The following is a 72,089-nucleotide window of genomic DNA, read 5'->3' on the forward strand; positions in this document are numbered from 1 at the left end:
GAGCCCAATACTTTATAAACCATATTGAAGGATTTGGTCCTTGTCCCAGAGGCTCATAGATTAAACTAAACAAGCAAGGACAATTATATTAGCCAAGCAGGCAGTTAACTCTAAAATAAAAGATTTTTGTAAACATTTTTTAAAAATTTGTCTATTTTTTGTCATTCTATACTTTTGTTTCTCATATTTCAGTCTTTTCAGAATCAAAAAAAAAAAGGTTAGGCCTTGCCTCTGACAAGAGTCATAGAAAATTTGATTTTGTGAAGGGACTTTTTTTCATGTGAATGTAAAAATAGACCGGATGTAGAAGAGAGGAAGATGAATTGTTACCAGCATGACTAGAAAAATAGAAAGCAATACAAAGTTGGGCTTGAGAGGTGAAACGTATAACAAATGAGTCCACATAGATAGAAGGAGTATTGAGAGCTAAGAAGCTGAGAACTGATTTAGCGATACATACAAGGCTGGTTTACTCCAAAACGAAAACGATGGTTTGCCAAACTGAATTTGTATCTGTCTGAGGGTTGTCCAGCTCTGCCTATTATGCCCTTTTAACAAATAACAATCGTGACTTTTTGAAAAGCATTTAATAAAATATATTTCTAGGACATTTTGTTTAATCTTTTCTAAAATTTCATTTGCCTGAAAAATAGCTTCCACTACAAATTAGGTAATTTTTTACTATTTACTATAATTTATAAATGTTTCATACTTAGTAAGAACATGAACAAGTTGCATATCAAAATTAAAAGAATATCTTCCACTTGAATTATACTTTCAAATTATGGGGGTTTTTTTTGGCTTACAGACTGTAAAATACACAGGCATTTTCTCTGTTATGTATGACATCCGGCCTTGCTAAAAATATTAGTTTTGCAATTTCTCTTACATTTAAAATATTTTCTTTTGCCTTACTTAAGGTTTTGAAATCACTGTTCCTCAATTCCACTTCTCAAATTATGACAAACCAGAATATGTAACAGGGATTATACTAAATGTTATTATAAGAGTAAAGAATTCAGCGAGGCAAGACTAAGCATCATTTAGATTATCAGTAGAAGATGATTAATAAACAATGGATTGCATAACAATCTGTTGATGCTGTGTTTGGGTAGTCAAATGTTTGAGCTTTACAAATGAAAAAAATCCTTAAGCAGCTTATGAGAGAAAGTAATCATTCAAATTACAAACTTAAGAATTTCAAATTACATACTTCATCAAGTTGAGCCTATTGTAACTTACTGAGTAGATTTGGTATAACAGAATGAAATAATTGCTTAGTGATTCAAGTAAATGGAAAACAGTGTTCCTATGCTTATCATTTTTTTTCTATACAATTGCTACAGTAGACAATTTGTAGGGAGGTGTGAAAATTTGCAACAGTTTGAGGAAAATTGCTGACAATGGATGTCTAAAAGATGGTGGTCAGAAAGATTCAAAAGTATGCTGAGAATAAGCGTTTATACAGATATTTTTTCTTAGGAATTTCTTTTGCCAAGATACAATTTTTGAAGAACTTCTAGTTTTTGGAAATCTGATTTTGAAAAACAAATCTGGAGAGATGTTAGGGAAAATATAAGGATGACATTTTTTCCCAGTAGGTTCTCTGAATTAAAACTGAAAATTTAACTCAGTAGAGTTTTTCAACAAATGATGTGCATTTGTGTATCTGAACTTAATATCCTACAATTATACTATATTATGTATGCTAAATACTTATTAATTTCTCAAGGATAATTAAGAGTAAAAACTTTGGAGTTGGACAACCTGGGTTCGAATCCTAGTTCACCACTTAAATAATGATGCTGGATAATTTATTAAGTTTTCCATGGCACAGTTTTTTTGTCTGTAAAATGATGGTAGTAGCAACATCATCTTATTATTGCTATTCTGGTAGCAATGAAGGAAGGGGTGTAAAACATTTAGAATGGTGCTGTGGGAGATCAAGATTTGGCCACCCTGAAATATATCTCTTTACTTCGATTGTTTTCTCTGATGGACATTTGACCTCCCCCACTAACTGCCTAAAGAATTTGACATAGTAACTCCTTCCTGGAACAGATCGTCTATCTGATGGCTGTAATATAATGTAAAATAGATGTTACAATAGGAAAGGCACCAACAAGCCCATCTTATGGGAAGTTCTGTCTCTCTGGCCACATTCTCTGCATGGCCCTACGAGGAGTTGTCAGACAAATATTTACATTTATAAGGGAAACCTCCATTTGTAAAAGTATCTCCCTCTCTGTATTGGGAAGAGGGGGGATGACCTCATTTCTAGAAACTTATCAGTGTGGAAAGTGAGGCCTTAAATCTGCATAATAACCTTACTCTTGTTTACTGTGCTTTAGTGGTAATCTCCTGTAACTGACTCCCCCCACCCCCAACATCCTCCTTTGTCTTTAGCTGAACATGGTATTTAAGACGAGAATTTCTGCTATTGTGTTGAGAAACACAGTGTCCCTGGTTTCTCCCATGTATACATGTTATTAAACTTGGTATTATTTTCTCCTGCTAACCTGTCTTGTTAATTATTTGGCCAGCCGTAAGAACCTTAAGGAAAGGGGCAGAGGGGGATTCTCCCTCTTCCCCCACAGTGCTTAAGATATTTAATGCACGTAGCTCACGGTAAATATGTTTTTCTTATTATTATCGTTATTACCAGAGTATTTTTTTCAGTTAATGTGTTATAATTTTAAGTTATATTCAACTGTCTCAGCCCCTCAAAAGAGGGCAGAAACTGTCCTGGTTCGTGTTTTGTTTTTGTTTTGTTTTTAATTCCGTAAAACAAGGCAAGAGAAATCAATACCATGAGACTCAAAAATATTTCTGAGTGAGTGTGCCCCAGATATCTTCCCTCAGTTTCTACAAATATTTTACTAAACTATAGGCTTCAAAGTATTTTTTTATGGAGATTTGAAAAAGTTAGCTGGTTGGGTTATTCTGAAATTTTAATGTTAGCCTCACTGGCATCAGGTTCTTTCTATGGCTCTTATGAGAATACCGAATTTTTTTGGTAGTCCATTACACTCTATAATATTATGAAACAGTATTGAGATTCGCACGTTATTGAAAGAAATCAAGAAATCATTATCTCTCAAGTCTAGACTTTGAAATAAGTGACACATTGTCAGTCATCCTTATCTTTCACAGATTTATTATGGCTTGAACTTTACTTATGTGATAATATTAATACTATTACCCTAGCAATAACCTGCTACCACAGGATAAATATTACTAGTATACCAGATGTAAAATCTAGCTCTCTGGGAGGGGACAGTATTAAAACATTAATGTCACAAATTGCAGCGGGGACTGAATAATGAAAAGGAGCTCTTATTGTTCTTAATGTTGAATCTATGAAATTAAATGAAAGTAAACCCATTCAAATTCAGAGCAGCTGATTCTGAGCTCTGTAGCTGTGTGTTGGGCAAAAAGAATTACAGATTAATCTTGATAATTTATTTCTTTTTGATATTTTTAAGTTTATATCATGTTGTCTTCCAATGCACTCTCTTCCTGCTGGTTATTAAGGCCTCAGATGCCTTTACACTCAAATAGTTTCTTTGTTTTACCTGAAAGAGAACTAGCGATTCAAACTATTGTTTTAAGTGGGTCTTTATAGGAGAGAGTGAGAGCCAATTCTTACCTGTATTCTTTTGACACTTTTCCTCTGGCTGACAGTTTCATAAAGGAATGATGGGAGATTAGGGGAGATAGGCTAAAAGAGACTTTGTGATTTGATACTGCTATATTTTACACAACATTTATGGCACAAAACTTTTTAATAGATATAGCTTTGAACATATCTTCTGCGATCTATCGCAGATATATATTGTCACCTCGCAACTTATGAGAAGTTAATAACTAATAATTCACGGGGTTTTTTTAAACTACTTCTATATAAACAAGAGAAAGAAGTACAGACAGACAGGGATACGAAACAAGCCTACAAAATCATACAGGATATGGATGGGTAAGCATATTCTTATTGTTCAAATCTTGGAGTTGACCTCTTTTAGAAGCCTATACTCTTCATGTTTCTATTTAAATCTTCTTTAACTGTCTTAACTATCCACCAATTACAGGTACCACGTATAGAAAGCAATTCATAAATACGTTTAATGAAGGTAAGTATTGCTGAATAAATTGGTAGTGGGAAATTATCATTCATTCATTTAAAATAGTTATGAAATTCTAGTGGTATTCTAGACACTAAAATATAAAGATTAATAACAACCAACATATGTCCTTGACAATTTAAGTTACTTGGTATTAATATCAAAATTAAGTGCTTACTTTCTTACTGTATGCTGAGTTATAGTACCTTCAGCAAACTTATGCGATTGAAAATTTTGTAACTATTTTATCACTTTGCCCAAGCTCACACATTGAATAAATGGGATGGTTGTAATTTGAAGCCAGGATAGTCTGTCATCAAGTCCGTGGTCTTCAAAACTATGCTAAACAATTTCCTACATAGATAGCCCTGTACTAGGTACTTGAGATACATAATTTTATTTAATTCTCCCTAAAACTTTTGAGGTGATTAGAGTAGCATTATTAACTCCATTTTATGGGTGAAAATATAGAAGATGAGAAATGACTAAAGATACCAGACACTTTCCTTTATCCTACCCCATCTTCTCTTTTCAGCTCCAGCTGTATCCAGTTGGAGAACCATTTAACTATGAGTCATCAGCCACTGACTTTTCCAGCATCTGTGGGAATTAGTGCCTTAGTCTGGAAAGACTGGTCTGGGCAGGGCCCTAGAGCATCCACTACATCATTTAATGCCTATACATCCTCCAAGTTCAGCTTAATTATCATTTTCATATGGAATTCTTCCATAGTCCCCATACCTGGGCCCAAATTCTCTTTTATATGCTCTCAGGGCACTATGCATCTTCACTTTGCAGCATTTGTCAGAGTTGCAGTTCGATTTATTTGTGAGTTAATTGAATTGTCTGTCTTCCACACTAGTTCTCACACTCCATAAGAGCTTGATCAGTAACTGTTTTTGCTCAGCATTAGATCCTGCAGCAAGTACACTATCACGTACATGATAAAGGGAATATGAGTAGAAAGGACCTAGCAAGAACTCCACAGAACACTCAGGATCTCTTACTACTGATTAATCAGGATTACTGGTCATAACAAAGTGGGGAACTTTTTCCTACTTTTCTGATTTGACCAAGATAGAAGAGACCAGAATGAGGACTCTTGCAAAAAGAAGCATAGAAGTGGGGTAGGCAGAGTCCTATATTTTACCTCTTTTGGGATTGGCTCAGTTACTGGGTCCTAGTAATGGATCCAGCTAGGCAGGAGAAAGAGGCAAGACCTGCCATTTGAGTTGGCTCTCTCTATGGGCATAGGCCAGTGCATGGAAACTCAGATGACAGTGGCTCCACATGGGGGTGACCATCACCTCTTAGCATCTTCGGGGACAATGTCTCAGATTACTTACCTCTACAAGTAAATCTCAGTCATGGGAAAACCTCATAGTGGCTTCTTCTTACTCTCATTTTTAGGGCTCACGATAAGTAAGCTGAGGCTTTCCCCAAATTTCCCAGGTTCTTCTGCTGTTTGCAACTGAAAGTTAATGTCAACAACAAAAGTAGAGGACAATCCCTCTAGTGGCAATTCCAGGCTGTGCTATTTTTTTTTTGAGAAAATATTTGAGGCTTTCTAGAGTCGTATTACTACATAATAGTTGTATTATTGCACTTGTGTAATAATTCAGTGTCCCATAACCAGCTATTCATTTGATTCATTTTCCTTTGTCTTCAGGCAGAACACCGTTCTGTTCATACTCCACTAGTTAAGATTGAGTCACCCTATTATTTCACCCTTACTATTCTGAAACAAAACTTATTTCTATTTTCACTTAACCAATACACATGAATTAAACAAAAAAGAGCTAGTCTACTATTGTTACTGCCCAACGTGGGGCCTCCTGCTCGCGGCAAGACATGCCAATAGTCAAGAGGCAAGGTGGTAGGAGAAAAAGGACTTCATTATTACAGCTTGCTAGCAAGAGGGAAAATGGCTGACTAATGTCTAAAAAAAATACATCTTAAGGGAGCACAAATCTTACAGCACTTATATAGGCCGGTGGGTTATAGGGGTGGGAGTTAGCAACGTTGACCTTCTGGTCTTACAGCCTGGGAGTCGCCACACCAGATCTTTCAGTTTTCATTGATGATGGCTATTAGCATAGATTCTCTGTTCTGGGGTCATCACATCACATTCCTAAGGAACTCAAAAGAACAAAGTTATCATCTTATCACAGCTGGGAGGTACGTGCACAACCAGGGGTCATAAAATCTACATAGCGGTTAGAGATCCTGGAGGGTGCATATCCAGCTGGGTTAGTTTGTCAGAGATCATTCAAAGTTACAACAGAGGTTTTCTTTTCTACAATATGGCTTCCCTTATGTCAACCTTGTCTTGAGCCAGTATCACTATCTTAACTGTAAATGAGAAAAATAAAAGAAAATAATCTTTAATAAAGTAGTATATTTTTAACTTGCAAAAGCTTTCGCATGACTATGATGAGAGACAAATAAGTAGTCAGAGGCTAGCACCTATATGTAGAAATACTATGAATATGACACTTACAGACCAAGAGTAGACAGGTATGTTTATCGACAACTCAAATACCATATGCAACCTTGCTTTTAGTCATCTGTTATTCAAAATGGTGATTAACTCTTGGTAAAATTTCAAATAAGACAAAATCTAATCTTCCTTTGATTTACATGGTAGAAGCATTTTTGGAAATTTCAACATATGTTAAAAACCTGCCCCAAATACTTTGAATTTATATATAAAGTGGCCCTTGTTTCTAAGCTAAGATCAGTTTAAATAGGTTCTTCATATATATAAATGTCTGGTAGAACATTTAAAATTTGTGTGGAACTATCTATTGCATTGGATATCTCAGACTCCCATGACCTAAGTGGCATAGCATCTCCCATCATTGTGACAAACCAAAATATCTCTGTAGATTTCCAACCTGCTTCTTGAGAATAGTGGTTGAGAATCACTATTTTAGATCCTCTGAGATCCTTATTAGTTTAATGCATGTACCCATATTGTCTCCTGAGGACCCAGAGGGGAACAGATTTATTAGTTGAAAAAGATCCTTGAACCCAGAGTCTCAACAAATTCCTTTATAAATACAAATATGTGTGCATGAGTGTGTGTTATACAGTATAAAAATTATTGGATAATTTTCAAATGTATATAGTAGATACTGTTATATTTTATAAAATAATATTAAATTTAAAACCACTTTAAGATCTGTGGCCAACTGTTTTGATTACACATTGTGTTAGCTCAGAAATAGTCAAAAATGTCTATTATCCAGTAGAAGACCATGAAATTTCTTGAGGTATAAAGGGGTCCCCAAAATAAGAAATGTAGTTTTGATGTGCAAGTAATAATTAAGAAGGAAAAGTTGATTTATTGTCCACAATATTATAAAGATAATAATATCAAGGGCCAGAATCAAAGGTAAGGAATCATGCTATAATGGCCACAGTTTGTCGCTGATAAATGGAGGCCATGCGGTAGCAGCTGACAAGTTAGTTAGGAGGTAGATCAGCAGCCATTGTGCCCTAGAGGCTGTCAGAAATGCTATTGATTAGTCAATGATTGGTTTTATCAATGTTAGTAGGGTCGAGAGGGCAAATTGCCTTCTTCCTTTTCTCTCTTTTTTCTTCTTGTGAGGAAGATTAGCCCTGAGCTAACATCTGTTACCAATGCTCCTCTTTTTCTCTGAGGAAGATTGGCCCTGGGCTAACATCCACACCTATCTTCCTCTACTTTGTATGGGACGTTGCCACAGCATGGCTTTATGAGCCATGCGTAGGCCCACGCCCGGGATCCGAACCTGCGAACCCTGGGCCGCCGAAACAGAGCTCACGAACTTAACAGCTCCACCACCTGGCCGGCCTCCTTCCTTCTCTTTTTTAATGTTTTGTTGCCCCCACAACTTATGGATACACTTAAGCTTTTTATAAACTACTTTAAACAAGTCATCAGTTCTAATAAAATCAGTACATTTGCTACCAAATATATGAAGCTGTTTGGTTGGTATTGCATCGAAAAAGTGAGAGTTGATTAACAGCAGCTTTACCTGTTACTGGTTTTACTTACTATTGAGTATTTATTTTGTAGCAGGTACTGTTCTGTATTTAGTTTATTTTAGCTGCAAATTATTTCATCATAGAAGTGTTATCATGCCCATTTACAGATAAGAAAACCAAAGACTCAAAGAACTTGTGTCTAACTCAAGGTCACACTAAAGTGTGCCAAAAATTATACTGATCTTAACACTAGATCAAAGTGGCTCAATTTGGGGCAACCTCAAACAGTAAATGGGAAGTTCTGAGGCGTCTCATCTATAAAAGAGAAATACTGATTGAAGCCTGTCTTACAAGCTGATCAAGTTTGTCAGTAATTCAATTGCTAAGACTTTTGTTTTAAAGTTCCTCTGTTTCTTTCTTCTGCTTTTCAGGTACACCCCAAAGAAGAAGACAGAATGCACAAAAGGTGAACCACGTGCATATTTCATAATAGACATGTTTAGTGATCATTTTAAATCTAGGTTGTGCAATAAGAGGTATGAGTAAATAATAATAAAAATAAAACAATAGAAGTTGTCAGAGTTGATGTCAATTAAATCATGTCAAACCAAAGAAATGGAGAATTCTACATTAGCGAATGGTCATTTTCTTAAAGGAGATGGTCATTTCTGTAAATCGACAACAGTTGAGTCAGTATGAAAATAAAATGTGGAGGGGTCGCCGGGTTTACTTTACAGACATGCTGAATGTTGAATTCTGCTAAAGTAATTTTTTAGACTTTATTTCTGTAGAAAACAGTGGATCCAATTTTCAGTCCTCTCAGCTTCCTAAATTGACAAATAGAAGCACTTCTACAGCCAGAATCATGCAGAGAATACATTTATAGTCAGTGCTGGAGTCTTTCAAAGATTTTGGGATGTGTGAGGCAGAAAACAAATAGAGATGTGAGAGTTGGGGTCAGAGTTGAGAAGGAAGTAATTTTTTTCCAGAATCTTGTCCCTAAGCAATTACATTTGAACTTGAGTGTATGTGTCAAGAGTCGTGGGTTTTAGATTAATTCCTAAAGTGCCAAGTTTATGTTATTTTTGTGAATATTAGATTTAGTCTAATGCCTATATCACACTCTTTTCATTTCAATTTTAGAGTATTTTTTGTGAATATTTTTGAACTTTCTTTTTTTTCCCTCAAAGAATTTTGTCTTCATCTCTCAACCAGATCATGTAGATAGAATGTTATTTAATAACATTTTAAGGTTACATTTATTTTTATAATTTAGAGGATCATTAATTTAGTTGGTACTGAATAGAAATAGCTATTGGACAATTTTTGTCAATAATGTAAGATCATGACAGAATGTACATTTCTCCCTGTTATATTTGGTCATCACCTCCAATTCAGCATTTTAAAATCAGGCCTATTATTTATTCCCCTGTTCCTCTTCATAGTAGTCTTATTTGTATGAATGGTATCATTCTATTTAGAGGTAATTTTCAACTCCTCTATTTAACGTCTCCTTGCCTTTCATCTAATCACGTCCTGTGTCCTGTGGCTTCTTCTTTCACAATGACTCCCCAGCCAGTCAATCTCTCTCCATTCCTGAGTACACTACCTGAAATTAGGCCCTATAATAGCTTCATCAATCCTGCATATCATCCAAAGTTAATTTTACTAGAACATAATGCCCACTTAACACGCAACGTTTAAGAATTTCCTATTGAATAAATTCTGAAGAATTTAACTTGGTAAGACATTCCTGCTATAAATTATTCTCCAATAATTTCTGTCTTGTCATCTCTTTCATTTAGTTATCCTTTTAGTTCAGAACGTTGTCCTGAACGTCTAGAGTTTTCCCAATTTCTGTGATTTAATTCATGTGATCTACCTGGAACTTTGTCTAGCTTTCCAACTTCACTTCTAATTTTGGTCTATCCTTAAGTCTCATCTACAATGTCAACAATTTCCTGATTATTCCAGCCAGATGTGAACTCTATTTTTTTCACAAATTCTAAAATACTTATTCTCTGTACCCCTTTTGGGATACTTGGGACTAGAAACATTTCAGAGATTTTCCTAATGTTGTTTGTCTACTTAGTGGCAGAATTCAGAAGTTAGGTCTCTTGAGTCTGTGCATATCACTTACACTGAGCCACCCTAATTTACCATTTTAATTACCTAAACTTTTACTACCTAGATAAACACAGGTTTAGTCACCTTGTGCCTTTGAGAGAAGTCAGATTCATATCGTATGAGAAACGAGACCTTCACAGCAGTGGAGTTCCACGGGGATGCCCATCACAGACAGCTGAAACAAGCTTTCGGTGCAGCTAATTCCCAGGCCACCTTGCGTTCTCCTGTAAAGCCAAACTCATCAATGCTGAGACCAGTTCCTTCTTCAGCACTTTATGAGATTTTCAGAGGTGGAGATTTTTCACAGGGTTTTCGGAGATCAAATCATGCAAAATTTTAACAAAAATCTTGCTAGAAGTTCTTTTAGTTGACACAGATGATGTTCTGATTTCATGCCCATTCATGAATCACTTGGATGTACACCGCTTAGGATGGGGAAAGTATGATTTTTATCTGAATTCCCCATCGGGGTATGCATAAGCATGAAGCTCTGGCTGGGATAATTTGACGTGAGGCTTTTGGCTTCGTCCAACTGCTAGGCAGCACGAAGCAGTGCTGGCTACAGCATACTCTGTGCTCCATTGCTTGTCTCTGTGTGTGTTTTCATCATTTACACAGTGGGGGGTCTATGAATGACTGCCTTAAGGAATTCCATGAGTGCTTATACTCTGTGGAGGTAAAGAAGCTGGAAGAGAAAAGTTCTACCCTCCCGTGGCACAGTCAAATGGAGTTAAAATTAATATGTATGTGTATGTGTATTCACATCAAAATTCTATCAGAGAAAGCCAATCAAGCTTTCAGTAATTGACTAAATTCATATACATAGCTGCCAAAGTATTATGTTTTCAAGAATTATTTCAGACTATAGGTGTGAAAATAAGTGAATATAGAAATCTTGGCTATTTTTTTCAGCTCCTTGAATTCTATAAAGTTTTAAAAGGTACCTGATAAAGGGTCTCCTTTTTTATTAACACCACTTTCTGAAATCCAAGTTGATTTTCCATTTTTTTTATAGTTTGCCAGAAATTAATAGTTTAATAACTTAATCATTACTCTAGCTTGATATTTATTTCATCCTCCTTCCCTGAGATATGCAAATATATGTCTCTTTGCTAATATCTTTTCTCCATTCTCTAGCCTGAAAGCTGATGCAAAGAAGTCATTAAAATTGATAGCAGTATCTACCACTTCAGTGAATAAATTACACTTTCCATTTCATGGCGGTCCCATTATCCCAGCCCTGACCCCTTCTTATTTCTCTGCTTGAAAGGATCCTGATTTATCTCAGTCTTTTTCAGTCTTCCCTTCATTTTCCACCCTTAATTTTCTTATCATATATTTTACACTTTTAACTTCATTCAGTCATCTCTACCTCACGTTTTATCATGTACACTTTCTTCTTTCTTGGCTTTGATTAGTTTTTGGACTCTTTTCCTTTTCCACATTGACTTTTTATTCTAACTAAAACCATATTTATTTCTAGATGATATACACAGTCCCTGAACATACTTTAGTTCACTTTCTGTTATATTTCGTTTACTCTTTCTCAAAGTCCTTTAACTTTCTCCCTTTCTTTTTCATTTGGTTAGCATGTATGTCTCTACTCAAAATTTACTTTGCTTTTTGTCTATTAAAAATCATACTTTTGCCTTTTTTTGTATTCCTTTGCTTGCTCTGTTGGCCTAACCCAAATCCAATTTTATACTTTGATTTCACTGTCATATTTTTTTTATCTGTAATAATATCTCCTCTTACTTAAACTATTCTTGGAATTACAAAGAAAGAACATTTCCTTGGCTTTTGAAAAATGTAAGAAAGTATTGTAAGCAGAAAAGTGGTAAGTGCAGGAAACATTGCATTGGTGGAATCTTTGTTGAAACTTTGAGCTTTGAACTTCATACAGAGAAAACCATTAAATGCTGGGATAATAGAACCAGTTTTATTGTATCCCCTTTGTTTGGCTATCTCTGTGGTTTATCAGTCCCCATAGAATGTAGGACTGGAGGGGGTCTTGAGAGGTCATTTAATCTATTGCTCTATGGTCTGAAGGTTCTAAGGCCTCATATTCTCTGCAAGATACCTTTTCGCCTTAGTTCTTACCAGTTTAAATGGTATTTGGAATTCTCTGTAAATATTTGGGAAGGCCACAAATGTCATAGGAAAGAAAGAACTTGTATAGACAGAAATTATAGAAATGTCACCTACTGAAAATTTTGAACAAGAGGTTGTTAGAATAATCAAAGCACTTAGCAATTGAAAAGTAAGGTCTCTGTCTTACTGCAGATTTTTTTGGTACCAACCAAGACAATAGATTTTAGTGATTTGGCCCATAAGGATGAATATCCTCAGAACTACTGATAATATGAGCTTTTACAACATATAGGCAGCAAGGAGTCAAATGTATTGAGAGTAATAAGTCTATCTACTTTCTGTACAGCACTGCCATTTATTTCAAAAGTGATGACCTAGTCTTTCCATCAGATTGATATTCTGAGAGGAAACAGGAATGATTTTGGAAGTTCTGGTAAGAATGTAAATACTGGATCATTATAGATTCAACTAAACAATGATAATTTAAAAATGAGTCATTTTCATACTAACAGTACTTCTGACTCAGTCTCTAATTCATATTATTAAAAGGCTATGAGTTTCCAAGACCGACTTTCCAATTGATATTTAGAGAGGTAGGCTGGGGGCCGATCGAATACCATGAAATTGGTTTTATGAATGAAATAGCTGCCAAATTCAGATCTCTATATACTAGATAGTTCTAATTTTAGGGAGAGTTAGTCAGTCTTTAGTGATTCTTTAAGGCTACTGATCCATTGACAAAAATAACAACCAAAAATAAATTGAAACTAGACTGAATCACAATGACCATTACTTTCAACCAAAATATCAAAATAAGCCTCATATTATTCACATTATATACATAGATAATTTAAACTCATAGAATTTTTTTTTTAAGTATTCATCACTTCAAGAGTTATTAAGAATTTCAGGAGTAGTAGAAAATGATTGGAATGAATGAACTCACATCAGTACAATGTTAAACAGATAATTTACTGTGATAGATATGTTCACTTAGTGGCAATCAAATTATTAAAATTGAAGGAATAGCAATAAATATCCAGTAGTTGAGAGTGATTAACAAACAGCAATTAAAGAAAAACTCGAGAAAACATTAAATCATCATGTGGAGGCAATATTAAAACATTTTAGATAGAAACAAAATTTAGGCATTCAATATGTTTGATATCCATGTTACCATTCTTTTGGCTTTATAAAAGCTTCTAGTATAGGCCTTGAAGATATTACCTTAACATGAGCATATTTGTAACAAAATATTTCATTTATCACAGAAGAAGTTGATTTAAAGAATAATCCAATCTACAGAGAAAATAGGTTAAAAAGTTTATGGTAATTTTGAATAGTATCTATGTTCCACTAAATAAAAAAACTATCATTAAACCAAAAAAAAAAAATGTTTTCCAGTATTAACATTTAGAGAAATTACTAGCTTGGTAACTAACATATGCCAACTTTGGTACCAAGCTTTGTGTTCATAAATACATTGATTTTAGATATTCCAAAATAATTCCATCTATTTCATTTCATTACCAGTAGTTTAGATCATGCCCTATCACTTACTCACTACATAACTGTGGGACTCTCACTTAAATTGTCTGTATAGTCAGATAATGATATTCACCTTGAAGAATTGTCAGGAGAATCAGCTGGAATAATGCTTATATATAAATTATGTAGAACAGTAGCTGGCACATATTAGATGAACAATAAATTACAGCTCTTCACTACATTTTCATTATCATTTATGCCTAAACAATTGTAATTGCTTCCTTCCTAGGCAATGTTCTCCAGTCTTCTCAGTAGCATTCTACATGCAACTTTCAAATTAATATTCTCCAAACAACATGCCAATTGTATCATATCCCTGGTCCAAATTGTCTTCTCATTAAGTTAAATTTTAACAACTTAGGCTGGCCCTCATATTTCCCTATGCTGTTGCATTACCCTACTTTTCCTAATGTTTCTACACATTCCATATGCAGCAACCAAACTGCACTACTTGTTATTCCAGAATATACTTCATATTTTCTCACCTATATGCCTTGTTTACCCTGCCTACTCTAGTGTGCCATGTAGCATTTGCCTTTTTGTTTTCAAATCAATTTGCTGCCCTTCCTCTCTTCTGCACTGCATCACAGAAAACATTTCCCAGATTTCCTGAGCAACTCGTTCCATTTAATCAACGGGAGGCACTGAAAGAAAACTGGAAAGTGGAAGGAAGGAAAAAGCAAGAGTATTTCTCCCTTTTTTCTTTCTATCCCTCAGGGAGAGTCTGTAGCAACACCTGCACTTCCTTCGTGTCCCCATGTTCAGCCGGTTAACCCCTTTCTCTATGGTCTTAGATTCTCCTGGAGGCTCTGTATTTCAACTCTAGTTAAGTTATCTATTTTGATTTCCCTCCAACCTTAAGGTGGTGTTAACTTATAGACAAAGGCTGTTTGGAGCTGTTGATTTGGCTCCTGAGCATTTCCATCACCTGTGTATCCATTTTTCTGTATTAAGTTCCCTTGGGTTGAAAAGTTCAGAGCTGTTTCTGTTTGCTTGCTGGACCATGACTGCTCAGAGTGCCATGGATTTGGACTTAAATACTGGCTTTGTGATGCTGGGAAAGCCACTTTTCTGAGTCTCAGTTTCTTCACCAATAACCTGAAAGTGTCCTGTGGGAATTAAATAAAGAACATGTATGAAAACACATATGGCCTGGAAGTCATTAATTATTCGAGTGTAAGGGAACAAAGAAAAGTCTTTGATAATGTTTTTGTTTCAGATACATCTTATTATCCATATCATTTATGCTCTGAAGTTGTCTTATTATTAATTGGAATCTCAAGGTGTTTTAGTTACAAGCATATATTAGATAGATTTAATAGATTATTAAACAACCATTATATAACAAATGTCATTTTCTAGGTAAATGTAGAAGGTCCTATACTACGAAAATATTATGTGGCTCAGGAGATGTGTGCCAGGTGAATATGGATGAACTGAGGGCAAAGCAATCCCAAAAGTCCTGAGGGAGACAAGTAACGGAGCAGTAAGGGATTTGTTGGATAAACATTAAGGTCAGGGGATTAGAATAAGGAAAGGGAAGGAATCTTCCAATTACTGAGGATTTTCTCTTTCTGCCCTCAGTCTGAAGGAACTAAAACAATCTGAGACTGTTTGCCACCTATGGAGACCAACAAGTTGGGGACCAGAGGCATGCTCTCTTCTCCTATGACAGCTCATGAGGGCGAGGCCCTTCTATTTTGTGCCTCATGATTATTCTGGGGACACCTCTTCAGACTTCGAAGTATTTTTCTATTATTTCTCCCAGAACCATGACTACGGTGGTCCAGTGTTGCTCATAGCCAGGCATTTACATTTTGTTCCAGAAGAGTACTTGCTGGCACATCCTTTGTCTTCTGTATTTCAGGTATAACAAGCCTGTGTGCCCTGACTGTATGAAGCATCCGATTACAGGAATGATGTTTGCAAAAGAGAACACAGGTTGATTCCATGTTCCCCAGATAAACAGACTTCTGCTTTGAGAACCTGGCATCTAGAGAACTTCATCTAAACATTTCACTTGCTGCGTTAGAAAGGATAAATATAAGCCTTCTTTAAAACTAGCACATGTCAACTCTACCAAAAACCATTGCATGTATTTGGGATAAATTTTTGTTAGATGTACTAGGAGAGGAAAGAACTCAACCTGGATTGGAGATTGTTGGTGTAGGAGTAACCCAATTTCCCCAGACTTTTTCAGCTGTGGATTAGAAGCAGTGGCCAGAACAGGATGAGATCTGGGATAAGCGAAGCTCTTCTTAATTTGTTGTGACTCAGCAGCTGTATACCTCAAGAGAAACTTTGTTTCCTACCATCCAAGGAGTTACTGGCTCCATTACCTCTTTTAACCACTTAATCCACAGAACATTCTGGAACATTGAACATGATATATTAAATATTTGAATTTACTGCATTTGATTTATTGAATTGATTAAACCAACACAAGTTATTTGGTGTGATGGTCTTAAATGATCTCTATCAAACATAATCTTGCTTGTCTAAATGTAGAGGCAGCTAAGCTATTTAAAAAATGTTCATTGTTCTTTGAAAATACTTAGGATTTGGAGTTTTTTCCCCTAACTAACTGTAGTTGTTACCATTGTAATGGAAGTTAACTCAGATTCTTGATATAGGATTGAACCAGGTTACTTGACACCATAGAAATAGTTTCTCATGAATAGCTTTACTCTATTTGTTGTGCTCCTAGTGGGAATGATAAAAGATAAAGGCATTAGCCACCAAGATTGAAAGATATAATGAACTGTGTATAATATGATGCAGAATTAAATAATATGATGCAGAATTAAATAAGTGCTAAGTGAGAGATGCTGGGCGAGTAAAGCAGAAGGAACAATTACTTCTGATTAAAGCATTGGGGAAGATCTAATTGGAATCATATTTAAGGAAGGGCTTAAAACATGGGGAATGTTTAGCTAGGTTGAAAACCATGGGAAGAGTATATCAGGTTGAGGAAATAACACAGCAAAGTCACAGAAGCTGGAGAATAGAGAGGATATTCGGGGAACTACTGGGTGTGACTGGAGTTTATAATTCCTGGGTGAGGGAATTGAGAGATAAGGTTGGGAAGATAATTTGGGACAAATCATAGGATTTGGACCTTGAAGCTACAGGATTTTATTACTTTGGTAAAGAGACATCATTTCAGGGTGTTGAATAGGTACACAATGCTATTCAACCTCTATTTTGGAAAGGTAAACTTGTATCTTGGAAGGTATATTGGTGGACAGACTAGGAATAGATGAGACAAGAGATTTTGAGTGCCAGGACTAAGTCAATGGCAGTGAGAATGGAAAGTATAGATGAACAAGAAAAACATTCTTGAAGTTGAATCAGTAAAACCTAGTAACGAATTGGAGTTGTGCGAGTCCCAAGTAGACAGAGAAAAATAATTTTCAAGGTTTTGGAAATTCATAACTGAAAAATTGATAGCAATATTAATAGATGTATAGAACATAATAAGTGAAATAAATTTTCAACAAGGGCAAGTAGTTTAAGATATTGAATTGGAAATATATGTGGGTATTTGTATATATAACGTTTTTGTGAGTCTGCAGCTCAGGAGAGAAGTTGGAACTGTGACTTAATCTTGCAAATTTTTAGCAATTTTTAGGTTTTTGTCTTCAGTCATTTTATCTACCTATCTGAAACAATCTGCCAAAAGGATTCCCATTCAAGCCCACACAAGTGACTCCCCTGTAAGTATCTCCTAAGTCTCAGACCCAAATTTTCAATTACCTATTTGTTGCCCCTACCCAGACATAAAAAAGTATGTCAAACTCAGCATGTCCAAAACTGCTGTCATCATTTCTATTCCTCCAGCCAGACCTGCTCTAACTCCTGTAGATCATGCCAGCAAATGCCATTACTATCAACCTGGACATCAACAACTTAAACTACAGCAACACAAAGCAAAACACCCATACACAAACTTGTGAATCACCCTAGACTCCTCTCCATTCTGATATCACTAGTCTATGCCCTAATTCTTTCTTTTTAGGATTAATGAAATAAATTTCTACCAGAAGCCCCTGCCTCTAGACTGTCTGTCAAATCCACTTCCCACAAAACTACAGAAAATCACCAATATGATCATTTCACATTTAATCACATTGCAATCTATTTGCTTGTGTATCTATTACTCTTTCCATACATTGAACTCTACGAAAGAAGGGGCAAGTATATTGTTGCTTTTCATGATTACTTTCCGGAGTAGTAATCCTTAAAGATTTTTGAATGAATAAAAATATTTCTATTTAGGAATAGTTAATATGAAATGGTAGTTGAAGTTATGGCAGTGGAGAATGTTCAAATTTAAAGTAAAGAAAAAAGATAAAAGGTAAAACCTTGAAAAAAGGAGATAAAAGAAAATGAAACTGTGGAGAGTATTAAGAAATGCATAATCATAAAAGAATCCCAAGAAAGTAACATTTAAGAGAAGAATGTTTTGAGAAGGAAGGCTTTATTGCCTTAACTTCTGTAAGCATTAAACTATCACCACTCTCTGCCTCAACAGAATTTGCTTCTTCCTTCTACTTGTAAGCCTGAAGTATTCTCTTCTTTCTCTACCAGCCACATACATACTGCTGCTGTCCACAGATCCATCCCATGCCTGCTTCTCTTGCCACTCTACAATTTCCCTTCTAAATTATTTCCAATTCTAGGATATAAACTATCATTTATCGCGCAATGACTCCCACGTCTATATTTCCAGCCCTCTTTGTTACTATGCCCCAATCCTATAATCCGGCTCCTACTGACCATATCTGCAAGATTATACCACGTCCATATTTCCAAAATGAAGATAGCCTTCCTCCCAGATGTGTTCATCTTATTCCCCTGTGTGTTACAGATCTTGTCAAAGGTAATTATTCTTTTTATTTCACAGGCTTGAAATGTGCTTCATCCTTGACTCCTTTCTTATACTTCTCCTTATGTCAGTCAATAAGTTCCATCAACTTTTCTTTCTAAATGTCTTACGTTTTCTTCCTGACCCTCTCTACTTCCACTGTGTTCATTCAGTTCTTCAAAGTGTGTTGTATGGATTATTGCAGTAGACCCAAACAGATACATTTAAGACGGGAGCCAGCCTAACGAGACAGGGCCATCTGCAAGGCCCCTGGCCTAACAAGATAAGGCCCCTAACCAATCCGCAAGCTAGGAGAATTGGATAAAGACCACCAAGATCCACATTCCACAGTTTGGGGAGTTTCCTGGGCTTACACATGCCTCCTAGCACCCAGGATTTGTCTGAAGGTGACCCTAGCCCCATTACCATACTAAAAATCAACACCCAGGGGTGGAAAGCTAGCACGCTAACAATACATGTGTCACACGTAGCAGCATGCTACACGACAGTGCAGGAGCAAGCACAACCCCACCTCTCCATGCCTTGACAAGGCACTCCTCCCCAGCCTCTGCCTAATGAAACGCCCCACAATCCCGCTCCCTAACGGGCCAGTCACCTGCCCCTTTCCTTTCTGCACCAGCTTCCTTGTGCCTCTCCTGTGCATGAGCTAATAAACTTGTACATTTCTCCTCCCGTTTGTTGTCTCCCTTGATTTCCATTCTGGGGGACAGCAAGGACCCAACATGCCAGTAACAGGCTCACCACAATCTCTCCTAATCCAAAGTATCCTTCGTACGATTGTCAGAGAGAACTTTCTAAGGTATAATGTTGAATATACTCATCTGTTTAAAAAAAGCAACAAACCAATAAAAACATTTTAACTCCCTAATGAGCAGGCAGAGAAGAATTTCCAAACTCATTAATATCTTACATGTGGGCCTTTAAAATATGACTGCAGTTATATTTTTTAGTATCATCTTCTCTAAATGTTTTTTTCACATCACAAAAACAAACAAAAATTCTTTCTTTTTTTTTTACTCAACATGCCTTGTTACATTTCCACACTTTTGTAGAATTTTTATTTTGGAATTTTTTCTCCTGTCCAGTAATAATTACTTTTTGGAGAATATCTGCTTATCCTTGAAGAATTATTTTAAATGTCAGCCCTTTTGTGGAAATCTTTTCAGATTTAAAGTGTTAAATCCAGCTCTTCAAAGATGAAAGCCCCTGGTCTGTAGTTACAATCTATGCATTCTTACAAATTTATTCCTGACAACCATTTAAATTGTGATCTTAATAAATGTTGTCTGTTCAAAAGAAAATCACCTCTAGTTACTTTTTCTGCCCTCTGAATTATCTCATTGATATAGAGTTCACCTTTAACTTCATTAATTTTTCAATGAGTGTTTGCTTTGGTTTCACTGGTAATATTAAATGAAACCCATAACTTTGGAAAATTCAAATATATACATTTGTACCATAATGCATTGCTTGGAGCTAATTTGTATCAGATGCTCAGCCATTAGATAAAAAGGCATTTCTTGACTGGAAAGAAAACTATGAAATTATCAAGAAATTGATCCCATTTTTTTCTTTATTTTCTTTTGTTAAAAAAATAAAAGACATAGGCTTTACCTCATATCAGTGCTGTATTGATATTTTTTTCCCACCTGAGAGCTATGACACATATTTAACAACAAGCAAATAATCAAGAAGTACATCAAGTAGAGACCAACCCAGTCTACAGATGACAATCCCTGCCAAAATGCCATCTGAGCCATAATCCTTCAAATTTTGGCCTGAGTAACCAGAAAGAGAGAAAGCTGTGCGATGCAGAGGAGGAACCGAATGAAATCCTATGATGCTAAGCATCACAGTTGTAAAGTCAGGATGAATAATAAGGAACGAACAGCTATGCATCGAAGCTGCCTCCACATGGGACAAATGATTCTTATGCTTGAAGTAGATTTAACTGTCCCCAAACGGCAATCTCACTCTCGCGCAGGAAATGAAAATAAAAGCAAGCAGCCAGTCAGAAACAGTCACCACCTTCTGGGTGCAGCCGCTCGAGTGCCGTTAGAATGCGTAGCGCTGTAGGATCTTCGCAATTATAAAAACATCTGAACGGGAATAGTTGACAATGATCTTGAACTCTAGTGGGATGTTGAAATGACTTTTTTGAACTTTTCTCGTTTTTCTCAGGTTTCCTTTTCCCTGACTCTCTAAGGTAAATTATGACTTAAATGCTTCATGCTAGGCTTTCTGTGTTGGATTTGGGGGCTTATCATAATTTTATTTTGTATATGTTGAGAGGTTTTAATAAATTGTGTCAACCAGAAAAACAGTGGGAATCATTGTTTCAGATGTGAAGTGACAACCTGCAGAACTAAGCTGTTATTACTTGAAATTCCATTGAATTCTAAATTTCAGCACTCTCTCTTTTTTTTTTTTTTGATTTAGTTGTTCATGCTTCATATGTGTTTGCCAATTACAGAATTTAATTCTTGATGCTCAAGCGTTATATAACAATCAACGCCATGTTGTAAATGGGAAAGCCAGTGGATTTGGAATCAGATGACTAAACCTTTTTATTAATTATGTTTGTCTGTTTTCATGTGTGTGTCTTTGTTCCTTTGGGCTGCTTAACAAAATACCACAGACAGAGTAGCTTATAAACAACAGGAATTTATTTCTCATGGTTCTGGATGCTGGAAGTTTGAGATCAGAATGCCAGCAGGGCCTGGTGAGGGCTCTCTTCCAGGTCGCAGACTTCTTGTATTCTCACGTAGTGGAAGGGGCAAGAAAGCTTTCTCGGGCCTCTTTTACAAGGACATTAATCTCGTTCATGAGGGCCCTGCCCTCATAACCCAATCACCTCCCAAAGTTCCCACGTCCAAATATGATCACATCGGATTTCAACACATGAATTTTGAGGGGACACAAACATTCAAACCATAGCACTATGTGTGTGTCACTGTAATTTAAACTGCATCTGTCACTCACTATGTCACTTACTAGCTATGGTAACATGGATGGGTCCTGGGAGTCTCTCTTCCTGAACTTTCAAAATATGTATATACAGATGACCAATAGGCACATGAAAAGATGTTCAACATCACTAATCATCAGGGAAATACAAATCAAAACAACACTAAGATATCATTATAAGTATTATTCATTATAGAATGACTATAATCACCAAGACAAAAAACAACAAATGTTGGAGAAGATGTGGAGAAACAGGAACCCTCATACACAGCTGGTGGGAATGCAAACTGGTGCAGCCTCTATGGAAAACGGTATGGAGATTCCTCAAAGAATTAAAAATAGAGATGCCCTATGATCCAGCTACTAAAAATAGAGATGCCCTATGATCCAGCTACTGGGAGTCTATCCAACGAACCTGAAATCAACAATCCAAAGAGGCTTATGCACCCCTATGTTCATTGCAGCATTATTCACTATAGCCAAGAAGTGGAAGCAACCTAAGTGTCCCTCAACTGATGATTGGATCAAGAAAATGTGGTATATATATACAATGGAATATTACTCAGCCATAAAAAAGACAAAATCATCCCATTTGCAACAACATGGATGGGCCTGGAGGGTATTATGTTAAGTGAAGTAAGCCAGAAAGAGAAAGACAAACGCTGTATGATCTCACTCATATATGGAATATAAACCAACACATGGACAGAGAAAACTGTATTGTGGTTACCAGGGGCAATGGGGGTGGAGGGTGGGCACAAGGGGTGAAGGGACACATGTATATGGTGATGGAAAAACAAAAATGTACAACCCAAAATTTCACAATGTTAAAAACTATTAAAACATCAATAAAAAAATATGTATATATTAGCAATAAATCCTTGCATACTCATATCGCAGATTTGTTGTGAAAGTCATGAGATCATGTGTTAGGTCCATTTATAAATTCTAAAGTAATACACACATGACATACCTTGCTATTTAGATGGCAGCATTGTCAAAGAACACTAAACTGGGGGTCATGTGACTTACATTCTAATGTCCCTTCCACCACTTACTTGCTTTATTACTATAGGTACTATCGGTGAGTCAACTAACCTCTCTAAGCCTCTTTAAGGAGTAAATTGACTTTTGTGGTTCATGATCATTTCAAAGAAATATTTTTGTTTTGTTTTTCCTTTTATAATTTTTAGCTAGTAGTTATAATAATAAATAAAATAACTGTTGTGACTTATTGAACATAGAATTCAAAATTAGTAAGATTATCAAGGAGTCAAGATTGTAATTAATAAAGACAAAATGTGATCTAGCTGTGGAACATATGATAATAAATATTTGACATCTTGAGATAGAGTTCACTCTCTCTGAGAACCTTTGTTCATAGTTCTTGCAGTCTAAGTTATTTTCACATATTAGAGATGGGTATGCTGATTCAATCACAGACCCTTTAGATTGCTTGCAGCCAAGGACACAAATTTGACATTTGTGATAAAATTTAGAGTTGTGATTTGGGTCAGAGAACAGAGTAACTATAACTGATAATAATAGTAGTTCATACTTCAGTGAGCACATGCTATATTTCAGGTAGTCTTCTAAATGGTTTACATGCATACAGGGTGTCATCTTCATCATATCCCTAGGAGATAAGCACGATTATTATTTTAAATTTTACAGATGGGGAAACAGAAGAACTGAGGGCTTTAGTTCACATAAGTAGTAATAGACAGAACCCAGATATGAATGAAGGCAGGGGGACTCCAGAAAACCACCGTGTTCTACTAGCCTTGAAGCATAATCTAACTAGTTAAACTAACCTGAAAATATCTATTAGTCTTATTAGTCTGCACCTAAAATGGTAACAATAATGCCTTAGTTTAGCTCTTCTGCAGGTGGATTTTCAAATGTTCCAGAGGTACTTGAATGAGAACATTCAAGTTATTATACACATTTCTCTGTGTAATGGTATCTTAGTCGGCTCAGGCTACTATGACAAAATGACATAAAATGAGTGGCTTCTCAACAACAGAAATTTGTTTCCCACAATTCTGGAGGCTGAGAGATTTAAGATTAAGGTGCTGGTCAATTCTGTGTCTGGTGAGGACCCTCTTCCTGGTTGCAGATGGCTATCTTCTCACCGTATCCTCACATGGCAGAAAGAGCAAGCTAGCTTTCTGATCTCTTCTTACAAGGGCACTAATCCCATTCAAGAGGGCTCCACCCTCATGACCTAATTATCTCCCAAAGGCCCCACCTCCAGATACCATAACATTGGAAATTAGATTTCAACATATGAATTTTGGGGGGACACAAATATTCAGTCCATATGAGATGGTTTGATGGAAACATATTTTTCAAGTCATATATTTCAAGCAGTGCACGTGATCTGTGCAGCCACAAATACATACACATAATTAAAATTAAAGCAAAACAAAACAAATATACAACATATATTGTTTTTAATAACAGACTTTTGTCTGCAAAGTTCTTGTAGGTAATTTTTCTTAAGAACAAAAATGATCTCATAAGCAGAAATCCTCTCCTTCATAATTGATTTCAAAAACTTCCCTCATTCAAATTTTACGGAAAATTTTCTGCCAACCAAGACAAGTTTTGGAACTGAAACTCTGTTTTGCATCTTTTGGTATTAGGTTCTTATTTTTTGAACCTCTAGTTCAGCAGTAACATAGTCTATTGATCTAATGGACATATATGGGAACCTCAGGAAATATTCTATACAATTTGTACTTTCACCACCACTCAGCGCTTTTTGAATTAATCATTTGTTGACCTCTTGCCAAATTTTTCCTAGTGACTTTTTCAAAACTTCTTCACTTCATGCAAGTACCTGGCCCTCAGCAGATTTATTTATTTCCTCTATTGAGAAAACTGAAGTTATTTGACACCTGATCCCACTAAGTCCTCTAGGCTCAAAATCTAAAACTGTCATACCATTTCCTATGTTTACTTTTAGTTTGCCAAGACCACCCACTCTATAAAGATCTATTTAGCAACCTTTACTGGTGCTAGGTAAAGTCTGGGCTCATTACCAAAACCCAGCGAGAAGGGTGATTATTTCCAGATTTCACATATGAAGGAATTGATATTTAGAGTAACTAAGACAGTTCCTCAAGTCATACAGGGAATCAGGAGTAGAACTAGAATTAAGAAAGAAGAATCTTCTAATTTTGAAGACCACCACTCCTTTCCTTCAGGCTACCAATTACTCAGATGTGTATCAGTTTTGCACTCTCTCTGCTATAACTATTTGTAGAATGCTTAAAGCATGGTTAGATCTTTTACACGCTAAAAAGAAAAGATACTTCTTGCAACCTATTTAATTCTTCAAATTATGACTTATTTCTTTACTTTCTTTAACCATCAACATTTTTGTGTGTGTGTGTGAGGAAGACTAGCCCTGAGCTAACATCTGTTGCCAATCCTCCTCTTTTTGCTGAGGAAGATTGGCCCTGGGCTAGCATCCGAGCCCATCCTCCTCAACCATCAACATTTTTGAAAGAGTAATTTACATTTACTTCCTTTCTAGCTACAAGTAGCATTTATAATCTGGCTTCAGCTCAAACCTTATATGAAACAAATCTGTCAAAAGTTATAAATGTGTTTATCATTGCCCAGTATAATCTTTCTTTCACTGGTTTCTCCCCCTTGACCTCTTTAGAACACCTTGGCATGATTGGTCTTGCACCTGTAGCCTTGATATAGTCACCTTTAGATTTCAAGGCATTTCAGAGGGCAAATTGCTACCTCTGTATCCACCCTCCACGTGGCTCCTTCACTGATTCCCTTTTTCATCCACCAATCCCAATATGTAGGCGTTCTCTGTGGTTCTGTCATCTGCCTGGAGCTCTACCCACTCCTCTCCTTGCCTGGCCAACTCTTGTTCAATCTTCAGCCATCAGTTTCAAAGATTCTCCCTCAGTGTAGCAGAATATCCAGGGATGGAGATTTTAAACATTAGTATTAAGGAAACATGACTTAAAAGTAGCTGGGTAGGGTGATGAGTTCATTGCACAATTACATGGCCAATGGTCGAACTTTTTCCGGCTGAGCCTTCCAGTACTATGGTCATGTTATTAGGAGAAATGGCTATATGAGTGGATCCAAATGGCTGTAACACAGGGATTCAGGCCAACCTTGTTAAGGAGGTACCACAATGGGGTTGATAGTGATGTCTGCACCTGTGTGTTTGTGTATTTTGTGGTGTTATACTTTGCATATCTCAGGGTAAATGAAGATTAGATTTTATTAGTTTTAACTAAATTAATCTCACAAAATGGACAAAGAAATCCTGCAAAAAATATAGATTGGAGATCATTTTAATACTGTAAGTAGAATCAGAGCAGAAGTAAATAGTAGTGCTGACACTTCTCCCCCTAGTCAGAAATCCTTTTCAGCCACACTTTAAGGATTAAGCAATGACGACCCAAAAAATTCTGATAACAATTTGGCCAAAAAGAAATTCAAAATTTACAAAACACTTTTGAATATATGTAGATTTGTATTCTTCTTTAATGAGGAAGCTCACTGTTTATATTGCATGATGCCAATAAGATTAGAAACATTGCATATTTTAAATAATTTCAAACTTGTACAAGAGTTGCGAGTATAGCACAAAGAATGCCCATTTAACCTTGACCCAAATTCACCAACCATTTTGTGACATGTGATTTATCACTCCTTCTCTCTAGGTGTATATCCATCTAATTTTCTTTGAGAGTTAGTTGCAGATACCGTACACTTTTATCTCTAAATAGTCAGCATGTATTTCCCAAGAACAAAGATAATCTCTCAAATAATCACAGCGCAATTTTCAAACTGAAAAATGTAACATAGATACAACCTAGTACTACATATTATCTAACATTATTTATTATACACTCCATATTCAATTTCTGACAATTGCCCTCATAATATCTTTTGTGGCAATTTGCACCTGATCTAGCTTGTGGATTGCATTTAGCCTACTCTCCTCTGGAACGATCTTCATCCTTTTCTTTTTAAAAGTGTAGCCAGTATTTTTTGACTATTGTTCACTTGGGGTTTGTCTGATATTTTCTGATAATTAGGTCCAAGTATGCATTTTTGGCAGAAATACTATATAAGTGACGTATGTTTCCTAGTAAATCATATCAGGAGGCACATACTGCTGCTTTGCCCAATATGATGACATTAAATTGAATAGATAGTTAAAGAGTTGTCTGTCAAATTTCTCCACTAATAATAAATAATAATAAAATAATATCTAAATAATAAATAATAATAAAATAAATATCTAAAATATTAAGACAATACTCTCTAATTTGGCAGCTAATTTTGGGTCCTATTTTAAATAAACTAAATAATAAGAATATTTAAATTTGTATTCCATCCTTACCTCATCCATTAAAATTTCTAAATTTTTGAGCATATTTTATAATGAAGCTATACATTTAGGCAGCAATATCTGTATGTAGTAAATAAACATATAACTTTAGATATATTAGCAGAATAATCTGACAAATATTTTGACTGGAGTTCTTTATCAAAAATCTTTGGAGACTTCTAACCTAGGACACTGGAAAAGCACAAGGGAAATTATATTATTAGTTTTACCATTTTATTTGCCACAAGCACTGAATGGCTTTTATTGGACTTTCAACATATCATGCTTTGGTACAAAATTAATTTACTCATTCAAGTTAAGGCAAGCTTTAATGATCTTGAAATACTTCAATGCTGCTTTTTCTGAATACTAAACTTGATGAGTAGAATTGGGTAGAAAAAAGAATCCACTCAAAAACTCACTAGGTTACTTACAACTTCTCAGAATACAGACTTGCAGAATTCCCATCCACCTCCGCTTCCTTGTTACTGCTGTCACTTAGTCTAGAAATAAACATGATTAAGAGTAGCATCTTACGAATCAGGACCACAAGCCATAGCCAGAATTCCTTGTCCTGGCTCTGTGAATCACATTTGAATTGATTTACTACTTTGAATACTGAGCGCAGGAAGGACTTGTTAGGATAAGTTTCCATGTACAGGTGAGTTTATTCTAGCCTTGCCCTGTACTCTACTCAGCTCCAACTCTTTTCAAAAGAAGCATTTCAAACCTTCATAGGATGATGCACATCTATTACACAATATTTTTGATTACCAGTTTTTCCCAAATTACAGCATGATACTGAATATCTTAAACAAAGATTAAAGCCCTTATTAAAAGTCCTCATCTTGGGGTTTTTGATAATAATGTTCAGACGTCTTTATCTTAATTTCCTTTCTACATCATAAAACAAGATACAACAAAACAACTGTGATAAAGTTGTGGAAAATTTTGCATAGAATATTCTATCGTCATAAAATTATAAAGTAAACACAACACCAAGTCAAAATGTATAAAGTATGACTATGTACCAAAAGATAAGGAATGTGTAGTCTTCTAAGATCTGGAAATACAATATGAACAAGACATAACAGTCTCTGCTCTAATTAAATCTACCTTTTGGTGAAACAATAAGCTAGAAAAAAAATCAAAGGAACAGATCCCCTTTTAAATTATTACAATGATGGTTTAACATCCGAAAAATCAATCAATGTGCTACATCACATTAGCAAAATGAAGAATAAAAACCACATGATCATGTCAATAGATGCAGAGAGAACAGTAGACAAGATTCAACAACCATTTGTGATAAAAACGCTAAAGAAAATGGATATAGAAGGAAAGTACTTCAACATAATAAAGGCCATATGCAACAAACCAACAGCTAATATCATACCCAATGATGAAAAACTGAAAGCTTCCCTCTAAGAGCAGGAACAAGACAAGAATACCACTCTTATTCAACAAAAATATTGGAGGTCCTAACCAGAGCAATTAAACAAGAAAAAGAAATAAAAGGAATCCAAATTGGAAAGGAAGAATTAAAAGTGTCACTATTTGCAGATGACATGATTTCGTATATAGAGAACTCTAAAGAATTCACCGAAAAACTATTAGAAATAATAAAAAAATACAGTAAAGTTTCAGGGTACAAAATCAATTTACAAAAATCAATTGCATTTCAGGGCCAGTCCCATGGCATAGTGGTTAAGTTCAGCGCGTTCTGCTTTGGTGGCTCAGGTTCGTGGGTTTGGATCCCAGGAACAGACATACACCACTCATCAGCCACACTGTGGTGGTGACCCTAAAGCAATCTCCAGATTGAATGCAATCCCTATCAAAGTCCCAATGACATTTTTCACAGAAATAGAACAAAGAATCCTAAAATTTATATGGAACAATAAAAGACCCTGAATAGCCAAATCCTGAGAAAAAAGAATAAAGCTGGAGGTATCACACTCCCTGATTTCAAAATATACTATAAACCTATAGTAATCAAAACAGCATGATACTGGCACAAAAACAAACACAGAGATCAATGGAACACAATAGAGAGCCCAGAAATGAACCCAATAAACATCTATGGACAGCTAATTTTTGACAAAGGAGACAAGAATATACAATGGAGAAAGAAAATCTCTTCAATAAATAGTATTGGGGAAATGGGACAGCCACATGCAAAAAAAAATAGAAAGTAGGGGCTGGAGTAGTGGTATAGAACGGGCTGGACTGGAGCCCCACTCCACTTCAGCGGTCCGGGTTCGTGGGCCCCAGGTTCAGATCCCAGATGTGGACCTACACCACTCATCATGTCATGCTGTGGTGGTGACCCACATGCAAAATAGAGGAAAGGTTGGCACAGATGTTAGCTCAGGGCTAGTCTTCCTCAAGCAAAAAGAGGAAGATTGGCAACAGATATTAGCTCAGGGCCAATCTCCCTCACCAAAAAAAAAAAAAAAAAAAATGAAAGTAGACCATTATCTTACATCATATACAAAAATTAACTCAAAATGGATTAAAGGCTTGAATGTAAGACTTGAAATCATAAAATTCCTAGAAGAACATAGGCAGTATGCTCTTTGACATTGGTCTTAGTAGTATCTTTTTGAATATATCTCCTCAGGCAAGGGAAACAAAAGAAAAAAATAAACAAATGGGACTACATCAAACTAAAATACTTCTGCACAGCAAAGGAAACCATTAACATAATGAAAATACAACCTAACATTGGGAGAATATATTTGCAAGTCCTGTATCCGATAAGGGGTTAATATTAAAAATATATAAATAACTCACACAACTCAACAACAAAAAAATAAACAACACAATTAAAAAATGGGCAAAGGACCTGAACAGATATTTTCCCAAAGAAAACGTACAAATGGCCAACAAGCAGAGGAAAAAATGTTCAACATCAATAACTATTAGGAAAATGCAAATCAAAACCACAATGAAATATCATGTCATGTCCCTCAGAATGGCTATCATTAAAAAGACAAGCAACAATAAGAAGTGGAGAGGATGTGCAGAAAATGGAATCCTCACACATTGCTGGTGGAATGTATACTATGGAAATATTATATATGCAGCCACTATGGAAAACAGTACGGAGATTCCTCAAAAAGTTAAAAGTAGGACTACCACATGATCCAGCTATTCCACTGCTGGGTATTTATCCAAAGAACACAAAAACATTAATTTGAAAAGATATATACACCCCTGTGTTCATTGCAGCATTATTCACAATAGCCAAGACTTGGAAACAACCTAAGTGCCCATCAACGGATGAGTGGATAAAGAAGATGTGTTATATATGTACAATGGAACACTACTCAGCCTACAGAAAAAGATGAAAACTTGCCATTTGTGACAACATGGGTGAAACTTGAGGGCATTATACTAAGCGAAATAAGTGAGACAGAGAAAGCTGAATACTGTATGATTTCACTCATATGTGGAAGAAAAAATAACAACAAACACATAGACTCAGAGAATAGATCAGTGGTTCCCAGAGGGGAAGTGGGAAGGGAGGAAAGTGCAAGGGGTAAAAGGGCACATTTACACGGTGACGGATGGCAGTTAGACTTTGGGTGGTGACCACAATGTAGTCTACATAGAAGTAGAAACATAACGATGTACCCTGATATTGATATAATGTTATAAACCAATGTTACCTCAATAAAAAGGTAACCTCAATAAATGTTACCTCAATAAAAAATTAATTAAACAAAAATAAATTAAAACTACTACAAAAGACAAAAACACTTAGGAAGAATGTAACAAGAACTATTCAGTATATATAAAAAACTTTTAAAATTCTATTGAGGAATATAAATACAATAATAAAAGAAAGATGTACGTTTTACTTGAATAATAGAACTAAATATTAGAAAATTGTTAATTTTCCCAACATAATATATAGATTAATATCGTTGTAATAAAAAATACACATACATGCATACCTATATGTGTGTGTGTTGATGTTTATGTATATGTGTATACAGGAAATAAAATAAATGAAAATAGACAGGAAAATTCTAAAAGAGAGGAGAATTGAGGGATTTGGAGGAAATAGCCCTATGAGATATTTTAAAAGTTTAAAGTTTATTGTACTTAAAACATTTTGGTACTGAATTGTAGTTAGAAAGACAGATCAATGAAGAAAACAAAAGTCGAGAAATAGATCGCAATGCATAGCCAACTTAATATATCTAACCCTCTTTAGCAATCTAATTCTTTATAAGAAAATAGACCATACAGACAAAAGGGTTAAGAGGAAAACGTTACTGCCATTTATTTTCATGGGAAAATAATGTAATTTGTTCCCTGATGTATAAAATCACACTAATTTTTCATATATTTATATATAATATGTAAATTGTAGATTATATGAATAAATAAATTAAAACATTAATAGCTAAAAGTTTTAAATAAATTACACTTATTTAGATTAAATTACAGTTATTTAGTGTTTAAAGTAGAAAAAAATTGCAGAAAGGGAGTATTCTCTGTCCCTTTAGCAAAACCCATTCATAAAGTATAATTTTTCTAGCTACATAAGATAAAGGAAAAAATATGATCAATCTCTTTTCCTCACACAATATTTTTTTCTCATTCAAAGTAAAAAAAATAGTAATAAAACAGCAATGTCTGTAGAATTGACAAGCTGATTTTAAAACATACAGAAATGCAAAAGAACTAGAATAGACAAATTGATTTCAAAAAAGAACAAAGATGAAGGACTCTCATTACCAGAATCAAGGCTTATTGTAAAGCTACAGTAATAAAGACAGTAGTACCACAGCTATAAGGATCAATGGAACAGAGTAAAGAGACCAGAAATTGACCTATACTTACATAGTCATCTGATATTTGACAAATACGCTATCACAACTCAATGAGGGAAGGACTAGTCTTATCAACAAATTGGATATCTATCTGTAAAGAAATGATTCTCTAAGCTTACCTCACAAAAATTAATTCTAAGTGGATCTTAAGTTTACATATAAGATTCAAAGAAGAAATTACAGAGGAAATTAGAAGGATAATAAAAATAGAATGTTAAAATTCAGCTATAGCAGTCCTTGAAGAAAATTTATGGCGTTAAAGACCTCTCTTAGTAAATAAGAAATGTGTAAAATTAATGACTTAATTTTCCATGTTAAGAAGTTAGGAAAAGAAGAGCAAATTAAACCCAAGGGAGTCAGAAAAAAGAAAATAATAAAAATAAGAGTGGAAATAAACAATACAGGAGACAAAATTAATAGTGAAAATCAACAAATCCAAAAGTCGATTCTTTGAAAAGACTATGACCAATTGATAAACCTGACCAAAACGAATCAAAATAGAGGAAGAGTGAGAGAGAGTGAGTGAGAGGGAGAGAACAATTTCACTCTTAGGCTTTACTCAAGATGCCCATAAAAAGATTGGTACAAGAATGGGTATAGTACCATTGTTGACAGTGACCAAAATCCTGAAAACACTCAAATGTCCCACAAGTGGAAAACGGATTAACAAATTGTAGTTTATTCAAATAGTGAAATACTGCTGAGCAATAATAAGAGATGAAAAATAATATACAAAAGCATGGAAAAATTCCAAAAATATATTGAACAAGAGAAAGCCGACACTCAAACACTATATAGTCTATGATTCTATTTATATGAAGTCCAACAAAAGGAAAACTAATATTTGGTGATAAGAATTTGAAAGTGATTGCCTTCAGGGTTGAGAGCATTGACTGGAAACATGCATAAGGAAAGTTTCTCGGCCAGTGGAAATAATTTATGCCTGGCTTTGGGTGATGGTCACCTGGGTGTATAAAAGTGTCCAAATTCATCTTAAACACTTCAGATCTGTGTATTTCATTTTATGTAAGTTATACCACAATAATTAAACGAATTTATAAATCAATAAGAAAAGGTCAAGAAAATATAGGCCATTAGGTATATATTTTATGATTTTTTAACAGATACTAATATGAGGAATCTTCACAGCTTGACTCTGTGGCTAAAAGGACAGTATAGAAAATGTTAGAAAAATGGTCACATGAAAATCATGTACTATACTTCCTTTTTTTTGGTGAGGAAGATTGTCGCTGAGCTAACATCTGTGCAAATCTTCCTCTATTTTTTGTATGTGGGATGCCACAGCACGGCTTAATGAGCAGTGTGTAGGTCCGCACCCAGGAACAGAACCTGTGAACCCCAGGCCACCGAAGCTGAGTATACAAACTTAACCGCTATGCCACCAGGCTGGCCCCAGAACTATACTTTCTTATATTAAAAAGAAAATGATTAAGTGATAGACAAGTCAAAGACACTCACAAGAGTTAAATTATACAATTAATATTAAATAATCTGTTGTATTTTATATCCTATACAGTACATGATTAGTTTCATATGACTTTTAAGGGTGCAACCCTTTTAATGGCTTATAATCAATTCCCACAAAATTTCTATCGGATGAAAGTAGTTATATTTCTTGCTACCTCTCACCCTTTCCTTTGCAACTTATATTTAATATTCCATGTATATATGGTAATACATTATTTTAATTTACATCAAACTTAAGAGGAAGTAAGAAAGCACAAGTTTAGGCTTAAGCAAGACAGATACCTATGATAGGGTAATCTGATCACTCTTAGACCACGTTGTTGCATTCAATGGTTTGAATTCCTGTAAATTAGAAAAACCAGTGATCATTCCCTCAAAGAGCTCTTGAGAGAAAAATTTTAAGAAAATCACAATACATTATTTTCAAGTACAACCTTGTATATTTATACAATGTTTTCAGTAAAAGTAAATTCCAAAAAAGTAGAAGTTTTCGTGAGAAACGTTAACATAACTATAATTAGAAGACATCAAAATTGCAGGCATCAACTACTTTTAATAAATTCATCATCTGTTCTTATTGCTTAAAGCTGCATGACTTGCGCATTTTAATTTCACCGTGAATGGGATCTTTTGCATACCCTTGACAGCAGAGAGACAAAGTCTGGGCTGTCAGGAAAAGAAACCACAAAAGCTCCTTCTGAGTGTGCAGCAAGCTGTCTGAGTTTTACACGAAGAGGTCAGAATTTTCTTGGAGAGTCGCTTTCCAAGTATAGCACGCTTACAATAATTAGTATCCTGACTACTCAAGAGATGGTTGTAGACACAGCTGTTGTTTAAGATAGCGGGCACAGTAATGGCAAGGCCCTAGGTATTGATTTGTGCAGTGACATCCTTCTAACTATGTCATCTGAGTGAAAGAAGCCCCAAATTAACCAATAATAAAGTGTTAGAAGTTGTAGTAGCTGCCCTCTTGGGACTTGTTCTAGAAGAGTATAGATGCCCCTCCCCCACCCAGGCCATCAATCCTGCTAAAGGACTCATAGTGACATTAAGTTGACCAGTAGGACAATGTAAGGCCTACAATAACGCTATATCCCATTTAGTACGTGTGTGTGCATGTGCCATTTTTATGTTAGCTTTTTGTATGTAAATACATAATATTGTATGCATATCTACATAAATAAAATATGCATATATGCTATCATCACCTGAAGACTCCTTAATTAACGAGAATAATACATAACAGTAAAACTGTCAGGGATTATATATCTTTGATAAAACTAATTTCACTAATTTGATAAAACTAATTTCAAAGGCAAAAACTAAGTTATTATACTTCCATCAGAATTAGATAAGGGTAAACTTCTTGGCAAGATGTGTCTTGTTGTTGTTTTACTTTCTGATTTGACTGTATTTTCTATTTTAAAATTTGATCTAAGGTATGTCTCCTATCAGTGAATCTCGATTTGTCGGGGCTGATTATTCTCCATTTGTTTCTGGGAACCATTCATTGCCCTCCTCTGTGCTCCAGGAGGCTGGGTGTGTACAAATTCCTCATTTGTGCTCTCTTGTTCTCTGGATTTTTATTGAGTTTGGTCAATGTGAGGCAGCAGCAGGAGGGTAGAAGGTGGGAGGAGAGAGAGAATCCAGGATATTATTCCACCCTCCCCTTGTTCCTTTGCTGTTTCAAGTGGTGGCTACCTCCTTTTACAGCCACAGCTCTGTCTGGTGACCCTCATCTTAGGGATCCATTTCTCTTTGGGTTCCATTGACATCATTTCCTCACCTACGTCACCAGGCGTGAGGTAGTATTGGTTGCATGTTCTTGCTCCTCTCCAGAGCTTCACCATCCCTGGTTGATTCCCCTAACTCTGCCCACACCACTGTAAACAGTCCCTTCAATAAACTCTGTAGTTAAACCATTTGGGATCCCGGCTGGTAAATCTAAATATATCAAACACACGCATATATGCATACTTAAAGGTTGCTGATGCATGTTCCTATTATCTTTTTGAATTGAGAAGAGGATTATTCCTTAATTTAAGAAGACATGATAATTGTACCATTGGATATATTTACAACATGAAGCTTTAACTTATACAGTATGTATATAAGTGCTAAGCTTTTAAAGCAGGCCTTCAGCATATATACATTCTCATGATGAAGAGAATGAAGCTTCTCATATTGGGTTTTCCACAGATCCAGGTGGTCTGTCAACAAAAGAAGTACATAGGGAAGGTCTACTTTCTCTTGAATCTGGGCAGAGGCTTGTGACTGCTCCAATCAATAGAAGTGATACTATGAGGCTTTCTAGGCTTATTCATAAAAAGGATATAGTTTTTACTAGCTCTCTCTCTTCAGACATAAACTTTTGGGAACTTGAGCTGTCGTGCAAAAAGTCTGGCCACTCAACAGATGCGATGCTAGAGAGACCATGTGAAGAAACAACAAAGATAGAGATGCCCGAGGAGCTCCAGCTAGACCAGGTGCCCGTCATGCGAGGGAAGAAGCCTTCAAGAGGACCCCAGCCCCAGTCACTATTGGACTGCAATTGCGTGAGTGTCCCCATGAACCATCCAGCTGAACCTCTCCTGAATTCCTCACCCACAGAAATCCTGACAGGTGATCAATCTCTATTTTTGTTTTAAGCCACTAGGCTTTTGAATGATTTGTTACACAGCTGTAATAACTGAAACATGTACCAATTACTACAGAGGAAATGGAAGAGTAAGACCGTCTCATAAGATTTCGCAACGTTACCCCACCACCTGCATTAGAACCTCCTAGAGTGCTCATTAAAACACATATTTCTGGATTCCATCTCAGATTTAAGGAATCAGAATTTTTTGTCCTGAATCTCCTTGTATTAGCTCTCTCTATCTCTCTCCCCATGTATACATACATACATACATACATACTCCCCATGTATACATACATACATACTCATATTGTTCTTTTTGTTTTTACCTCAATCTGTCCTGAAGTAGAGTAGTCTCTTTAGAAAAATGATTCAACTTAGGAGATCTTGCAGCCTGGGAAAAACTCCAAATTGAAGAGGGCAGTAGCCATTGTAGAAAGATCACAGATCTGGAGTTCAAAGTTAAGTCCCACTTAGGTGACTCCACTGCCCACTTGTAATGATGTAACAACTTTCCTGGTCTCAGGTTCTTTATCTATAACATGGGAACTACTGCTACCTGCCTTGTGTCAGGGTTGCAATGAACAGCATATAAAAACAGCCTAACTCGTTCCTCAGTTAACACTAATTCTTTCCTTTTCTTTCGGTAGTTGTAATACTCTAAATAGTATGTTACAAATGTTCAATAACACACAACTAGCCGAATTTAGGGTAAAAGAGATTGATTTGAGTTGAATATGTTAAAGACTGTAGCCAGTTTTTTTTAAAGGTTTATTTACAAAGACTTTCCAAACCCCCATCCCTAGATTTTGCTGCCCTCATGTGCTCATTTCAGTACAGCTAATACCAGATATGATTTCTTTGAAACTTCAGATATGTTTGCAAGGTCTACAGAGAGAGAATCAGGTACAATTTGATCCTCAGAAAAAATTACATAATTAAAATGAGATTCTAAGTCTTAAAACAATTTTGGAGGGTTTTATTGTTTTCACTAATCATAAAATCCATATGTGATGCTTTTTATTTACAGTTTTAAATGTGACTGTAAAAATATACCTTATAAAGATTAATTGAACAAATCAAGATCACATGCCGATGTGTATTACTTGGTGATATTGATTTTCTTTGAAAATTTCTTAAAAAAATTTCCTTAATCCAAACATATTTGAACACCTCTTACATTTACCTCCGAAATAATGTCAAATATACCATCAAAATATTGTCAGCGATGAATATAAGAATATGGTTATATGCAAATATTGGAATCTTGGGTATACATATCTAATTGAGACACTATTATTTACCCTGCAGTCTTGTTGCAGAACTTCACTGTGTTACCATCTGCCCTCGGGCTCTACCTAATAAACTTTCCTGAAAGCATAAATTTTTTTTCTGCAGAACTTACTGGCAATTGACAGTCTTCAGAAGAAGGAGTGACATTAGTTGGAGCATGAAACCAAAAAATATAGGCCATCAGTCTGGAATCTGGAACACTTCTGGCAGAGCGACCATTTCCAGTAGTAGCCCTGATATGGAAAAAAATACACAGCTCTTTAGATGTGCTTTTATACTAGAACCACAAGAAATCCTTCACAGACCCCATGGATGCTATTCTGTAAGGTCTAGTCCTACAAATATGGGCAAGAAGCCAGGTGGGCTACCATGACCCTTATGTCAACATAAAACACAGCTTTGCGTATAAAGCTATTAATAGCTATACATATTTATTCTTCATATTTCCACAAAACCAGACATTTAAGTGAAAACTGTGTCTTGCATGCACTCTCATCCATCACATTAAAATTTCTTTAATAGCTTTAGGATACAACTTTTCCAGAAAGACTGTCTTTACAACATTTGACCCCACAAGTCTAGACTCCAGGGGGATGAAGTCCGGAGATGTACTTAAGTAGCACTTGAGCCCAGAGAGACTTGGCACATTAAACTAATAAAAAATGACTGCAAAACCATCTGTAAACATGAAGTGTCATATAAATGCTTATTAATAAGCATTTTTCTTCAATTTATATTTATTTTTATTACAAGATGCCTCTTAAGAAATGCATTATGGTTCATTGTGTATAATGTCTTTCAAACAAATTGTATTCAAGGCATTTTAGAGAGTTAAATACATGTCAGTGTGTGGCATAAATTATAGAAGGACACTTTGAATGGTAAATGAATTAGTGCATTCAGTCACAAGGCCAGAGAGAAATGGGTTGTGTAAGCGTCTGGCTAGAAATATCTAGACTCTCTGGAACCAACACTTGAAATCCCAGCAGGCCGGCTCTGTCCTTCATCCTTCTGAGATAAGAGTCCATTCAGTTTACAGTCTGCTGGTTTTTTGAATGATCCCTTGGAATAGTAGGTATATCTGCTCTGTGTGAACATTTTACAGAGTTAGGGCAAGGAAAAAAAACATTCAAGAGCATTTAAGCAGAACTAAGGTATCATTTTATGTGGGCAATATATTAGTGGTGAAGAGAGGCTGACTTAGAACACAGCAGGAGCGAGGCTGGAGAAGAATGTTCAAGGTTTTAAAAGAGAAAAGAGCAGTTAGTATCTAACCGAGTTCTACCACTGACCCCTAGAACTGTTTTTAAGTATGGGGAAAGGATTCCAATATAATAATAGACTTTACAGCAGCGTGGAATTGACCTATGCTACATAGTTGATATTTTGGATTGCCTTATGATTTTTTTATGAAGCATTAATCTGCATCCATAATGAAAAGCATTTATTATCTGGACAAAACTTACAAGATTTTAAGTATGAGGCAGAAGAATAGGACCCTATAATGTAATAAAATGACAGAAGTCACATTCGGATGTGGCCTTTCTAAAGACTTGAGCATGGTACTTCTAAGTGGTGATTTTCCGGTTTTCCCAGCCTCCAAAAACTCTGCCAAGGTCAAACATATGATAATAAGGAAGGGGAATTTGAATGAGCTAACACAGGGGACTCGAATCTTTCCCAGATAATAACTGGTGTTGGATTGTTCCAGATTCTTATTAGGGTTAAGAGGATGCTTATTGCATAAATCAAACTGGGAATGGAGATTACCCCAGGTTGTTCCTCTCTCACTTTGAGGTTCTTCACGAGTCCTGGTGGTAAATCAAGAGCTAGAAAATCTGCGTGTGTCTTCGCCTTTCATCAGATTTTGTCTGATGGGTGATTGTGATCAATTGTTTAAGAAAAACATTTTTTCCTTAAAACCAGCATTTGATATTTCACTTCTCTGAGACACTGCCTTAAATATACCTCTTTAAGCTTCCACTGTTTCTGAATCCTCCCTCTTCTCTTTGCAAAAGGCCACAAAAACAATCCATAGTACTGATGAGGAGCTATACAGACAAGCTAGAAGACGTTCAATCTGTCCTGGGAGGAGTAAATTAACAGAAATAAAATAGAAGCATGGGACCAACCTCTGGCCTTTCATTCAATATCCCTTAACTTGACAAGGGTATGTGTATGGACAATCCCGAAGCAATGTAACTATTGCTAAGTCTATATGAATAAACAAGAATCGTATTATCAAGCTAATAGATATCTTTCTGTCCTTATTTTAATTTTTCATCTAGACAGTGCTTGCTCTTTTTTCAAAACTCAAGGTTCTCTTCTATTAAGAAGATTTGCCTAGCTCACCTGTCTGGTTTAGATACCCTCCAATGGCTCTACAGTACAGTATCCACGTGTCCCTCTCAAATCTTGTATCAGACCCAGTAATTATTATCAACCTCTTTGTCTGTCTTTCTCCTCTACTTTGTATCCTCAGCATGATGATACTTTCCAATAAAAAGAAATAATATTTTAATAAATAAATCAATCTCTTCCAAGATCTCCCCCAAGATTTCCCCCTCCCCCTTGATGGGCACATCCTGTACAATCTCCTGCCTTTGAGTGTGAATACGATGAGATATCTCTCCTATGATTACGTTACTAATCAGTTAATTTTCAGTTAATCAAAGGGGAGATTATTCAGGTGGATGTGACCTAATAAGGTAAAACTTAAAAGGGACTGAGCCTTTCCTGATGTGCGAGATACTGGAAATATGAGAAGGCCTATGGAAGGGACCACATGGCAAGGATCTGAGAGATGACTCTATGAGCTGAGAACAGTCCTCAGCTGACTGGTAGCAACACAATGGAATCTTGTCCTGCAGCTACAAGGAAGTTAATTCTGCCAAAAACCTGAGGGAGCTTGGAAGTGAATCCTTTCCTCGTCAAGCTTCCACATGAGAATATAGGGGCCCAACACCTTGATTTCAGCCTGTGAAATTCTGAGCAGAGAACTCAGCTAAAATGTGCTGGGCTGCCGACCCATGGAAATTGTGAGGTAAAAATTTCTGTTTTCTTATGCTGCCAAAGTTGTGGTAATTTTTTATGCTACCATAGGGCAACTAATACAGAGACTTTCCTAAATAATTCCACCAAAAATTGCAAACACTCCCAACCTCTATCTTACTATATAATTTATGTATCTATTTTGTTTTCTACTTATTCCTCTTCACCATAGAGTGTAAGTTCTATGTAGGCAAGGATTTTTTTATTGTTATGATTCATATATTTTTATAACCCTAGTACCTTGAATAAACCATAGCATACAATAACAGTCTAAATTTGTAGAATGAATAATGCATGCATGCACGGATGAGTGAATAAACAAAAAACGTATTCAATGCGTCTACAACCTGTTTTTGAGGCTAAAATATACATTAGAACTAAATAAAGAAGTAAAATCATTCTAATACCTATAACACAAGTTCTGATTGGAGCCAAGGAAGAAGACTGGATCAAATCCCGTAGAAATGTGTAAAGTTACTGGCAACTTATTACTGATTAAGTATACCACATAAGAAATTCACTTGCCTTATGATTACTGACATGTATTTTTAACTTGAATCACAAATAATATCAATAGCTAGTAATTTGGAATGTTCAACTTGTGCTAACTTTTTAACCATTCATTGGATCACTAAGTGCATTTAAGCTACAGTTTTTCTAGCCAGCGGGGCAAAATGAAGGACGTATTTTTAGCTCAAATTGCAAAAATGACACAGTGGCAAGATATAGCAGGAATGGGAGCTGCAGCTATCTGTGTGTCTGCTGAATATTTCATTAATGTGGAAGCATACTTTTTCTTCTTGCAAAATTTAATATTTTATAATATAAAGGGCTCAGTAATGAGAACTGCTATAATGCATCTAGTTTTAGTTAGTCAGAAGTAACTGATTTTTGAAATAGAAGTGATTGATAACGTGGAAAAATAAATACCATTTCAGACTTTAATGCCAGAGAAAACGTTACTGGGAAGAGTTAAAGGCGTATCCTATACTATGGTAAAATAATTTCCAAAAATTTCGGGGGAAAGATAGATACTGTCCCATAACTGGTATTCTAAGCAAGAAGATACATCGAAAGTTTGGTTGGTCCTCAAAATTAGAGTTTCAAATGATCTTGAAAAGAAAAGTTCAGTTTGGTCAGAGAATATCTAAAATAACCAATACTTCTTCATAGGGGATTATTTACCATCAGCTTAGATTTTGAATGATATGTTCACAATATGGAGTAGTGGACATGAAATCAAAGGCAAACATTAAAGAGTTACATGATTTTTAAAAAATACCAGAAGACCAACAATGAGGGACAATAAAAGGAAATTCACTGGTGATTTAGAGAATGAAGACAGGCTAGGGAGACACAAACACAAGTTTAAGGGGAACAGAGCAATGTTCTTGGATTACAAAAACACAAACAAACAGTAGTGGTATGTCAATTACATCTCAATAAAGCTGTAGAAAAAGAAAAAAAAAGAGTAGAAATTTTGAACTCATATATTCCTCTGTCTACTCTGCCAAGGAGAATGTTCTGTAGATTTAAAAAGGTAAAACAAACATGAATGAAAAGAAATTGAAGTTCTCAATATGTAAGAAAGTATAAGAGAGAATTTATTCTTCTAAAGTGTTAACAATTCCAGACTCAGAAGAATTTCACCCCAGCCTACTGAGAGTATCAGTAGATGAGAGTCCTTAATTACTGCTCATATTCTAACATTTATCTACTCAGCATTCACTAAGTACCTTCTATATGCTTTAAAGTCAAACATGTACTTTCCAGATCAGTCACGGAAGAAGAATGGTTTGTTTTCTGAAATATTCAAAGCAGAGAAAGTGGAGTAAAGCATGAGACAGGGTAGTTCATTAAGAGAACTATTCGTAATTCTCTGTGGGCGTGTAGGCAGAATTCTAAGAGGAGCTCTGATGGATGGCCCTGTGTAACCCCTCTCCTAGAGGCTGGGCAAGATATGTGATCTGCTTCTATAGAATACAGCAGAAGTGATGGGTATCACTCCCATGACTATGTTGCATTATATGGCAAAAGTGAGGAGATTTTGCAGATGTGATTAAATTCCCTCATTAGTTGATTTTTAATTAATTAAAAATAAGATAATTCAGGGTGGGCCTGGTCTAATCAGGTGAGCCGTTAAAAAAAACCAAAACAGTCCTTGAAGTCAAAGACTTAAAGCATCAGAGACTCTTTCTCATAGACACCTTGAAAAAACAAGCTGCCACAAATTATACAGCAAAGGAAGTTGAGTTCTACCAACAATCCAAGGAGTTGGTATGCAGATCCTTCCCTAATCAATTCTCCAGATAAGAATGCAACCCAATCAATGCCTTGATTTTAGACTGTGAGACTCTGAACAGAAAACTTAGTTAGGCTGTGCCTAGACTTCTGGCTTACAGAAACTCAGATAATGAATAGATGTTGTTTTAAACCATTAAATTCATGGTAATTTGTCACACAGCATAGAAAGACAACACAATGAGTGCTGTAGATTGATTGTAACAATTGCCCAAATTAATCCCCTCCCTGTATTCACGCCCTTTTCACTGTGACTCTAAATAGCTTTCCATTAAGAGATGGAGTTTATTTTCCACTCCTTTAGTCTGATCTGCACTGATTTAATCAATAGAATGAGGCAGATGAGATGTTGTCCAAGTCTCCTATATTTCTTCTTTGATCCCTACTCCTGTTGTGAGAACAAGTCTGAGCTAATCTACTGGAGGATGCATGATCATGTGGAACAGAGCCCAAGTGTCTCAGCTGAGGTCAGCCTAGACCAGCCTACAGACAGCTGTCTGTAACGTGTAAGAAAGACTAACCAAGATGAGCAGATCTGCCTAACTGGCCAAGAGCTAAAAAAACTTTTTGGAAATTTACTTGACTAGAAGTTCAGTAGTATTTGTTTATATAATAGAGTTGACAAAAAATTAAATGAACTTAAGCATCCATAACCAAAGCACACTGTCTAAAAAAAGGGAAATTAATACTTCTTACTTGATTTTAGGATGCTTAATTGAAATAGAGTGTGAGAACTATTGTTAATATGCGGGCATTGATGAAATTATTTTCCTCAAAAGGAGTGTTTATGATGATGGGAATTTGAAACCATATCCATATAGAAATAGATTTTTTTAAAAGACCTAATAAAATACAAGTGATAAAATTGTATCACAAATGAAGCTTTATTATGCAAAAGACATCTTTGATATTTGTGGTGTGGCTAAAGACCAAATATTTCTCACTTATGAATGGCAATTCCAATAGCAAAAATGTTGATTTGATTGAAGGAGTGACGTCCTGAAATTTAGAACACAAACAAAAAGAACCCTCAAGAACCAGTGCTTTCCCTAGAATTTTTTCAAGCCTGGGACTACTGCTCATTTCATCACTGGACCTGGGACCTGGGATTACTACCCCCAAGCCATTGGTAGAACTGATGTGCTCGACAGAGGATAGGACCAGATGATTTCTAATATCACTTCTCAATTCAAGAACGTTTATTAATTTGTACCTTGGAGCTTGAGTTTAGTTATATTAACAGTGCACCTAATAAAATTTACTTTTGCATTTCCTAAACTCTTACCCTTTTAGATAGTTCCCATAAAATTAGTACAATAGAAGATTAAAAATGACTTCAATGTAGAATATTTCATGAGATGTAATAATATTGTCAGGTCTGGCCATTGAAGTTTTGTGTTTAGAATACACAACAAAAACACAATATGCAGAAAAGTTACTTATTTTAGGGTACGATTTTCTTTCTGTATTTTGAAATTCAAATACATATATCAAAACAGACACTTACAGTTTAAAGAACTCCCCATACAAAGAACAGTAACATACATTCAGATTACATTTTAAGTAGAATAAACAGATCATGAATATTTATGTGGTTTGGAAAGACTTGTACTCCACACTCCTTATCGCTGAACCAAATAATTATGCAAAGATAGTTTCACTTAAAATTACAAATGCCATATTTTAGTTTGTGTTCAACAGTTTTAATGCATATTGATAATGGAAGGAAATAGCTTCTATTTAGAAACAATACATTTAAGTTGGAAAAATGCCATTACAGCATATTTTAAAATGTTAAAATGGCTGGAATTGTGTTAGGGTGAGAGCTAAAAAAGGTCCAAATGCCGACTGATGTTTAAGAACTAGACATAATTGCCTTCTTTGAAGAGAATACACTTCTAAGATTCAGTCTGATAAGTCCTTAGGTTCTGGTTTTTGCATTTATTGTGTTTAGCTTATCCAGTTTGACCTGTACATACAACAAAGTGCACAAGGAACTCCAAATCGAGGTTATTATGGGTTAGGAACAGAGTGACGTATCTCTAATAGGAAATCGTATGAATGGCAATTTAGTTTCTTTATCTTTTTCCATGGTAGCTCATATAATTAATCTTTAAAAAACAGAGTTTGCAGTCATAATGTCTGACATAATCCTCTGCTAGGCATTTGAGAATGCAAAAAAGGGGATAAAGAGCGTGCCTGCGAAATAAACAGCTAATACGACAAAGAACACTTATGTATTTTACTAAAATACAGGATGGAAGGTAAGATACTAATGTCCTTTCTTCTGTTGAATAGAAAAACCATGGGCTTAGGAATCAGATAGACTTAGTTCCAAATTCAGGGCTAACTACTTTTTAGCTCTGTGCCCTTGCACAAATTTTTTAACTTCTTTAAACCTCAGTTTCTGTGTTTATAAAATGTGCATGTAAACTATTTGTTACATAAGAGAACTTCTTTGTATGCTAGTTCCCAAGCTTCCACCTGTTTCTTCTTTTTTCATCTCAATAAGATGTCACTCTAGCCAGGGCCAATATACCACCATACATTTGGCCCCTAGAATTCATGTTCCCTTTTTATCACTATTAAAACTGCAAACACTCATATAAACATTCTGCTGTTGCAAAATATTTTCCTCTCCTTATTTGTCTAGAAGCCATGTTATAAATACAGTATTTTTACAATAAATATATATTCACGGAAAACTTCAGATAAAATTGGAAATATTTTTACTTTCCTGGTTTAAAGGAAAAAATCCTCAATAATTGAAATTAATGTTAGTTGAAAAAAAGAACTTGAGGAATAGTTTTCTTCTAAGTACACTCTCCTGAAATATAGAGGTAGATTTCTTTTATCTCAATGATTTAATCTTTATTTCAATTCAGGATAGATTTTAAGATTAGAAAGGCACGCAGGGATCATTTGGCTCAGTCCTCTGCTTTCAGCCTGCTAATTCATTATTACGGCAATTTACAAGTGGAGCAACTGAGGTTAAATTGAAAAGGGGTTGCAAGGACCTGTGAGAAGATTCGAATAGCACTTTTCAAGTTATAATATCAAGTTGCAATAGGGTGTTCCACTTTGGTTTGCGTTGTTTGTATTCCCTACCTTCTCCACAAACTTCTAACACCTTATTCAGAACTTCAGGAAACTTCTTCTGTTGTCCTATTCTGAAGATTTTTCTATCCCGCTGTTAAAGAGTTGTAGGTTCTGTATAAAGCAAGTTAAGTCATCAATTATGTTTCTGTGGCAGGAGCTAGCTAGCTATTCACCAATTCTATTTTTTCTTTTCCTGGAGAAGAAATGAAACGATACAATTAAACTACCTTTCCCAGCCTCTCTTGTCATCAGTTGTGCACGTGACTGAGTTCTAACCGATAGCATGCAACCAGAGGTGATGGGCGCCACTTACATGCTTCTTCTGAACCACTCCTCATACTGCATCTTCTAGATTCTTTGTCCACGCTAGCAGGCTGGAATGGAGACCACCAATGACTGAAAGCAACTTGCTATGTAAAAATACCAGATAAAAAAGGGTTTTGGATGATAGCCACCTCAGTGGTAAGATCAGCATTAGACTCTTTCTTATATTAGCGAGAAAAACACGTCTATTTTACTAAACAACTGAGATTTTGTGGTTTAGCCATTTTGGCTATTACTATTACTTTATCCTATCTGTGAAGTTTAATATTTAAGACAAAAGTTATGGAGAAACACATATGCTTTATTCTCCTATTTGTTGAAAATATATTTGTTTTAGATATATGTGTTTATTATACATAATACACATTAATACGTGTATAATGCACATATGTATATATGTATTTATTAAATACTATATATAGTGTCTATATAATACATATAGCATTGACAGAAATCAAAGGGAAGAGATCAAACTACTGCACTGTAGATAAGGTGTAGAACTACAAGATTTACTTGTAGCACCAGAAAAGAGAGCATTCGAGACATAGGGTCTGACAATTGAAGAAGAGTATAGAGGTAAGTATTACATGAGAACAAAAGAAGTATTTGCAATCTTGGAAAGAGGGACAGCTCAAACATTTAGTGTGATACCACAAGAAACACTGCGTGGTAAGGGAGAGAGTGGGAAGTGATTGAATGGTACTATCAAAGTTATTTGCTAGAATGGACAATGTGGGCATTTCCAACATGGAGGATGAAATGGGAAAAGGGACAAGGGAGCATGGTCAGAATCATTACTACCTCCCTCTAGCAGAGGCATTGGAAGTTGCTTTGTGTACATATGCGCTAGAGTTAAGGAGTTCAGAAATAAAGAGTCAAAATGAGAGAGGTCTTGAATTAAGGCTACGGATGTGGGAAAAATAAAGAGAAAAATGAAATACACTATTAAAAGTATCAGCCAAAGATCAAGGTTTTATTAAAAATCTATCCTGTGTGGTGTTAAAACCTTGAGAAAATATTTGTTCATAAGAAAAATAGTCACATTGAAAATATTATCTGACCTTGTTAGTGCAATAAAAACTATTCCAGTCACTGATGTATCTTGACCTTGGCTTTTATATATTAAAATAACTAATTCTTATCCTTGAGGAAGTGTCTGGAAACGAAAACATACAGTTATTTTCAAAACCATTATTACAGATGAATATTCCTGGAGTTTCGTAACTGTAAATTAGGGTAGTCTTTCACACAAAAATGATCAATGTATTTCATTCTGGAAAAAAATAAGGTACATATGAACATATGAATAAGAAACAATGCAGCTACCAGTTAAGAACTTTCGTCTTAGAGCTGGTTACCCTTGGAATTAGTGGTCACAATTTCTGGAATGATTTGCTTTTTATCTCTGAGCCTCAGTTTTGTGATCTCTAAAATGTAGCTAAGAGTGTCCATATCATACAGTGGTTTGGAAGAAAAATGTACTAGGTTTTATTAAGTCAGGTACAGATTAAGGTCTAAAAAAATTGTTTAAGGCCTTCATAAACATTGACATTTTCATCTCTTCTCCCAATGGAAGCCTCAGACAGGGTTCTGTGTATTTACATGTTTATGTAATTTTTTATAAAAGAGTACATGTACATGCACATTTACTTATATATATGTCTTTGTGTAAGTTCTGTGTATATGTACATGCTTATGCAAAGAAAGAGCAAGAAAGACTTGGATTCTGTGTTTACATATATATGGTGAAATAAAGCAAATACATGCTAGTATAAGAATTTACAGAGCTAGACAATGGAGGCCAACTAATGCTGCTAACAGCAACATGGACAATTAAGCTTACACTAAATGTTAACCTTTCTGATCCCGAGAATTAAATGTTTTCAGATCCTGAGAAGTAAGGCCTTGGAGCACATAAACCTGAAATATTCAGGCAGTTGAAAGGGTGATCTTCTCAATTATATATTCACTTTAATATGCAGATATATGGTCAATTTTAACAAAATCTTCTAAGGAAAAATTCCAAAAACTATAATTACAATCAGACATGTATCATCAGCTTTTGGTATGGTTAAACTTCACTTCACATCCATTTCTTCAGGTGTAAAATAGATTGATATGACTGCTCACTGTATCTTCAAAGGGTGCCATAATTATGAAATGAACTGCTATACATGAAGAGAAATTAAAGATTAAAATGCTAGAAAATACTTGATGATATTATTATCATTATTGTGAAAGATATAATACCAACAACACCGGTTCCATAAACTTGGGTAGCCTTTTTGTCAAGTAACCCAGAAGGTCATAAACAGAAAGCAGTAGCCACAAAGGAAGAAGGAGCAAAATAGTTAGATGTTTTTATTTCAAAAGAATACTGAGAAAATTGGAAAGTGTTCCAAGCAGAGCCATAAAAATAATATTTACGAGATGGAAAATATGTCTTGTGAAAACAAGAGAAAAGAATTGAAGTGATTCTGTCTATAAGATAGAAGAATAAAATTGGTTTATCTTCAGCATATAAAGAGGGTTATCAAAGTCAAAGTTATGTCATTATTCTACGTCTTATTAAAAAAGAGAAATTGACATAAAGTAAGAGAAATTTTGGATAAATATAAGAAGATCATGCATGATGTGGTCAATACTGGAAAGAATAATTAGAAAGAGTAATTCAAACATTTTTTGAGTCTATTTATCTATCATTTATGATCTATCTTTTATACACATACTTTGTATTATCTGTTTGAATATCAAGAACCAGACCAATTTATCTATGGAATCCCTTCTAGTTCTATCATTTTCAGAATAAATAAATTTGCTAATTTATCTTTATATCACTCCTTTTTACTAAATCAATAAGATAAATGAAACTTAAATTTATCATTGCTAATAACTACCCACAAATGTTGTAAGTACCTAGACTGATTTTGTGTGTGGCTGACAAATATTTGATGATTTCACTAGTCTTCTCTATCAGTGTTTTTAAGGTTATGGGTTGAAATGGAGTAATGCAGAAATACATATTCATAATATAGGGGCGTCTGCATTAGAACTATTTAAGATGAAATGGAAAGAGTGAAGATTATCATAAAAGATAGTAAATATTATTCCAAGCATTTGTCAAACTTCTTCGGAAATGCACAGGATCTAAAATATGTGCTCTAATAGACTATATTATGGACTATAAAGATAAAGTACTTAGGTCTGAAGTTGATTCTTTTTAATAATAAAAGTTAATATTTTCCATATTCGAAATTCAAAATTATCCAGTTCTATGATTGACTTAAAACAGTCAACAGACGGTCAACAGAAGCAGACAATTCAGATAAGGCAACTAATTGATTTGAGGAATTTTCATTTCAATAATGACCTTGAGCCTTTGCTGCCTGGAATGCCCTCAGATCGAGTCATGGGGCTCTAGTAAAGATCTACCGCCAAATCAATTACAAAAAGCAATGGAACATCTGATCCTTCCCTTGAAATTAACTAGTGAAAGTAGGTCAGCACACCTTCACATGACACAATGAATTATTATGTTCTCAGTGACCCAGGAAGGAAAGCACTAGTGATTGATAGGAGGTGATATTCAAATGAGAATTGAACATTTCTGGGATTAAACATGTAGCAATGATCATGAAAACTACCAGAAACTTAAATGTGTTCAAATAATTTCTTTTTTTATTATAGCCATGGAAGAGTTTTCTTCTCACTCTTCTCTATATCTGCAACTATAATTCTAGGAAGGTTCCCATACATTGAGGTTATTGCTGTACCATTTAAAAGTAAAACTGTGAGTATAGCAGATTTCTCAATTTCATTTTTATTACTATATAGAGAAAATATGCAAAATAAATCCATCATATATTAACTGATATAATTTGTTTCCCACTATGTCAATTCAACTAAATAAAGTTAGAAAGATGCGGTCAAAGATGACTAATTTAATGATGGTAATTCAATTTGCCAAAAGGAAAATTAATATTATTTGGAAAGTGGTTCCATTTCCAATTATAAATATAAAACAAATAAATAAATAGTAGGTACAATTGCCTCCCTCCAAAAAAAAATTTCCGATATTTCTTATTTGACTGATATTTTAGGTAGTTATTATAATTTTATGTGGGGCCTGAGAGTCTTTTTCTTTTAGTTAGGTCATCTAGCAGCTAGACTCATTCATAATGGTAAGTTTTAATTTAGAGCTTTATTTTTACATATGTTCCTAGACAATTTAAATTACAATACCCTTTACTGCAAATGGCTATAAGGTATTACAAGTTTACTTCAAATATTAAATTAAGGAATAATTTTGTTGGATTCATGTAAAACACAAATACTTAGAATACTGTTGTCCATATACAAATATATCCTTATGACTGCAATATGATGGTTAAGCCTGTGGGCTTGGGAGTTCAAACCTTGCTCCTTGACCCCATTTTGGATTGTGTGGCCTTAGTTAAACTACTTATTCTTTCCAAACCTCAGTTTCATCACATGTAAAGTGTATTGACAATAGCTTTTGTCTCATAGGTTTTTGTGAAGATGGCATTAGAAAATGTACATAAAATGGTTACCTAGATTCTGGAATGAAGTACACAGTGTTAGCTATAACTATGGTCAAAGAGTCAATTAAGTATTTCTTTAATTGTACCAAATCCTTAAATGTCCCTATTCAATTAATATGAAGACTTCAAAGTGGCAATACAGTGTATTTTATTTAATAATGGATGGGGTTTAGTTTTCTTTTAAAATTTTAGTGAAGTCGTTAATAGGCCTATCATATTATTTTATGAATTGTGTAGTATTTATTATGATATTATGACTTTGCTCCTATTATGGGGTGACAATGAATTAATAAAGCCTCTTCACTTGTGCTGATAGTAAAAATTACTATATTGTCTTTGTAAGGGATAAACTGTGTTCAGAAAACATTTCTAAACTATTTCACATTTTTACACCCAGTGAGAATAATGCATTTTCTATCTTATTAACATAGATTCTTTAATAACAAATCACATAAGTTAGGCGTAGAAAATAATCTCTAATGGTGCTCAGAAGTTCGTCACACTCATTTAAAAGAACAGACATTTGGGGGCCGGCCCGTGGCTTAGTGGTTAAGTGCGTGCTCTCCGCTACTGGTGGCCCGGGTTCGGATCCCAGGCGCACATCGACGCACCGCTTCTCCGGCAATGCTGAGGCAGCGTCCCACATACAGCAACTAGAAGGATGTGCAACTATGACATACAGCTATCTACTGGGGCTTTGGGGAAAAAAAGGAGGAGGATTGGCAATAGATGTTAGCTCAGAGCCGGTCTTCCTCAGCAAAAAGAGGAGGATTAGCATGGATGTTAGCTCAGGGCTGATCTTCCTCACACAAAAAAAAATGTTTAAAGGATCAGACACTTGTATCATCTTTGGTTTCTGGAGTTTCTTGGGTTTTAGTACTAGTATTATAGTATTCTCAGGGTAGGAGCAGAAGGCTTAGATGAGAGTGGACCCTGTTTCCAGCATCTTTCTTTTCCTGTCTTAAAAAAGACCCAGGCTGCCAAGGAAATTTCAGTTCAGCCTTGCTTTGTACTCTGCCTGTAGGAGCAGTAAGATGCTGGAGGGCGTCATAAAGCACCCTGTGGAGTGTTTTTCTCTTCAGAGATCTTGAAGGAAAACATAGCTCTTATCTATAGTTTTACTGGGTTAGAGGTTAAAATGGTGAAAAAAGCTCTTTAAACTCTCATGTGAAGAATCAGGGAGAAAGAGGAGTAAGGAGTGGAACAGTCTTGCACATAAATGTGGATTAACCATAAGTACTTGCAGTTAGGCGTTAAACTTTACGTGTCTGTCTGGGGTAGCAGTAATTATTACAAAATGTGTAAATATGGAAGGAAGAAGAGAGAAATGGACATGCTTTTTCACTTTGTCCAGAAGAAAGGAATTCTTATTGACCAGCTATTAAAGACCTAGCAATCTGTTTGGGAAACATAGACATGCACAACCTCATGATAATAAAATATTTAAATAATATTTGAAGATAATAGAAGTAGAGCTATGAAAAGCAAGGCATAGCTAATTACTAGATGGATTCAAAGGTCACACAGCAGTGCAGAAACATCTCCTCTCTAGGTTAAGCCAGAAATTTCCATTGGGAAGAAATAAGATTGGTGGATAACATCAACGGTACAGCCTTGATGGCTGCAAGTAGAAATGGGGTTTCTGTTAAAATGCATAACAGTATTTCAGGTGGTACTAAACAAAAATTCCTCCAGCATATACAGCAAAATTAAAGATGAGACAAAACAGAATATGAAAAGCAGTGAACGAAGTCAACAGATTCTCTGGTCAACAATTGTCTAAAATTTCAAAGAGAAAATTGTAAAGGAGAACAAAGTGCTTAAGGTCTGCATGGGACTGCACGTAGGTAGTTGGAATAGACATAGAACTATACAAATGTTGTCAAGGACACTTGTACTCAGAGTGAATTTTGTGCTAGTGTAGACAGAGAGACTTTAAAAAACATATATTTTTGTACTTAGTGTTTAAAATCTCTGGTATCAGCAGATATTATGGAATGAGAATAATGTAGGGCATGGGAGGAAATTAATAAAAATGAATAATCAGTGGTGCAAAGGAGCTGGAAGGGCCTTGGATGAGAGACAGTGCAGATTCATCAACTTCCCCTTGAGGAGAGATTGTGTCATGAAAGATCAGAGACAAGCTGCAATTATTTGTAGTTCGTCATCTTTGGAATTTGGCTTAAGTGATCTATAAACTCTACGTAGTTTATTTCGTTCCGTATATTTAGCTGTTCTCAATTTAGCACGCGATCTTCTTGGTAAAGTCATAAGTTAAAAAACACTACTGGGCTCCTTTAGTATCTAGAGTGGTCCAAATGGTGTAAACATATGTCAGAGCAGTATCTTGGTGAAGCCAATTTTGTCAGAGGTGTTTAGGCGTACTTGCAGCTCTCTGCTACTGGCAGAAATATTGGGTAGAATAAACCACCTAATATCCACATGAGGATGATAGTTAAGCTAATAACTAGGCGAATCCAAGACCCAGGTTAACTACATGTATTAGTTTTCCACTGATGCATAACACATTTAGTGGCTTAAAACAACATGCATTCATTATCTCACAATTTCTGTGGGTCAAATGTCCACAGGTGGTTTGGCTGGTTTCTCCATCCAGGGTGAAATTTAGAGTGTCAGCCAAGGCTGCAGTTCTCATTTGAGGGGTGGAGTCCTCTTCCAAGCTACTGTTGTTGATAGAAATCAGTTCTTAGCAACTGTAGGACGAGGACTCTCAGCCCCTAGAGGCTGCCCAGCCCACAGTTTCTTGCCATGTGATCTTCTCTATAATATGGCGGTTTGCTTGTTCAAGGCTAACAAGTGAGCATATCTATTACTTGGGATCTCTCACTCAGGCAAGGCTTGGACTCTGATGTAAAAGGCTCACGTGATTAGGTCAAACTCACCCAGGAAAATCTCCTCTTTGATGAATTTAAACACAGCTGGATTAAGGACTTTAATTACATCCGTGAATTCCCTTCCCCTTTGCCATTACAACATAACCTGATCATGGGAGTGAAATCCCATCATCTTCACTAGTCCTGCCCATACTTAAGGGTGGGAATCTTGGGATTCAGCTTAGAATTCTGCAATTCTATAATATTGATGTACAGTGGGGTTACAGACAGATCTGATAACTTCTTGTACTTCTTTTCCTTCATTTCTATAGAGGTTATAAGAATAGTTCTGTTTCATAAGATTGTAAGAATTAAATGGAGTAATACTTGCAAAGTGCTTGAACATAATAAGTGCTACATAAGTATTTGTTAGAAAAAAATAGATTATTTAAAATAGTTACTGGCATGTACTAAGCACTTAAGGATGTTAGCTGCTATTATTTTACAAAAGTTATTATTAATTCCTGAAATGCAATGTTTAGTCAGAAACCATGAGTGGTGTTTGTTTTATGTTCTTTTGTGGTTCTGGTACAAGAGATAAAAATATACTATGCATTAACTTTCATATTAATACTGTGATTTATACAAATAAGGTATTTGAAACTAGTACCATATATATTTTAAATTGCATTCTATCTCAATAACCACATGATAGTCAGGGATGGTATGTTTGAAGAACTGATTAATTTCGGGTAATGATTTTCCAGTACACGAGAGACATGGGCAGTTTTTAGTATAATTAGACTTTGAATGCCAAGGTCATGATCAATAAGAGTTAAAGGACCATTTGCAAAAGATTCATTTATGGAATTTAGAGACAATCAGATTTTTCTTTAAGAAAAGTCAAACCTCATTGTTAAAAATATATCTGATGGGATTATTTGCTAATATCTGCATTATTTTAAATTCAATCAGTATTTTACAAGAAAAAAAGATTACAGATAATTTTTCAAGCAAAAGAAAAAATTTTTGGTTTTAATTTGACAAGCATCAATTTTACTAATAATCAACAAAATGGCATTCTAAATTTGCTTCAGATGGCAGTTCAGTGACATCTATTGATTTTGTATTATTGGATTGAATATTGTCATCATTATCTCTGTGTGGGATGCTTCAAGCAGGATTTGAATTATGCCGTGTCACACAAAATTTTCTTTTTCTTTGTGAAATATACATACAAATTGTCTCAAATACTACAAAATTTCATACTGTTATAGAAAGAATCTTTCTCTCAATATATTATATAATATAACTTATATATAAATGTGTACAAAACATCTAACACACTCTATTGCTATTAAATTAATTCTTCATTCATTTGGTCTTTACTAATCACCTTCCACTAAACACTCTGCAGAGCATAATAAGATTGTATATGTGATGAAGATGATTAAAAGTGCCTAAGAGTGTGACACTGAGCGCCGTATTAAATATCACGCTAAAGAGTCTCTACGTGGCCACCAAATTCCTTGGAATTATTTTTTATTTATTTCACTCACGTGCCACAACCTTAATTGTGTTGGCTAGACCTTGAAGATATATCCAGAATCTGATCCCATTTACCACTGTCACCGTAACAACCCAAGTAGAGCCACCATCTCCTCCTACCTAGATTGAATGGTCCTCCAGTTGGATTCCTACTTCTGCCTCTGCCTACTTCCCCTCTGTTCTCCATGTATAAGCCTAAAGGATTCCGAGAAAGCATAAGTCAAATCATGACATTCCTTTCCCTAATATCCTCCAATGGTTTCCCACCTCACACAGAGTAAAAGACAAAATCCTGACAACTGTCCACAAGGCTCTATTGATTGGGCTACTCACTACCTTTCTGAATTCCTCTCCAACACATGATTGCCCATCACTCCTCTCGGCTTCAACCACGTAGAACTCCTTGTGTCCTTGAACGTGTGAAGCACAAGACCATCACAGGGCTGTTTCACTTGCTCTTCTCATTGCTGGATATAATTCCTTCCTTCAGGTCTGCTAAATGTCACCTTACTAGAGAAGCTTCTCTGAACACACTGTGAAACAGGATCTCTTCCACTAAGCCCTTTCTCTTCTTTATCACGAATTGACATGAATTTGTTTATCTATTTATTGTTTGTCTCCCTCATGGCCCTGAATCGTTACCTTCACGGAGCAGATATTTTGTTCGGTTCCTTGATGCACCTCAGCACAGAGAACAGTGTCCTGGTACTTAGAAGGTGATCAATTTTTATTTAATTCTATTAAAACTTTAAAATTATGTGGCAGTAATATTAGAATTCTATTACCTTGACAATTATTTTTCTGTTCATCAAATAGATTGCTTTGTTACTGTCTTTTCTCAGAGTCTGATAGCATTTTGCTATTTTTACATATATGTGCATATGTGTCATGGTCATTTTTATTAGAACTAATCTCTGGGAAAAAACCTCTGGATTAAGGTAAAATTTAAAACTTAAGAGACATTGGAAGCAAATTGGATTTTTTTGGTTTGTGCTTCCTATTTTTCATATTATTTTCTCTACCTTATTCTTCCTTTCTCTGTACTAGGTCTTTTCCTTTTCATTCCTGATATGGAACTACTTACTGAAAATGCATACATTCTCTGGTTAGAATTTGGGAAATGAAGGCATTTTTACCTTTCATTACTACTCCTAAAAGGGAAGGAACAAAAGAGCAAATAATAGAGCAACAACAACAACAACAAAATCAAAAAACTTCATCAGAATAAAACAAGGAAAAGGCCAGACCAGAAACTGCAATTAAGAAGGATCTGTGAAGCCTGGTCTTGGATGTCGTAGAAGGCTACAGCCTGAGGTGTGCCTTCTTAGAACTCCTGCAAATTACAGATTTCTCTAAACTTGAAAGACTTTCTCAAGGATCACTTAACAGAAGATAGTGTCTAGAGGTCTGAGTCTCTCAGGAGAAGCAGCGATTATCCCTACAGAGAACTAGTTTAGCTCTGAAGAAAGGAAAGGATGGTGGAGATAATGGAAGAAATAGGATAACCTTACATTATTTCTGTCTACAATCTACCTGCTGGAAAAACAAGGAGTTAGGAAGATAACAATCTATGGCAAGATGGAGAGGCATTGCTACCATAAACACTTACAGACAGAGTGGAGGAGAGATACACCTGCTAGGGTAAAGAAAATTGCACACCTAATGAAAGTTCTAGAAAAAAACAAAATGGACTAGAAGCTGCAAGTTTCCCTTCTCTTCTTCAAAATATAATTACATATAATTATATATTTGTTTGCCACTGCTGCCATAATAAATGACTACAAACTTAGCTGCCAAATACAATAAAAAATTATTACTGCATAATTTCTAAAGGTCCAAAGTCTGGGTGGGCTTGACTGCGTTCTCTGCATAGGGTCTCACAAGGTTGAAATCATGGTGTTGGCAGAGCTGTATTCTTTAATATATGTAATTGGAAGAATCCACTTCCAAGCTCATTCAGGTTGTTGGCTGAATTCAGCCCTTTGCAGTTGTAGGACTGAGGTTCTGGCTTTCTCGCTGGCTGTCAGCCAGGGGCTGGTCTCAGCTCCTAGAGGCTGCCTACATTCTTTCTCATGCTTTCCATGTGCCCTGCCCCAGCAACAGCAGACAGAGATCCTCTCGCTCTTCAAACCTCTCTGACTTATGCTGCATCTCTCTGCCACCAGTCAGAGAAAGTTCTCTGCTTTTAAGGGCTTATATGATTATCTTGGGTCCCTGTGCATAATCCATAATAATATCCCTATTTCAGGTCAGTAACTTTACGTCTGCAAAGTTGCTTTTTCCGAGTAGTATAGCTTATTCACAGGTTCCAGAGATCAGGCCATGGCCATCTTTGGGGGACCATTCTGCTTACTGAAATAGGGATTATTCACATAACAATAATGCAGCTATAAATAGAATGAAAAATCATAGAAGAAAAGGAATACAAGCACAAAGCAGAGAAGGAAGATAAGTTGAGCACAAGAAGAATCACAAAAGAAAACAGGCCTGGAGTTCTGAAAACGAAAATTCTTCATAGTCTCAAAGACGTGATAGTCAATAATGATCTCCTTTAAAAAAGGAACAAAAACCCAAAAAACGAAAAGGACACCTGGGGTGAAAGATGATGTCATAAGGCAATAAAGTAAGAAGGAAAAAGACTTGACAGAGCTTAGCAAAGGAATTAAAGATAAAACAAAATGTTGCAAAAACAAAAATTATATGTAAGGCAAAAAAAAGTATAGATGGATATAATTAGATGTTTGAGAGATTAGGGAAAAAAGTAACTAAAAATATTCAAAAATACAATATAAAAATTATTTTTGAAAGGGCCTTTAAATAGACCAAGAAAAAAAGAACTTCAGAAGAGATTGAAAACATTATAAATCTTGATGGATCTAATGAGCTGGGATGCAGATAAAGGTGGAGAGAGGGCTACTAGATTATTAAATAATTGTGCCCATTTCCTTGTCTCATCTTCCATAGCAGGTAGCCAATAGGACCTAAAGGTAAAACATACAGCTTTAAAAATAATGACCCTAGGGGCTGGCTTGGTGGCAAAGTGGTTAAGTTCGTGGACTGCGCTCTGGCAGCTGGAGTCTGCAGGTCCAGATCCCAGGGGCGGATTGACGCACCGCTTGTCAAGCCATGCTGTGGCAGGTCCCACATAAAGTAGAGGAATACGGGTACGGATGTTAGCCCAGGGCCAATCTTCCTCAGCAAAAAGAGGAAGATTGGTAATGGATATTAGCTCAGGGCTAATATTATACACACAAAAAAATAATAATAACCCTAAACTTAACATTTTTCATGATCATTTTATCTTAAAATTAAAGGAAATAAAAGACATCTGAAAATAATCTCTAAAGTGGTTAATAATGACAACAACTCGTATTTGATCTCAGCAAGGACTTTAGCTTAAGTTTTTCTTCAGTTAAATTTAGGTAAAATGTAATTTTTAAATTTTATTTGTGTAAATTGTATTTATCATCTGTCTAACTGTTTAGCCATTTTCAATCAACTAGTTGGTCATCTCTTCTATCTAAATATATGTATTGAGAGCCAACTGAAAACATATACCTTGTATTACCTATGGTAAATCCTGGTTGACGGAATTGGGGATGCACGTGTAATATTTTCTTTGTAGTCTACTGCATTTGTTTGAATTAAATTATGAGCATACAAACATTCCTTTAACAAGTAAAATATAATTATAATTTTATTCTTAAATTTGCATTCACCTTCCAATTTTATGCCTTAAACTCTGCAAAGGCAAAGTGCCTAATCTGTTTAGGGTCCAACAGAGCTCCTGAGTATCTTCCAAAATTTATATCCAGAGATCACTGGGGACTATGTTAGCATCTGTCTGAGACTTTAGATTCTATTTCTGCTCCTGGACTGGACCAGTTCAAGTAACAGAAACTTTCTCCTTAGTAGAATGACTCACAGCCTGACTCTAAGAGTTATAGGCAATCTGGATGTTGGCAAGAATAGACAGCTTTGTCTGGAATTCTTTATACTCATTTAGTACATATTGCTTCAGTTATGGAACGTATAGCTTCAGGTTCCCAATAGACCCCGGATGCCTATGCCTGGTGAGACTAGGAGTTTGACTTCCTTCAATACCTCCTCACCATAATATGTCTCTTGAGCCTTCTCAATGAGCACAGAGGTTCGTGTACTGGCACTGTATTATGATGTGTACCGCTTATTGTATTATTTTGGGCTTTACTATTATTACTATTACTATTTATTATCCTAAAAAAGTACATATTGCTTTTATGTAATAAAATTTTAGATAGTAGGATTTTGGAGGCTTGAGAGTAAAATTCCCAGTAATTAAAATGACCTCCTATATAAGTAATGATCCAGTGAGCATTACTTACAGTAACTGGTTTGTAAGAGATAATAACTGTAGGAAGCAGTGGTGCCCTAATTCAGCTTTCTCTCAATCATGTGGAAAATGAATATTGTAATTCTTTATTCGTATTATATAATGATCACAATTTGACTCTACAAGCGGCTTTTCTTGGAAGGCTAAAAATAAAATTGTAGAGGTTCCGAGGATTACAATGACAGTGCAATTACAACACTAATTTAATCAGTACTTATTAATCAGTTTTAAAGAATATTCTCATTTTTTTTCAAGTTGCTGATCACCAAATCTCTTCTGCTATCAAAACCAGATATATTATTAATCTTATTCCAAAGATGTCATTAAATTTAAAATTTGTATCTTGTTTGTGTATGTCTCAAAACGATATTTTGCAATGTTTTCACATTTCATCTTCTTATCATGAACACTAATAAAGTTGGCTAAATAATTTATAAAGTATACAGTAAAAAGATCTCTGAAATACATTTTCTACCAAAGAAAAATGCTTCGCAGCCCATGAATGTTTTTTCTCTTCTCACTCACAGTGATACTAAACAAAGAAACTGCTAGAAACAGAATGATGCAAGGTGCATCTACAATGCTAGTCATCAGAATGACACAGGTCAGGGACCGGACTTCTTGTCAGACCTCGGCCACTTGCAAGTCACTTCACCTCTCTAAGACTCACATTCTCCTCTATAAAATGGAAGAGTTGAACCACATTAGGTGAAGTTCAACATTTCTTCCATCCCTAAAATTCCATGATTTTCCATTTAATTCATATCATGAACAAAGGAAGATTCAACTCATTTCGTGGTAATGCTTCCTAATTTATTAGTTAATGACTATGGAAAAGAATGTATAAGGGAGACTCAAAGTAAGAAATCTATTTTTCTGTTCATTTGTCGTAAAAATGCAGGTACTTTGGTAATTGATTTAACGATTTTAGTTCTCGATTTCCATATTTGTAAATGAGACTGTTAAACTAGAAGATAACTAAATGTATCCTCTTGGCCTTTTTTTTACCATTGTAACCGTTGTTGACACAATAGCCATCTTCAAGGGTTCATATGGACTTGACCTTTCCCCTCTCCTCCACAATATCCCAATTCCCTGCTCCTCATATTGTGTTGTCATTATCCCAACAATGTTCTAGGAAGTATATAAAAACCAATGCATAAGTATTTTGCATGTTCCTGACTATCAATTTTCTTCTAAGTATTATGAGAATAGGAGGAAACATTATTTGTAAATATTAGGGGAAAACATGGATATTTTGAAACAGACATCAAAGCAGCGTTAATAGTTTAATTAAGAAAACAAGACATCAAAGAAATCAGTTGTTGTTTTCTGCAGTTATGGGTTACTTGGTTTAAAGAAATTCTTCTGGATATTTTTCCAAAGTATGTAAATTTTCCTCAATTTGGAAACTATAGGTATCCCTAATAATATATTTGCCTCTTTCTCCATAGGGCGTGTTATATTTGTATCTCCCTGTAGTTCTGAAATATGGTCATTTTATTTTCCAAAGAATGTTGTTTAAACTGTTTTCTGTTCTCTACTTCAAAACACTAGTTTGTGGAAGTTTAATTTTTTCTTTTATAAAGACTTTTTGGTTGATGTCTTAAAATCAAAGCATTGAAACGTATTTTATGCACATATTTTATTCAAGAGTTGAGACCAGGAATGTGGCTTATTTTCTAACATTTGCACTTTTAATTGACTTTTGATACAATTAGGTTTACTCCATATACTTTGAATTACATTACTATCCAAACCAAATTGAAGTCATTTATACAATTGATCACAATACATAATTTAAAAAAAAATATTGAACTACTTTACATTTTATTAGCTCTTACATTTGGAGGTGATCAGGGTTTGAGCTTGTGCCGTACAAGATAATTTAAAATTATTGAAACACTTCACATATTTTTAAAACCACTTCAGTGGGGAAAATGACGGTGTTCAGAAAATGGCTGTGAGGGTATAAAATTATCAGAGAGCGTAAGTGCTTCAGTGTGAAAATGATCGCGGTTCTTTGCTTGCACATCACAAAGCAATTGAAAATTACTGAAGTGCTTCAAGTGGTTCATGTTTCCAGAAGAGTTTTTAGTCTTTCCTCCTCAGAGTGCTTTAAATTTTTGAATGTCTGAATAATTCCATACTGTTGAATATACCTCTGGTCCTGATTATCAGTTGAGAAGTCAAAGCAAATATTGAACTTCTGAGCTGAGTCTAGGCAAATATGAAGTGACTGGAGATTGTCGATTTCAAGCAGCCAAAATAAATCCGTGACGCCAGGTCTACATTTGAAAATCACAGTGCAAAATTTATGCTGTTATTCAGAAAAACGGAGCTGGAGTGGAGAGATTTTTGGGAGGGAGGGAAATAATATTTATGTTTCCTTTTGCCTCTGGTTAATATGGATACCACTTTCAATTTTTAAAAAATTTAGTCAGAATGAAGTTTTCTTGTAGATCACTGGAAAATGGATATAAAAAAGTATTGAAATGCTAACAATTGGTGACATATTTTGGGATCCCAAAGCCATAAGAATCCCCAACTGATCTTTAAAATTACCAATGATAAACAATATAATTCTAGAACTGTTAATGTAGAATCTTAGAATCATTCCAACATTTTTTTTGCTTCATCTTCTACTGGATTAGTCAATACTCAAAGAACTCATTTTTAAGGCATCTGTCTCCTGTCTTAAAAGTGTATAATCTGACATATGCTCAATCAACACTGATGTATTGAGCACCCACAATGTGCCCGGCATGATGCTGGGCATGGCCAATATCATTAAATACAGACAGATGATCGCCCTCATAAGCCTTAGAGTTAGACAAGATTTAGAAATTTTACAAGGCAACCCTCCTTTGCAAATAAGAAAACTGAAATGCAAAGAAATAATGTGACTTGCTCATTGTCACAATCCTAGCGTGAGAGGCATAACAAAACCTGGCCTTGACCAATATTGCCCTCTCCACTGAGTAACACCATTGAAATGCCATTTCAATTTGGTTTTCCTGGTGTTAGTAAATTTTTGAAGTTTTTGAGGAGATAAGGTCACAAGGTTAGAAACTGGCAGAAATACAATATTGATAATTACTTGAGATAATTTGACCTCAGTTCTCAGCCAAAAGAATTATCAGTAAATAATATAAACAAGTTATATCATATGTCATTCAGAGTAATTGCTCCTATCTGAATGTCTGAATATTCACCTTCAGGTAATGTGGATTGAAAATCTGATATACTGACAAGCTGAAAGTCAGTAGAAGTATGAATGCATACTATCATTATAAGAGTAAAATTCTGAAAAAAAAAGACACAAAACTTATGTACAAAAACAATATTAAAAAAATTACAGTAAATAAGTGGAAAATTGACGATACATTGCTAAATAACTTTAGTCAGAATACTATATATTTTTCAGCCAATAGATGTTTACTAGAATAAAAATAATAATATAAGGAAATACATTATGGATTTGATTATATAGTCATTTTAATCCTTCTAATATTACTTTATATATTTACATTCAAAATTACACAAAGTAATTTTAGAAACTCTATTTAATTTTTTTAAGATAATTCCACTTAGGATATATTTTCATGTAAAATTTCTTTTTGTGAATGCTTCACATCTTGTGAGAATGAATTAAAAGCCTAATGTCAAATTTTGTGAGCTGGAAAAACTTTAAAATAAAGCACATAATTCAAGATAAAGTATATTTGATCTAGACACAATAAAGAATATAAAGAGAGGAAATAAAAGAAGGAGATTTCAGAAAAAAATGAGTTTTTTCCCACCACCAAGTCAAACATTTTGGATCCTAAGGCAAGAGTACAAAAAGGGAGCTGAGAATCATATGTCTAAATACTTAAAAGTTAACAAACTTTCTTGATAATGTAGCTTCATAAAATCACAACTGAAAATTTAGTGTAAGCCCATGGTTTCTAATAATTCAAAATATTAAAAATATTAATAATAATTTAATTACTGACTTACTTCATGTAATAATTGTTTAATAAGTGAATTTCACCAGAAAGTCTCTTGAAATGTTTCATTCTATTTTGGAAGACTAATTATTTTTCTGGTGTAATGACCTTTCCAGCCTCAGTCTGTAAATACATAGGCTATAAGTAATACTGCAATACTACAGAGTAGTATGACATAATGATTCACATGAGAAAAAAGAAAGTCATTATCATTTTGGATAGATAGTATGGTATGAAAGTAGACCTAAAGAAGGTAAGATAAGCAATAAGCCAGGAAAACACCTTTAGGGTAAAATAAAGGCTAAACAACAAAGTACTTTAAAACACATGGGAATAGCCGCTGCACACAACACACCGTTCATAGAAGACGCTCCTTCTTAATCTCTATTGCTTCACATACATTAGCAAAGCAATGCAACACATTTTGGATTCATTCAAACCTGGCATGCAATTCAAATTTGTTCTTTATGAGATTCTCTGCCTAGAAACTGTTGTGTCAAATAAATCAATGAGTGTGACTTTGGCCGAAACTGTGAAGTCCAAAGCTAACCTACACATTATTAAATAAAAATGTTAAACTTGACAAATATCTCCAACAAGTACACCCAAATTACAAACTCAGGATACAGAATTGTTTGTCAAATGTTATCTTAGTTATTTAAAATATACTCATAGAAAAAGACTGGAAGAAATGTTACCTTTAGTGTTGATGGGATTTTTAGGTGTTTTTGACTTTGTCTTTATCATTTTATGTATTAAAACTGTGCAGGGCCGGCCCCGTGGCTTAGTGGTTAAGTGTGTGCATTCCGCTGCTGGCGGCCCTGGGTTCGGATCCCAGGCACGCACTGACGCGCCGCTTCTCTGGCCATGCTGACACCGCGTCCCAAATACAGCAACTAGAAGGATGTGCAACTATGACATACAACTATCTACTGGGGCTTTGGGGGGAAAATAAATAAATAAAATCTTTAAAACTGTGCAAAAATTCTATCTTTAAATATGGTGAAAATGTAAAAGCTCCACAGCAAGCTACAGAAATATTGATGTTGACACAAAGCCATTAATTAAAACTCTCTTTTCGTATGGATGATCAACTAGCTTCAATTCTACCTAATAGTATTAAGACTCAGCTCACTACCTAATCCCAAATAAAATCTCATGGGAAGTTTTGTCAACAGTTTTTCTGTAATCAAGATATTCTCTACCTACTTCACTCCACATGTGGACCAACATGAATTATCCTAATAAAATATAGTAAATGTTAAGCTTAAAAACAATTTTGTTGATTTATTTGGAAGGTAAGAAAAGTGCTTCATGCACTTGGCTCATTTCAAATACTTAATTCAACAGATTTTTTTTTAAGGAAAATTAGCCCTGAGCTAACATCTGTTGCCAATATTCCTCTTTTTTGCTGAGGAAGATTGGCCCTGGGATAACATCCATGCCCATCTTCCTCTACTTTATACGGCACGCCACCACAGCATGGCTTTGATAAGTGGTGTGTAGGTCCGCACCAGGGATCCAAACCTGTGAACCCTGGGCCGCCAAAGCAGAGTGCACGAACTTAACCACTATGCCACTGGACCGGCCTCTCAACAGATATTTTTGACGTGTTGTGTTCCACAGATAAGAAGAAGAAAATGTGGTCCTCACCCAGGAGTTAACGGTTTTGAAAAGGAGAGAGGTGTAAATATTACACATACATGTTTTCTGTGTGTGCATGTAGGGTATACATATAGATAGTTGGTATATAGAAGCTATATACACACACAGATATACACATACTATATATATATGTATATGTATATGCGTATATACATTCTGTGCATCTTTACTTTTTAGATAAAGAATAAATTCAATGAAAAATATATTTGTATTTGCCAGGACTTGTCAAATAATTCAATACATAGTATACTTTTAACAAGGGCCCCTGAACTTTGCGAAATAAAGCTGAAATTTGAATCTTCTCTGTGCTTTTGATATATCTGCCTGTGCTCTCCCAGTTAGACCCATGACGGGGGAGATGAATTTAGTGATGTTGCCCCCAAATCCCCAACAGCGAAAGTGTGATTGGATTTCAGCCTCAGCACCGACATTTATGAGTCCTGTGACAGTAAACATTTTAGTGCCCTTGGCTGAGGCTTACTTTTCTCATCTGTATGCTAAAGATCCATTTCAAGGAATAAATGAGGTAATTAAATGAGATTAAGTAAATTAATTGATTGGCACAGTGTATGTGCCAGTGACACATAACATGGTAAGTGCTCAATTATAAACATATGTGTGTATACTCAGATATGTGAAAAAAATTGAGGTGTAGAAAGTTAAGAAAAATGTCTCAGAGACACACAGCTAAAAAATGATAGAGATTGTGTGAATACAAAGCCCGTGCCGTTTCCACAGCAACTTGAAACTCCTAAATTTTCAAGATGACAGTGACCATAGTTCTTTCTTGATTCCATGGGATATAAATAGAACTGTTCACCTACTGCATGTCAGGCACTATTCTAAATATTTTGTATAGGATTCATTAATTCTTGTAATCAATATTTGATCTTTAATTTGAATTGTATGTCATAAATTTTATCATTTTTTTACACAGTTAACATTTTCAATGATTCTGGGGTACAAATAATCGAGTCAAGAAATCTAGTTTTCTAAACAAACTCTAAAATAAAAATGTGTAGGGGCCAGCCCGGTGGCATAGCAGTTAAGTTTGCGTGCTCCAATTCGGCAGCCCAGGGTTCGCCAGTTGGGATCCTGGGCGTGGACTTACATACCACTCATCAAGCCATGCTGAGGCAGCGTCCCACATAGAGCAACTAGAAGGATGTACAGCTATGACATACAAATATCTACTGGGGCTTCTGGGGAAAAAAGAAAAAAAGGAGGAAGACTGGCAACAGATGTTAGCTTAGGGCCAGTCTTCCTCAAAAAAAAAAAAATGTGTAGGAACATTGCTACACTTATTCAAACAAAAATATGTATAATTCCTTAAAAACAAAATAGCAGCTTATCAGATACCTTGAAAATTAGTTTGTCCTTTACACTTCCCATGGCTGAATCCTGGTCATTCTATCTGGCTAAGTGAAAAGAAGTATTATTATTTTTATTTGCAGTAATGTCTGTCAGTTAGGAATACCGGCCAGACAGTCACTCAGTAACAAAGATTAAGTACCCATTTTGCACAAAATACTGTACATTACTAGATAGCCTTCATGTTACCAGTGGAGACAAAGAGCCAGACTGTAACAAATGTGTTATTTGATATTTGTGTTGTTTGATATTATTTTGGTTTTTAGTTTGTTTTTTGTTATTTTTGTGTTTAATATTTTTTTTTTTTTTTTTTTTTTTGTGAGGAGATCAGCCCTGTGCTAACATCCGCCAATCCTCCTCTTTTTTTGCTGAGGAAGACGGCCCTGGGCTAACATCTGTGCCCATCTTCCTCCATTTTATATGGGACGCCGCCACAGCATGGCTTGCCAAGCAGTGCGTCGGTGCGCGCCCGGGATCCGAACCAGCGAACCCCGGGCCACCGCAGCGGAGCGCGCGCACTTAACCGCTTGCGCCACCGGGCCGGCCCCTGTGTTTAATATTTTTAAACTTATTATGTAGCTAAAAAATTACCTGCCCATCAAGTCAGACAAAATAACTTCAATAAGCTATCTATACAAAATGAAAATCCAATAGTCATACATTTACGACTGCAATCTACCATCTCTCTCTGGCTGGAAGCGCTTCCTAAAACACAAATGCAAGCTCGTCATTCCTCTGCTCAAAATCTTTCAAGAATTCTTCATAATCAACACCATCTTTCTAAAAACGTGTTCCAAGAAACATCTGTATCAGAATCCCCAGAGATGGAGGTTAAAAACTGCAATTCCTACCTGCTTATAGGATAATTCCCAAGGATGCTGCCTAAAATCTGTATTTTTATTTAAGTATCCCAGATGATTGTTTTGCCCAGGAAAATTTCTCTGCTGCTGGATGCACAGGATCATGTTCATGATAGCCAGCATGATGTAGAAAGATCTGGAATAAGAGGTCCCTATCTGTCTTTACTTTTTTTTTTTTTTGTGAGGAAGATCAGCCCTGAGCTAACATCCATGCTAATCCCCCTCTTTTTTTGCTGAGGAAGACCAGCTCTGAGCTAACATCTATTGCCAATCCTCCTCCTTTTTTTTTTGCCCCCAAAGCCCCAGTAGATAGTTGTATGTCATAGTTGCACATCCTTCTAGTTGCTGTATGTGGGACGCGGCCTCAGCATGGCCGGAGAAGCAGTGCGTCGGTGCACGCCCGGGATCCGAACACGGGCCACCAGTAGTGGAGCGCGCGCACTTAACCACTAAGCCACGGGGCTGGCCCCCTGTCTGTCTTTTACAGCCTCATTTCCGAACCATTTCTTTGCGGTCACAAATTGATTGCCCCTCAGCTCCAAATCCACTTTTCTTTGACTTGTTTTGTGATACTGGAGTTGGACCCAGTAAACATTTCTCATTGGTCAGCTGATGCATTAGGAGGCATTATAAATAGAGGGTATTGAGGGACACTGCAAGGCCGTTATCAGTGGCTGGTCTCTTTCTTGTTCTGAATGCTATTTTTCCAGGCTAAACTCCAAGCTTCTTTGGCAAGGCTGCCAGAGGTGTGGCCCAATGGTGTTCCCTGTCCAACAGGTGGCCTCCTATGTGCCAGTTCTGTCCCGTGGCACCCTAATGACCTTCTTTCCCACCTAATGGGCAGCAGCCACACCAGCTCCTTCCATGTAGAAATCTCAGCCTTGGGGGAAATCCTCTTCCAAGTTTCTTTCTTCCTTGAGTTATTTTCCTCAGTCTAAAAGGTAGTAGCTACTCTATACATTTGCTACTTCTATATTCTTTAGAATTCTCTTTTGTCTTTTTTGGTAAGACTCCACATTTTGTGCAACCTTCTTTCTGGATGCCTTCATTTTTGTTTTGCATTTTCTTCAAGAATTAGGTCAAAAGTCACATCTTCAAGGTTGCCTTTCTTGGTATCTTCAGATAAAACGGAGAACTTCCCTCTCTGTGCTCTCCAAGGGCCTCTGTGACATCTCTTCTACAGCATTTATCTCCTATAATCAAAATTGTTTATTTAATTCTCTGCCACTCTCCATAGTCTTTGAAACCCAAACTACAGTATTTATCATTTAGGTGTCCACATCACCCAACACATACAAGGTACTTGAGACAGCGTTTGTTCCATGAATAGCTACTGCATCTTCTTCTTCTAAATTTATATTTTACAGGAGGAGGTTTTGAGGGTATATAATTTTGGGGAAGTGCTCTTTATCTGCATTCTGAATAGACTTCCTTAGGGCTGAATGAGCCTTCTGTCTTGTCTAAATCCATAGAGCAGTAAGCTTTGTAGATAAGGAAGCTAGAACACTATAGTGATTTCTGTAGCATTGAACACTGAGCTGTTAGGAATTGGACTGATGCCAGAACACATTTCTCATTGACAATTAAACACCCATCAACTGGTAATGATGACTCCTGGTCACTTGTGACACAGACCAGACAGAAAGGCTATGATCTAGATAGGAAAGGTATTTGATCTCATTACTCATGCTTGGAGCCATTCACTGCCTCAGAATGTCGAATGACTGGAACCCTCAATGAACAGAAAGCTACAAAATATAGGGTAGTTTAGGAGCAATAGAGATATTATTTTGTAAAAGATATAAATGCGCTTTCTATTAGGTTTGTGTTTGTATGTTTTTGGTGAACAGTAAACATTTTCTCTGCTATTAAATTCTAGTTTTCAAAAGCAGCAAAACTGCTGCATGATATTCACACAGAAAGCTGGTGTGAAAAAGGAACAATTTTTTCACATGGTATTTGCTTCTCAACAGTTGATTTTAAGAAGTTAAATTTTTTAAATATTCAATTTTTATTCCATTCACAAAATGAGTATAAAGGCAAGGAATGTTTTTCAGAACATAATTGTTTGGAAATCTGTATTGCAGGCAGAATAAGTTTAAGTTTCATTTCTCAAGCAAGTAAAATACACTTGATTTCAACACATTTTTTGACATTCTTCCGGAACAAATAGCCATATGTAGCTACCTCATTATTTTTGACACAGAAAATCTATGCTTTATCGATGAATTTCTGAATTTCCGGTTTTCACTCTTCTTTTGCGAGGAAGTTAGTCAAGTTCTCAACTATGAAAAGTAATCTGACAATCAATGGAATTGCATTTGTCCCAAATACACCATAAACTACTGGCAAGAGCACAATGTGGGGCTGTACTCTGGATAGGATAGCTTATTTAGCTTGTTTCTAAATTATGGATATTTAATATTGTAAAACAAAAAGTAAGTTTAAGTAATCGAAGGGTGTACATTTCTGACAATTTCCTCTTTTCATAGTATTTATCTTTTAACTTCTTGACATTCGTTCTTCCATACAATGCCATTACCCCACTGTACACAATATTCGTTGTTGCGTGTATCAGGAAGTTCATAATCACAGGAATAAGAACAATTTTTTTATATGTAGGTCATTGAATTCTTGGGAGTTGAATTTTACCCTTTCTGCCAAAATAACTGTTCTCGACTTTCATTTGTTTCATTTGGATGAAGTTATAAGTGCTTTTCTGCTACATATTATAACTGAATTGTTTTATTTGCGAATGAACAAAGGAAAAATAATTGTACACAATCTTATTTAACTGGTGCAAGAAGGAGAGAGATGTGGAGCAGACATTATTCAATGTTTAAACAAAGTTCGATGATATATAATTGAACTTTGTAAAAAACGCTCAGGTGTCCTCAAAATTATAAGAAAGTTCAAAAACTCCGAAATATACACATTCAAAAATATTTATCAACTACTTATTATCTCCATGTATTACATACATTTTATATCATTTAGTTTACTCCTCAAAACTGTGAGTTAATAAAATAATTTATTTTACAGATTAGAAAATAAGATTCACAGAAAGAGGGAATTGTTAATTCAAATTAGTAAGATTCTAAAATAACTTTTGGAGTCAGAAAAAGTATAGGAGATGTAAAAAATTAAACAACAGTGTTACCCACCCAGGTTCACTTTGGCCTTTCACCAGAAAAGCCAAACACCGAGACGAAGTTGCAGCCGAGAGAGAGTTTAATCACAAGGCAACCAAGTGAGGAAACAGGAAAGTGTCTCAAATCAGCCTCCCCAAAAGTAGGGGCTCATGGATATTGATGGGGTAGGAGGCAAGGTGGTCTAAAGTGTGGAGATAGATGACTGGAGGTGAAGAGAGGTGAGGTAATTGATGACCTGCGCAAGCATAGTCAAGCTTCATGCCTCTTCATAGCCGCAGGTTCACAAAATGGTGGCATTAACATGATCCGAGGGTGGAGTTTTTAGCTTCTTGACTTCAAAAGGTTGTCGGATATCTGCGTGGGCCCAGTTGATGGGTTGGTGGTCTCAACCAGCCTGAAGTGGACAAGGGGTTCTAATTACTGAAAAACAGCTCAAACACCCACTACCATGGTGACTCAGGCACCAGGGAGGTGTTACCTATAGGAACCTAATGGGAGTCAGATAGCATATTGCCTAAATATGCATGGTTAACAATGGGTGGGTGAACAACGAAAAGCTATAATCAGTAATTGCAGAAAGGGAAAAAAAACTTTTGTCACTAGCTACTTAATCATCAATGGCTAACTGTTTAGCCATTTCAATAGTTGCTGTAGAAGAAACTCTCCTTTGCCTAGAAAAAACTATCCTAAAATTTCTGGTTAAGGAAAAGGTTTAATAATGTAACAGTAAAATTTACCTGCATGAAAATCCAACATACGACCTTGGAATGGTACCTGATTTGGTGTCTGATATAAGTTCACCTCCTTCTTCCAGTTTTTCTCTGGGTGAAGTTGAATTACTACAATGAAATTTGCACTCTGCACATTCTTGCAGCACAGTATACTGGTTAAAAGCCTGGGATCGGATCGCCTGGGTTAGATTATGAGCTCTAGCACTTACTAGCTGAGTGAATTTGGGTATGCTATTTACACATTCTGTCCCTCAGTTTTATTATTTTTTAAATGGATATATAAATATCACTTCAAGTTTTGTTGTGTGGATTAGATGATACATTACTTGGCAAACATTCATTACTTGCTCTTAATCTTTAATTGGTTTTTGTAAATTATTAAATATTATGATTAATAGTTTAGTCCTTACCAGATAGCTTAATTACAAATATATGTGCATTTAATTGTCACAAGTTCCTTTTACATGATTTTTTACTAGGTTCTATATTAATTTTCAAGAGATTCTACATTTTTTCCTAATGCGTTTTGCTTCGCACTATAAAGGTACTTTACTCAATGACAATTCATTAGATAGGTTTAATTGATTAACAAATGAATGGATGATAATGGTTCTGATGTCTGCCAGCATTGTTTAATGCCAGGATACAAATCAATTAACATCGCAAATTTTACCAATTTTATTGAAAAAAAAAGTGCTCTATTTAGGTGTTTGCAGACATGACTATAAACAGTCATTCTAAAAGTAAATTATAAAAATGCATAGTCATTTCTGTTATTATCTGCATGTGATAATTTGCAAGGCACTTCAATTGCTACAATGTTGAAACTGATGGTTTTTTTTTTGCATTTTGAAGGGTTGCAAAGGG

This window comes from Diceros bicornis, chromosome 33 (assembly GCF_020826845.1).
Source record: "Diceros bicornis minor isolate mBicDic1 chromosome 33, mDicBic1.mat.cur, whole genome shotgun sequence".
In the NCBI taxonomy this organism is placed as follows: Eukaryota; Metazoa; Chordata; class Mammalia; order Perissodactyla; family Rhinocerotidae; genus Diceros; species Diceros bicornis.